Source organism: Salarias fasciatus, chromosome 4 (genome assembly GCF_902148845.1).
Source record: "Salarias fasciatus chromosome 4, fSalaFa1.1, whole genome shotgun sequence".
Classification (NCBI taxonomy): domain Eukaryota; kingdom Metazoa; phylum Chordata; class Actinopteri; order Blenniiformes; family Blenniidae; genus Salarias; species Salarias fasciatus.
Genome location: NC_043748.1, coordinates 23,665,977 through 23,738,065, shown reverse-complemented (window position 1 = coordinate 23,738,065; position 72,089 = coordinate 23,665,977). Strand labels below are relative to the sequence as shown.

Here is a 72,089-nt window from a genome sequence, read left to right as displayed (position 1 = left end):
TTGGCTGCTTTAGGACATGCTAGTTAGCACGGAGGCTTACTAACACAGCTAAGCTAATCTGAAGAGACCGTGAGCTGCCGTTTTCGCCGACTTGGTGGGACCAGGGAGTTTGTGGAGGATCGTTGCCGGCTAGACAACGAGACGGAGGACCGTGAGGACCATTGCCATTGTGACTGCTGTTTCCTGAACCCGGATGTGTCTGACGGAGGACCTGGAGAGTCATCATCATCGTGCTGTGCTGTTTCGTGAGCCTGGATTTGCCCCTTTCTCAGCCTAATCTTTTGGATACGCTTTCACAAGGTACTGTAATTAATTTTGTGTTAGCTCTCTGAGTGAAGCGACCTCTTCGTGGTTTTTGGTCTCAACGCCCACGAGCATCGTCACAGGCCTGCATCGTAGGTTATTTGTGCCGGCTTAGAATTAGTTTATAGGCCAGTATTTGCCCTTGCATTTGAACTGCCTGGAGTGGGGGGGATTCATCTGTTTGGGGAGCTGTTTACTGTGCTTATTGTGAACTAAACTACTAAGTGTTTTATTTATTTTATATTATTTTTCCGAGTTTTCTAATTAAATTTGTTATTCATTGTTCATTTTACCTTGTGTTTGACGTTACTTCTTGCTAATTGATTAGTGGGGTCAATATTAGTAGTTAGTGCCAATTTTAAACCTACAGTTTAGATCCAATTCATTTGAGAGAAAATAAAGCTGAAATATTTGAAAGTACGTGAGTACGCTGAAAACGAACCCAAAGCCCGCTCAATTAATTCTGTGAGTAAACAAGGGCTACATAAAATGGAGGCACTGCTGGGATGAATTGGGTCCACTAGGTGGCGCTATACTAAATCTTAAAGTTGATTTAAAGTAACCAACTTTTCAGTTTTGATCAATTTGACTCCAAAACATGATGGCAGACCGCATCGAGCTTGCTGCAGAGCTGAAGAGGTGGTGTCGGGGCGAAGGCTTGGAGGAAGCTAAAGCTCTTATGGTTCTGGTACCCGAAGATGTGGAAGTAGCAGACATAGAGGAGACATTACAGACAATAAAATGTCTGGGACGAGTTCGTGTCAGAGGTCGCCTGTTTCACACTTCTCTGAGCCGCCTTATGGTGCTTTGTGAATGCAAAGAAGATGTGCCTAAAGACAATGCACCCAAAGAAGTGCTCAATCTGAATAGTGGGGAGAGTTGGCAGATCATCACACTCAGTGAACCTATAACTACTGATGATTTTACTATGAAGTTGAGAACGCTTTTGAATGCTGAGGGCAAAACTTTGGAAGATTTACAAGGCTTGCTTCCCACAACTCGCCCACCTCAGAGTTCTCATCCTCCTGCTAACTCCACTGAGTCTATCTTGCAAGCAGTTGGCGATTTATTGGAGAAAATGCATAAACCACAAACTGAAGGTGGTTATCGGCGTTTGAGACTGTTCTCAGGGAACTGGCCTGTCCCTCCCAATGAAGAAACATTTGAGCACTGGCTTGAACAGGCATGGCTTATGGTAGAGGAAAGTGACTGTTCTGATAAAGAGAAAAGGCGTCGGCTGATGGAAAGTTTGAAGGGGCCCGCCCTGGAGATGGTTAAGTCTGTCCGTGATTCAGATTCTGAGGCCAGTCCCGCTGAGTACTTGGAGGCATTGGAAAGTGCATTTGGCAGTGCTGAATCTGGAGATGATCTTTATTTCGCCTTCCGGCTAATGCAACAACAGCCAAGCGAAAAACTGTCTGATTTTCTAAGGCGACTGGAGAGAGCTCTCACTAAAGTCATTCAGAGAGGAGGTTTTCCAGCTTCGGGGAAGGATAAAGCTCGTCTAGAACAACTCTTGAGAGGGGCTGTCGCTTCTGACCTCATGTTAATCCAGCTGCGCCTGAGAGAGAGAAAATCTTCACCTCCAACATTCCTCCAACTCTTAAGTGAAATCCGCACAGAGGAGGAGTATGAGGCTTCAAGACGAAAACTCAATACGTCAGTCCACCAAGTACAGACAAAACAGTCAGGAGCGGATCAAGCAGAAATACAAAATCTGAAGGCTGAAGTTAAAGAGCTCAAGCTCAAACTAGCATCATGCATGCCTAAGCCCGCTGGTACCAATGAGAAAAGTTTACCGCCAGTGTCCACAATGCAGTCTAGTGAACACAGTGACACACAAGAACTTGCCGCCCTAAAGAAACAAGTAAAGAGGCTTCATCAAAAAGTAGCTCAAAGAGATAATACTGCAGAACATTCCGCAAAACCAGCTACTGTAACAGCAGTGGGGGCCACACCAAAAACAAAGTCTCCCAATCGAGACAGACAGTCAGTGGATGAACAATTCTGTTATCGCTGTGGTGAGAAAGGACATTTTGTGGCAAAGTGTCGCAATCCAGAGAATCAGAGCAAAGTTATTAGAAAGCTCATTCAAACAGTCAAGATAATGAAAGAAAGTCCAAGTACCCCAACAAGCTCCGCCACTGACAACAACTGCAATGTCAAACAAGGTCTTCTGACTTCACCCACCCCAGTTGGAATTCCAGAAGGACTTATAGGGCCACCCAGTATTGTGCCACTAAAAGTGAACGGTCAACCTTGTGATGCCCTATTCGACAGTGGATCACAAGTCACCATAATATTTGAGTCCTGGTACAAAGCCCATCTGCCCTCTGTTCTTGTACATCCAGTCACTGGTCTCGACCTTTGGGGTTTGAGTGAGTCCAATGTCAGTTACCCCTATCGTGGCTATGTTGTGGTCGATGTTGAGTATCCTGCTGAAGTTACTGGTACCTGTCACACTGTACCAGTTCTTGCCCTGATCTGTCCAAGTCCCAAAGAAGAACAGATACCTGTCATTGTCGGGACTAACACAAGCCATGTCCGCAACTTGGTGCAAGAATGTAAAAAGGTGGGGCGGGACATAACCAAAACATTGGGCATCCAAGTTCACAGAGACCAGCAACCTATACTCAAAGACTCAACCACTTGGAGCTCTCAAGATGATGAAGTTGGCTGTGTAATATGGCAAGGTCCAAATCCATTGTCCATACCTCCAGGCAAAGACATGCAAATAACCTGTGAAGTTGATTTCAAACAGACTGTTGGCACAGAGATTTTAATGGTTGATTCTTCTCCAGTTACTCCTCTGCCAGGTGATGTCCTACTGCAGCCCATGGTAGTGCCCGCGAATGCCATACAAGTAAACAGTTTCAGAATTCTGGTACAGAATCAATCCGCCAGAGAGACTGTCATTCCAGTGGGGACGGTCGTTGGTCACATGTATCGCACTGAAAGTGTCATTTCTATGCCACTCCAAAAACCAGCAACCTCAGAGTTTGACAGCCACCAGATTAACTTTGGTGACTCACCTGTGCCCAGAGAATGGAAAGAACGACTCAGGCAAAAACTGGCTAGACGCTCCCATGTCTTCTCAGTCAATGAGTGGGACGTTGGCCTTGCCAAAGATGTTGAACACACTATTCGTCTCCATGACTCAAGACCTTTTCGACAAAGATCGCGTCGTCTGGCACCGGCAGATATCGAAGATGTCAGGAAACATCTGCAGGAGTTGCTCTGTGCCGGCATCATTAAAGAGTCCCGAAGTCCCTATGCCTCACCGATTGTTATAGTTCGAAAGAAAAACGGAACAATACGGATGTGCATAGACTACAGGCTTCTGAACAGCAGAACTGTGCCCGATCAGTACACAACTCCCTGCATTGATGAAGCACTCGATTCTCTGTCTGGAAGCAAATGGTTCACTGTGCTCGACTTGCGTAGTGGATATTATCAGATTCCCATGTCAGAAGAAGACAAAGAGAAGACGGCATTCATCTGCCCGCTCGGCTTCTTCCAATTCGAAAGAATGCCGCAGGGAATAACAGGAGCGCCCGCGACTTTCCAGCGATTAATGGAGAAGACAGTCGGAGATATGAATCTCCTCCAAGTCCTGGTCTACTTGGACGACCTGATTGTCTTCGGAAAGTCGCTGGAGGAGCATGAAGAGAGACTCCTAAAAGTCCTGGATCGTCTTGGAGAAGCAGGACTAAAAATCTCTCTGGACAAATGTCAATTTTGTCAGCCGCAGGTTAAATACCTGGGACATATTGTGTCTGCGCAGGGTGTCTCTCCCGATCCCCAGAAGATTGAGGCAGTTACCACTTGGCCTCAGCCCCATGACCTAAAGTCTCTGAGATCGTTTTTAGGCTTCTGCGGGTACTATCGGAGATTCATTGCCAACTACGCTGCAATCGTGAGACCCCTTACTGAACTAACAAAAGGCTATGCTCCAACACAAAAGAGTCGAAAGAAAAGCGCAGATCCTGACAAGACATATCTGAAAGATTCAGAGCCCTTTGGAGAGAGATGGGATGATGCATGCACTAAAGCCTTCCATCAGATCATCCACTGTTTAACCCATGCACCAGTACTAGCCTTCGCAGATCCTACCAAACCCTACGAACTTCATGTGGACGCTAGTTTTAAAGGGCTTGGGGCAGTTCTCTACCAGTCACATAATGAGGACTTAAAGCCAGTTGCCTTTGCTAGCAGGAAGCTAAGCCCATCTGAGAAAAGGTACCCCATACACCAGCTTGAGTTTCTGTCTTTAAAATGGGCTGTGGTAGATCGCTTCCATGACTATCTGTATGGTGCTCGTTTTACAGTACGTACTGACAACAACCCTTTGACATACGTGCTGTCAACTGCAAAGCTCAACGCAGTGGGGCACAGATGGTTAGCGTCGTTGTCCCTGTATGACTTCGATGTTCATTACAGACCTGGCAAACATAACATTGATGCAGACATCCTCTCCAGAAACTTTGAAGACACTGAATGGGAAACAGTCCCTGAAGTGGCTGTTAAGTCAATCTGCAAAAGAATTCAAGTGTCTGAAACACCAGATTGTCAAATGAGATGTGTTGATCAAACTGGAGCTTCACCGGAATGCATTCCAGACATCTATGCATTTCCACTAACAATGGAGTTACAGTCCTTAGAACATGTCTCAAAAGCTGATCTCGCTCAAGCACAGAGAGAGGACCCTGTCATTGGTCCCGCCATCAAAGCTGTCCAACAGAACCATTGGTCAGATGCAAATCCTGAGCTATCTTTGATAAAAAGAGAGAAAGACAAACTGACCCTGCTGAGAGACAATCTGCTCTATCGCATCACCAAACGTCAATCAGGTGATGAAGTCACTCAGTTAGTCCTGCCAAAGCTATATCATGGTGTTGTGTTACGGTCTGTGCACAACGACTCAGGACACCTCGGCACAGAGAGAACCCTGGATTTACTCCGTAAGAGGTTCTACTGGCCAAAAATGTCACAAGACATTGAGCAGCACATCAAAAGCTGTGGTGAATGCATAACGCGTAAGACTCCTGCCCAACGAGCAGCGCCGCTTCACCAGATCTCCAGCAGTGGTCCCATGGAACTCATTTGCATCGATTTTCTCTCAATGGAGACTGATTCCAGAGGCATGAGCAATGTTTTAGTGGTCACTGATCATTTTACCCGCTATGCTCAAGCGTTTCCCACCAAGAATCAGACATCTCAAACAGTGGCCAAGACACTAGTTGAAAAGTTCTTCGTCCATTACGGTCTTCCTGCTCGTATTCATTCCGACCAGGGACGAGATTTTGAAAGTCGACTGATCAAAGACTTGTTGAAAATAATGGGGATAAGGAAGTCGAGGACTACCCCTTATCATCCGCAAGGAGACCCACAACCAGAGAGATTCAATCGAACATTACTTTCAATGTTGGGTACTCTAAGCACAGAAAAGAAACGTCAGTGGAGTCAGCAAGTCCCATATTTAGTCCATGCTTATAACAGCACGAAATGTGACGCAACTGGTTATTCACCATATTTTCTGATGTTTGGTCGTGAAGCCAGGCTGCCCGTGGACCTATGCTTTGAGACAACACCAGACAAAGCTGTGGGTAGTCACTCCCGCTATGTGTCAAAGCTCAAAGAAGATCTCCACCAAGCATACAAATTGGCATCTGAGACAGCGGACAAAGTTCATCAAAAGAACAAAACTGCCTATGACAAGAGAGTTAGTTTCCAGTCTTTGGAAGTTGGAGACAGAGTCCTACTAAAGAACTGGGGGCTAAAAGGAAAACACAAACTTCAAACAAGATGGAATCCCATACCTTACCAAGTTGTTGGGAAAATGCCAAATCTTCCAGTTTATCAACTGAGGAAAGAGAGTGGAAGTGGTGGTCTCAAAACTATCCACAGGGATCACATTCTCCCTATTGGCCAGCATGTGCAATTGCCTGTCTCTGAAGAAGATAAAGACTGTCCTTTCAAGCAGAAAGTAAAAACTAAGAAACCAAAGCAGTCAACAGTTGTTGCTGAACCCGAACTGTCACAAGATTCTGACTCATCATCTGAGTACGAGTACTATGAGCCCCAAAGACGCTACTCTACTCGTGAAAGAGTGAGAGAGGAGTTAAGTCATGCTCTCAGATCTCAAGAAGCATTACAAGAGAGTGTTGACGATAATCAGGAAAATGACAGTGACAGTGATAATTCAGACAATAACAGTGACAATGAGGAAACACAAATGGAAGATAGAGAATCATCTCAAGAAAGTGAAACTGAGACAAACCCCGTGGTGGTTGCACAAGAAGTGTCAGGTCGTGATCAAGAAGAAAATGAAGATTCTGCCCCAGAACAAGAACCGGATCCGAGAGCTTCACGGTCTGCCACAACCCCAAAACCACGAACACCTCGTAAACCCTTGGCCGAAACTCCTAAGCTGAGATCTAAGAGACAGGTTAAGCCTGTGGTTCGGTTAACTTACGATGAGCCGGGTAAAGCTAAAGATCAGCCTATTACTATCATTCATCGAGGTGTTGTAATTACCATTGGCAAAGACTAAAACTATGTGTTAAGGGTCATACTTCTTCCCAAGTTAATTTAGTTTCTTGGTAGTCTGTTGGGGACACCAGACATTTAGTGGGGGGAGGGTGTAACCCGTATAAATATGTAGTGAAACACTGTAAAGTACAAATTAAATAAAAAGCACAAATTCATTTGTTTCATAAACGTCAAGTTCATGGTAAAGTGTTTAATAAATATATTTGCAAGGTTAAAAAATGTATGTTGTTAAATAATATTTCATTTATATTGTAGTATCTGTGAAATGTGTTTTGTCCGATTTTGAAACGGTCAGTGAAGGCACCACAGGGAAAAACAGGAAGAGTCCCGTTCAGCCTGCACGAGGGACAGCTGCAGTACGGTGGATGTGCTAGCTTACTTTTTGGACAATTGTGGGATGAAGTGGGCTTTTGCTAAGGCTGGACAAGGCCGCTTTTGAGACCGATGGACTAAGGTGGAAGAACCCCGTGTAGTTTCAGCACGAAGCTGCAGGACGGTGTTTGGCTGCTTTAGGACATGCTAGTTAGCACGGAGGCTTACTAACACAGCTAAGCTAATCTGAAGAGACCGTGAGCTGCCGTTTTCGCCGACTTGGTGGGACCAGGGAGTTTGTGGAGGATCGTTGCCGGCTAGACAACGAGACGGAGGACCGTGAGGACCATTGCCATTGTGACTGCTGTTTCCTGAACCCGGATGTGTCTGACGGAGGACCTGGAGAGTCATCATCATCGTGCTGTGCTGTTTCGTGAGCCTGGATTTGCCCCTTTCTCAGCCTAATCTTTTGGATACGCTTTCACAAGGTACTGTAATTAATTTTGTGTTAGCTCTCTGAGTGAAGCGACCTCTTCGTGGTTTTTGGTCTCAACGCCCACGAGCATCGTCACAGGCCTGCATCGTAGGTTATTTGTGCCGGCTTAGAATTAGTTTATAGGCCAGTATTTGCCCTTGCATTTGAACTGCCTGGAGTGGGGGGGATTCATCTGTTTGGGGAGCTGTTTACTGTGCTTATTGTGAACTAAACTACTAAGTGTTTTATTTATTTTATATTATTTTTCCGAGTTTTCTAATTAAATTTGTTATTCATTGTTCATTTTACCTTGTGTTTGACGTTACTTCTTGCTAATTGATTAGTGGGGTCAATATTAGTAGTTAGTGCCAATTTTAAACCTACAGTTTAGATCCAATTCATTTGAGAGAAAATAAAGCTGAAATATTTGAAAGTACGTGAGTACGCTGAAAACGAACCCAAAGCCCGCTCAATTAATTCTGTGAGTAAACAAGGGCTACATAAAGACAATGCAGACAACACCACCAGGGATATTTCAAAGAGGAAAAAAGTTAAAAGGTACAATGAATGTCAAAGTTTGTACAAGTTCACTGACAAAAAAGGGCTCGAGACATGATTCAGGAAGCAAACACATTTATTTAACATTCAGCTTAGAAAATGGAAGCTTACCATCGGAAGAAAAACTTACAGTGACACTGTCAGGATAGACGTATGTAGTACAGTCCAAACTTTGGACAAGACATGCTCGTATTTGCTGATTATACTTTTGTGTTTTGGATTCTTCTGGACTTCAAGTTGTGAGGTGTGGTGTAATTTTATTGAAAGCAGAAGAAATAAAGCAAAAACAAAATCCATAGTTTTTCTATTCATTGATATATTTCAGTGGATAGCTTTTTTTCACCATTTGATTAAACATTTTTTCAAATGACGCAAAGATATAAATTCCAAAACAGAGTTAAGATAGCTTCAGCCTCAAGTCTCACTAACATCCACCTTCATCACAGGCTGAGGGACGTCTGACATCGTCGCCTTAATGGTAACTCGAGAGCCTCTGTAAGTCAAGGCACCGTCACCTGCTTTGCTTCTGAAAAAGTAGTTCCCCGTTCCAGTCTCCATCTCATCAAACAGATCCTCATCACAATTCCTGGACCTCTCAAGGATTCCCACTGCAAACAAGTTTGAGTACAAGTTAAAGTCGTAGGGATTACGGAACATTATAGCAATTTGGTCAATTATTTGGTGGCTGCTGTTGTGCTTGACGTCGTAGACGATGACACCGACGGCTCCACGAGCGGTGTCTGGAGTCTTCTTGAACACAGCAAACCCATTATCATTGGAAGGAATGGTGGGTGGAAAGGGTGTATCGCAAAATCCGCTGTCGGTGTACCACCTGTTTGGTGGAGGAAGAGTTTAAAAATGACAAACTGGTGATGTTGAGAGAAACCGATTCAGTGGAACACCTCTACCTGGGGGTGGAAAGGTAGTATCTCCTGCATCCATTCGTTATGGTGATATTGCACTGCCGATGCGTACTTCCACCAGTTCCCATGACTGGACTCAGGAACGTGACTCTGATGAACTGATAAAAAGTGTCAATTATTGTTGTTGCTGCATGAAAGGTTTCCTGAGTGAAATACCGTACTTAATGCCATATTAATGGTTAAATGCAGTGTTCAGAATATATTTGGGCTAAGATAAGCATCACCAAGGAGATGTTCAACAGTGTAACTATTACAGCACCGTGAAAAGTTATTTAGTGAAACAGTTCTTGACGTTAAATGACTCAGAGAAAATCATGGCTGTTCAGTCTTTGGGGTTCAATTCCAGGATGACCCTAAAATGCACTCTGACCTCTCCAGTTGACCTTCATGTGACCTTCTCTAAGCTTTTGAATGTCCAGCTGTTCAGTGTTTCAGTACTTTGTGTCCAACTTGCTTTTCTCTGACAAGGAGCTCAACAAAAACATTAACAGCAGCTGTTTGATCAATGAATGGATCGATAAATGTCCTGAATCAATCAGAATCGGTATTGAAACATCATGCTGTTCACATTTTGACATCATGACACCAAGACCACACTGAACAACTGATCAACAGGGAGCTGACATTGAAGCAAACAGGAAGTTCTCAGATGAAGAGTCCACTGAGCTCAGAGAGTCACAGAGTGTCAGCAGAAAGGAAAGAAACAGTCACAGGATGAAACGGAGAAAAACAATATCAAATCAGGAATACATGAGAGACATCAGGCAACCTTAAAAAGGTGGTCAGACCAGTTAAAATAAATACTTCTCACACACTCGTGGTATTAAAATATAGATTAAACAGGTTGCCTGTTAATTCTGTTAATCTATGACCCAGAAGTAACAGGGTCCATCCTGTCAGACAGCAGGCGGTTCAAAAGTTCAATTAGAAACAACTTCAGAACATTAGCCTCATATAATCTACATACCAATCAGGCAGTATGTGAATACTCTCCATAAAGGAGAGGGGAGCACAGTGGCGTTACGGTAAATACCAAAACACAAACAGCTGTTTAAAACTGGAGCAGCATGAAGGCATGGCTGTGCATGAAGGAGAAGAATCCATACTCACAGTGTTCTGAGAGTGGCTGGACACAAGGGGGAGAGAGGAGCCACCAAACAGAGCTCTGCACGAGAGAAACATGATTTATGAAATGAAGACAAACATGAAACAAGGAGTACAAACACAAACTGTCATCATACCTGCAGACAAGACAGTGAAGGAAGCAGGGAGCGAGGTGTGTCTCCAGACTGCCAGCAGTGGAGAACTCAGGGGACTGATGGCTGCTTTTATAGAGCGCTCCAGCTGCAGGGATTGGTCAACAGGGCAGGCCAAGTCACACCCAGCATGAAGGAAATCTGCTTCTGCTGCACAGTCATCACAATCATCAGCTGACATTCAGATTTAATCCATTGGGCTTGGAGCAACTTCAGTAAATGTAGTTAATAAAGGTAGTTTCAAACATTTGGAAAGTAGTTAAAATTAGAATCTGTGAGCTGAAATTCCACAACGTCTTCTAGAAAGAAACTGTAAAAACGTGTGTGTGTGTGTGTGTGTGTGTGTGTGTGTGTGTGTGTGTGTGTGTGTACTGATCTTTTGTATTCTTCAGTTTGCAGATCAAAATAAAAGATTTGTGTCTGTGTGGAATACAATGTGTTTCCATGTCAAATAATTCGTACATTGAGGATTACTCTCACAGTTTAAAATGCATCCAGTAAAATCAGGCATGAATTTCAAACATGAAAATGAATGAAGACAGATTTTCAGTTCAGGACCAACATGCTTTGAATGTTGAGTTTTGAATTTGCAGTTTTTTCAGAGTACAGAGCATAAAAGATGGAGCTGACGACTGATGGAGCTGATTCCACAAGCTGCCTCGAAGGTTCCTCTCTGCAGTTTTTGATGGACTCGCTTGAAGGGGACACTAGCCTCAGCATTAAAATCTCCTCTGCTTCAAGACCTGCTGGGACTGAGTGATAAACCCTGCTCCGTTGAGCCCACTGCACGTTGTGTGAGAAGCTCAAGGAGGGGAGCCCACTCGAGTCTCGACCCTTTGTGGTGAGAGTTCACTTCTTCCACATCTGCTCTGACTTTCCAGTGAATGGGCGAAGAATCTTCATCAAACACACCTTTGGTCCTGTCCAGAAGTTAGATTTGGTCTCTTTTACTCAGCAAGATTCAAGGTCACCATCCCAGAGGGGACAGTGCAAAGGTTTGAGGATCCTATTGCAGAGGTGGACTTTGAGAAATGGTACAGTGAGTAGACTTTCCCTTTCGAGGTACGTGTTCATGCTGTTCATGTTTTACTCTTTCAGAATATTGTCAGCCTGTTCATTGCTCAGAGTACATCTTGTTATTAATAGCCTGTAGGTCATATTTAATCTTGGGTCACTGGAGCTTTCATGGGTGCTTTTATAGGACATTTTTGAATTGTGTTTATACTTGAGGTTGTTTGCACACATTGCAGTTGGGGTGATGCTTGTGCCGGGGTGGGAAGGGGTGGGGTTCTCTATTCCTTTTATATTGTTGACTTTTTTTTTTTTCATTTTTGCCATCTCTCTGTTTTTTATTTCCCCTTCATACTTGTTATTGTCGTGGTCACGAGGTCAGTCATGACTTTTCATTTGTGCATCAGATTCATTCTCTGTCAGTGTCACACACTTCCATTTTCTGAACTGATTGTTATTGATTCATTTAAAGCTAAACATTCTGGTGGCGATACATTTAACTTTGTTCACTGGAACTGCAAAAGACTTCCCCCAGAAAGCGCAGCAAGGTTTGACGGCACCTTCAACATTTGGAAGCCCAGGCGATCTGTTTACAAGAAATAGATCTGAAAACATTTGTTCATCCTCGAGTTAAAAGCAACTGGATTTGTCATTCTTATTACTCCTCATTTCGTTATTTAGAATGAGTGTGATTTTCTACATCAATCAATTCCTTTAACTTGTTTGAATATAATCTCTGACCCAATTTGTGACTTACTGGTTATATTAGTTCATGTGCCCTGAAATGGGAGAATCCTTTTTCAGACATCTCCTCTGAAGTCCCAGATTTGTCCTCAAACTGTCTGATTTTTGGAGCTGATTTCAATTGCTGGATTAACCTGGAGCTGGATCGCTCCTCCACAAAGACCACCCTGCCAGGACACTTCAACCTTTCATCAATCAGTTTGCGGTTTCAGATTCAGGGTTCAGATTTCAGAACCCTAACCATAAGCCTTTCTTTAATCCTATTGAAAAAGTGTACTCCTTCTCCTCACATGTACAGTACATTCACCCAACAGACTTCTTCTTAGTACATAAGAGAATCCTTCTGTCTTTAAAGTCATGCTCTTATGGGGCCATCTTTCTTACAATCTGCTTTTCCCAAGTGAACAGTCCATCTGCCACTCGTCCAACTCCAGATATCTAAAACCTACACCTTTTTTCTGCAATCTGGATTCAATGCATGGATTCATACAGACATTGTGAATGTGTGTATGTGTGTGTGTGCTGTTTCTGGAGTTAATTGTGGATGTGGACTGATATTTTGGAGTGAGATCTGTCACTGCATATTTTTGTTTGTATTTCAAAATAATTATGTGTACACACAGATTTTTATCTGTTTGATGACTCCATTCGCAGTGTCTGTCCATGAAGTATCAGTTCCAGCACATGAGAGACATGACAGGGACCCTGGTTCATGTCAAGCCTTCCTCATCCAGGTAGCCTTTGGGCCATTTTACACTGGCTGTGTTTCGGATCCTGAACTAATGCCCAGCGGAAACTTACATCATGCAGCAGGAGCTACAAGCATCGATATACAGCCATAGATATGTACAGTATATGGCTACTAGCACTAGCCCTCATTGTAATGAACGGCTGTATTTCCAATGGATGCATGGTACTTGTGGCTTGACGCACTCTGAAGCTGCAACAGCAGGTCTACTTTCTCTGCATGCGGCAGCCAACATGCGACGGACTGGACGAAAGATGACGGACTGGAAAAGCCACAGACGACCAGATGAAGGTCTTTCTTCTTGTAGATCCTGCTGTGTGACGTAATCCTGTGCATCTGTTCTGGATCCATGATGCAACCAGTGTAAAGTGGTCCTTAGTATCCCACCTCCAGCCATTGTCATCGTCCTCTGATCGGGCCTACATAGCCTACCTTATCCTGACAGGACCAACTCCAGTGTGGGGAAGATTGAGGATCACTCTGACAGTCTAACACGAATTCAGTGAATCAGGAATAAACTTCAAACATAAAAGTTGAAGACTTTAGTTGATGAACTAACATGATTTGAATTTTGATTATTGAATCTGCAGTTTGAAGCTGCAGTTTCTTCCAAGTTGGTGGAGTCAAACGCGTTTATGTAAACTGTACATAGAAAAGGGAAGGAGAAGAAGAGTTTAGGGTTTCACAGAAAACTTATAGGGTGAGCATTTCTTATAAAAGGAAGTGTCTAAGGTATCTTCCTCCTTTAAATTCGCTGAATTGAAATCATTGCTAATTACAAGAAATGAAAAACATGGGATACATTTCCCAACATTAAATCTCAGTGTCATCTCAATAACACCATGTAATGTGGCAGAAAGGCTAATTTCAGTCATTTTAGCCCTTGATTGTGTGGCAAGATGTGGTTCTATTTTATCCCTACTGACCGCCAGAGGCGGTGCTTAAAGCACTGGAATGTTACCTTCGCGCATGCGCAGTTCGAGTATGTATACCAACAAACGTCACTCGTGACTACCCGGGTAACCCCGGAACCGTATAAATACCGGTTCCCTGACCCGGAATCAGCTCCTAGTTTCTTCTCGCGTACAGTTCGTACACATTGTGGATTGCGGGACATGCCTGTGCGGCATCATGACGGACCGTCGCTGGGAGCCTTGTGACTATGTAGGTCGGAGCTGCCGATGCCCTCCAAAGGCTGTGACGTGATGCGGTCCCATTCACCTGCTCTGCAAGGCTGAGGCAGCGTTGCCTGCAGTGAGAGATTCATTCATAACCTCCGGGCAGAAGGTGAGGTTGCTGAATCTACTACTCTTCCTGACTGATGGGGGGTTGCGGGTCGCTCCCCCCGGGTTTGTTTGACGGCCGCGGCCGTTGTAGCGTGGTCGGTGTTGCTGGGGCTCAGGGACGCTACTCGCGTCCTTCGCCCGGCTTCAGGAAGTGTGCGGCGGTCTGGCTGGTGTGATACTGTGCTTCTGACTGTTGTAAAGCCGCATTTGAACTCCCTGCTGTGCGAGGTGCCGCGGCCGCGGCCGCGGTTGGCGAGGAAGCACGGCGGGTGGCGGCGTACGGCTGCTAGTTCGGCTAGGCAGGCGGTGTAAGAGGCCAGCCGTCTCTTGCAACCGGCCGCGAGTGGTAGCATGCGGCCGCTAGTGCGTAGCTCGGCTGAGCAGCCGATCAGTAATGTATGTTGTGGGCAGAAGGCACAGTCTCCTCGTGCACAACCGTACTGTTACCGTTACGTGCGTCTGCTCTATCACGCGCACCCCAGCTCCGTCGGGTAGCTTGGCAGACAGGTGGAGGAGCCACCGCGCTCCTCCTGCCGCTCAGCTTGTTGCAGCCTCTGTGTTTGTGTGCAGGCCAGGTGCATATCACTCTTTGCTGAGGCTGAGGCTGCCCCACCCCGCAGTCGGGATGGGGCCGTGCTGACCCCCCCCACCCTGCTGTTCACCGGGCCCATACAGGATACACACATTCCTGTCTTTGTGTATTGTGGTACCACCACGAAAACACACACACAAACACACACACACACACACACACATCTTTGTGTATTGTGGTGCCGCTGTTCCTGTGGGGACTATGTGCGAGGCGGGGGCGCCATTGTTCTGGGGTGGTGTGTTGCTGCAGGCTTACCTTACGCTGTTAGCGCAGTGCTACGCTGTTAGCGCGGTGCTACGCTGTTGGTGGTGCTACGCTGTTGGTGGTACTTCCGCTGTAGGCGGTACTCCTGCGTACTCTCGCTGTAGCGGTGTGAGCGGTGTCTCCGCTGTAGCAGTCCTGATGCTGGCGCCGCTCCCACAGGAGCAGCGGGTCGATCGTTTCCCCCCCGCACCCACTTGGTTTGCCGTGCAGGTGGCATATGCCCCTTCCCTCGGCTTACCGCATCACCGTCCCGGGCACCTGATACTCCAACTGGCGCCACTGCAGAGCAGTGGGGAGCAGGTGGACCCGGTCGACTGTTTCTTTCATTGTGGTGCTGCCCGGCTGCGAGCTACACTGCGTTTGCCGTGCAGGTGGCGTATGCCCCCTTCCCTCAGCTTACGGCGCTAGCATCTCCTATGCCGGGCACCCGTTCTGCCGACGGGCTCAGCTGCGGTTGCTGTGCAGGCGGCGTTCGCCTCCTTCCCTCGGCTTCTGTGCTGCCATTACTGTGGCCTGGTGGCCGCTCTCTCTGTTGCTCATGGATGGTGTCTGGTTTGGTTGTGCAGGCGGCGTACGCCCCTTCCCTCAACTCAACCTCCGCAGATGGGACGTACTCTCTCGCACTGGCCCAGCTTGTCCTACCGAGCCGTGCTCTTGGTGTCGGCCCAGAGCCTGTAGCTGGTGATGACCCTTCCCCAGGCTTTCTATGGACCTGACTGTGGTGGTCAGCAACCTGTTTGGCCAGCCTGCAGATTGCCTACCTGCAGGGGCCTCGCGGCACTGGCCGGCACCTTCTCTTGTTGGACTCCCCCACCAGGGGTGTGGTGCCTCCACAGGGGAGCTGGGCATTTGCGGTGGCTTACAGAGGTGACCCACTTTCTGCGGTGTGAGCTTGGTTTCCTCTGCTCCACAGGTTGTTCCACAGCGGGCCGTGGCGCTTTCTCAGCGGGAGGGTTCTGCTGTTTCAGCGTGGAGGCTGGTGGGGCATCCCCGCCCTCGCTATCTCTGTCTTGTCCTGGCGTCTGAGGGGCCCGACTCGCTGCTGAGCAGCTGTTCGGAGCCCGTCAGGTGGACCACCTTGAATGCTAGGGCATCATCTGCCAGGCGGCTGTATGTTAGTAGGTGGAGGTTGGTTGCACGGTGGTGCAGCGGCCATGGGGAGGACCCGGTGCTCTGCCTGGTCCCCGTGGTCCTGGACTTCTGCAGTCCTTTTGGACTGAGCCCGGTCCCGGTTCACCCTGAGGGTGTATGTGGCGGTGGTATCTGGCCGCCATACATGGGTTGCGGGCGGCGCGATTTGGGGCCACACTCCGGTGTCGGTTCCCTAAGGGGGGCTTTGAAGCTCGCCCCCTAGAGCCCCACGGGCACCCGCCTGGGATCTGCGTCTGGTGCTGGAGAGCTTGTGTCAGCCTCCCTGTGAGCCCCTGGCAGCGGCGGGGCTGCAGTGGGTGTTGCGCAGGATGACGTTCCTGCTGGCCATTACCACAGCGTAGCGTGTGGGGGAGCAGCACGCTCTGTCTATTCTCCCCGCATGTCTCCGGTGGTGTCCGGCTGGGGCGGGCATCACGCTGGGACTGCCGCTTCCTTCCTAGAGTGCTGTCGGGGCTGCGGACAGCCGACCTATGTGACTCACTGTGTAGCCCCCCGTCGGACGACCTGGGGGGCCGACCGGGGCTCCTGTGCCCGGCTAGAACTCTGGGAGGCTGCATGGCTGCTATGCAGATGCGCCGACATCTGGCCAGCCAGTGGTCTACGGAAGCCCTGGTAAGGGCTTTGTTCTCTCCAGGCAGCGCCTGTTCCACTGGGTTGTGGACACTGTTCGCCATTCCAGGCCACAGGCCGGCCTCTGCCCGAGGGTGTGCGTTGCCGCTCCACCAGGGCGGTGTCCACGTCTTGGGTCGCCCTGAAGGGGGTGCCCCTGGACGAGCTATGTGCTATCGCCATCTGGACGACGCCTGGCACCTTTTCCAGGTTCTCCAGGCTGGCCGTTGTGCCTCCGCATGCACTGCGGGTGGTACTGGGCCCTGCAATGGCTTCTCAGTGAGGTTGGTCTCTGTGATTCCTCGTGACTGAGTTGGCATTCGTCATTCCAGTGCTTTAAGCACCGCCTCTGGCGGTCAGTAGGGATGAAATAGAACGAGAGTTACGAATGTAACTACGGTTCTATGAATCCCGGATGACCGCCAGAGCGCTCTGTCACTCGGAATCCTCATGGTTACATGAGAAGATTCCGTAGGAGCCGATTCCGGGTCAGGGAACCGGTATTTATATGGTTCCGGGGTTACCCGGGTAGTCACGAGTGACGTTTGTTGGTATACATACTCGAACTGCGCATGCGCGAAGGGAACATTCCAGTGCTTTAAGCACCGCCTCTGGCGGTCATCCGGGATTCATACAACCGTAGTTACATTTGTAACACTTGTTTTGCTTCCACCAGCTGCTCTGACAACTGAGTGCCACAGGCTGGAAGCAATCATTCAGCCAGCTGATGGGCTTCACCCTGCTCCTCTGTATAGAGGTCCACTTCTCAATGGAGCTGGTGCAGCAGTGGTGTGGTCTGGCATGGTTTGACACGGACATTTCACTGTTTGCTTCATCTCTCTGAAGTCAAGGACTTTTCTGTGTACCTGTGGGAAATGCCCCTGTGTGTGTGTGTGTGTGTGTGTGTGTGTGTGTGTGTGTGTGTGTGTGTGTGTGTGTGTGTGTGTGTGTGTGTGTGTGTGTTTGCTTTCCCCCATTTGTCAGGGCATGTCATGATGATGATGATGGTAATTGATGATTGATTTTTATTTCGGACACAGCGGCCATCCATAGAAAAGAAATAATAAAATACAGAAGAGAGGAACGCACATACACAACAAGACAGACATTCCAACATCAAGTGTTTACATACAAGCTAAAACGCCAATGCCTCCAGAGCCTTGAAGTGAATCTAACCGTACTCAGAGCAGGATTTACCAGTGCAGAAATAATGCCGTTTGATAATTTAGACATTCTACACATACAGCTGAACATCATGTTCCTGAGTACAGCAGCACATGTAGGAACATCAGCACTCACAAACATTTGGTTTGCACTGCTCCCTCTGGGCACATTGAGCAGCATTCTCAGGCATCATTATATGCCACCTTGAGTCTCTGCATGGAGCTCCTTTTGTAGTGCCACCACAAGTGGGCAGTACACGTTGAGGTACAGAAGGTTTTAAAAAGAGTTATCTTAACAGGCAAGCACATACTAAATTTTCTCTTCAGCATGTTAGCCTGTGCATACATCATATGGCATTGTCTTTGAATGTCCCTATCATCAGACAGGTCGTCACTCAAATAGTGTCCCAGATATTTAACTTCTTCACATGTTTTAAGGACAGTACCAGAAAGGGAGAAGACAGGGAAAGACAATTTACTGTCTTCCTTGCTTCTGACGATCATGATGTTACTCTTTTTTCCATTATATTTAATATCAAAATCAGAGCCATATTGAGAGCATATTCTGAGTAGCTGCTGGAGGCCAGCACTGCATGGACACAGGACAACCAGATCATCTGCGTACATCAGGTGGTTCACAACAGCATCTCCAATCATACAGCCTGTTCTACAACTGTTAAGTTGGTTTGGTAACTCAACAATGTAGATATTAAAGAGAAATGGAGATAAAATACTTTCCTGCCTAACTCCATTGTATCCATTAAAGGGGGCAGATGTAGAATCACCCCATTTCACATACATTGTCTGGTGTGAGTACCAGAAAGTCAGAATTCTTTTAAGTGACATGGGAACCCCTCTATTATGCAATTTATAGAATAATTTTTCATGATTCACACGATCGAAGGCCTTAGAGGCATCAATGAAACACATAAAAATCATGGAATTATGTCTGTTGTACAAATCCAGAATCTCTTTAAGAGCAAAGATACATGCGTCTGTGCCATGTTTAGGTATAAAATCAAACTGGTTATCAGAGGTCAGGATAAACTGTTCCAGCCTATTCAATATAGTCCTCTCCAGGACCTTAGATAGGATACTGGCCAGGGCTATAGGCCGGTAGTTATCTGAACTGTTGATTTTCCCAGTTTTATCTTTAATGATTGGCATTAATAGAACAGATGAAATAGAATCAGGTAAAACACCATTAACTAAGAACCCCGTAAAGCAGATGGCAATTAGCGGACAGAGTTTTCTGCTCGCAAATTTCAAGTACTCTGCATATATCTTGTCCATACCACATGCTTTTGTTTTTGTTTTTTAGCATCATTATTGCATTATGGACCTCTTGTGAGGAGATGGTCACATCTTCATTAGTATCAATGGTGCCCACTGTGAAGATGTTACTCTTATCACAGTTAAAAAGCTCATAGTAATGTTTCCTCCAGAGCTGAGAAATTTCCTCAGAGCCACTGACACCATCGATATTGGTTGGTAAGGAAGTTTTACAGTTATTCATTTTTCCAGAAATCATTGGGATTACTGTTTTGTAGCTTTTTTGCAAGAGAATCAGACCTCATTGTATTTTCATTCCTTTTGATGAGGCGTAGGGCATATTTAAAGGAGCACAGCGCAGTTTGCTCGTTTTATGCGAAACAACGGCCCCTGCAGGCCTTAGGCGTAACTGTAGCTTAGTCAATCAATCAATCAATCAATTTATTTTTGTATAGCCCAGTATCACAACAACAGTTGCCTCAGAGGGCTTCAAGATGTTACATTGGTCGGTAAAAGTAAAAACAGTGAATAAGCATTAGTGAAATTAGTGAAAAGCTCGTGTCTGTGGCTTGTGGCCATGTACGTGCACAGAAGAGGGGAACTCCTTCCTCGCTCTTTTAGCAGCGCTCGAGTAAAATGTAAGTTTCTTTTGCCTGGTGGGGTCTGTGCTGGAGTTGTGGCAGTGCGAGAAGCCGGTCTTTTCTTACTTTCTGGAAGATCCTGCTCAGTACTGCTCAGTTGTTGCTGCTAAGCATCTGGCGGAGTAATGGCAGACAAATCGAAACTTAAGGATTACCAGGCCAGCGGGAGCGCACATTACGTCATGCTCAGAGCGATTCGTACCCGAATCACTCATATTGCTGTGCCTTCAGCGCCCCGTACAGGGAAATAGGAGCGACTGCAATCTTGCAAAAATAGCTTTTGCTGCCCATCAGGCAAAGGTGAAAACGCATGTGGGTGTGAATAATTGATAATTTAATATTTAAAACTGCGCTGTGCCCATTTAAAACTTGCATGTACCTGTTTCTTATACTCAAATAAAGGACCATATTTCGGTCTACCTGACTCAACCCACACCTTAAAAGCCCTTCTGGCCTCAGCATGGAACTCTCCCACATAATCATTCCAGCCTGGCTTAGCTCTGTATAGTTTGGACTTAAGTAGAGGCGTACATGAGACGTGGAGAGATTCCACAATATTATCATACTGGGAACATAGATCAGTGGCATGTACAGTGCTCTTACAATTAATATCACAACATACAATAGCATCCTTTGGTAATTTAATGTTACTCAACAAGGCATCAGACTGTGCATAGTACTTATTAAGATCTTCCTGAGTAAGATTGCACCATCCTATTCTCCCCTCATGAGTGCTGCTATCTACTGATAGAAGAGTAGGTATGTTGCCTATATTTACACAGAGCGAAAGAGGCACATGGTCAGCAATGGCAAATTCATAATGAATCCTCATGGCCTCTAAAGAATCATGAGCATCAGCTGTGCAGATGCAGTGGTCAAGCCATGAGGTCGTGTGCCAAGCCTCACTGATGTAAGCATAGCTATTGTCAGGAAAAAATGCTTTGCTAGAGAGAATCAAACCACTTTCAGAACAAAACTGCATCAGGTACTGGGCAAATAGAGAGCTGCCATCGGAAATATCCGCATTCATATCCCCCACAATATAAAAGCAAGTGGAGGGATGGTCTTGAACGAAGGACATTATACAAGCCAATCTATTAAGATATTCATCCTCATTCTGGGAACACTCATATGGTGTATACATATTCAATATAATTAGGTTTTTATCACCATACTTGAGCTCAATACCTATCGCCCAGTCAATGCCCAGTCTAACCACAGTCAGCAGCTGATCATATTTTTTATGCCACATCACAGCAACACCACCAGGTATTCTGCCATGAACTATCCTGGTGCTCAAATCAGTGGTCGATTCACCCGCCCCATAAAAGTCTTGATGAAGTGAGTTTAGTCTCTCTCGATCCTGTTTAGGTAAGAAGGTCTCTTGGACACACAAAACATCACAAGTCTCTAGAAGTTTATCCACTACACAGTGGCGCGCTTTATCAGCTGCATTGTGCCCGACGCGCAGCCCTCGCACATTATACGACACAATATTGAGCCCATTCATTTATCTGCGATAATCCCAGCATGGCTGCTGCTCCCCTGTGCCCCTGCAGCTGTAAGGGCAGGTACAGAGTGTTGTTGCTGTGCAGCTTCCCTTTGACCACTGTTCTCTCTGGGTTTGCAAACCTCAAAATAGTGGCGCACATAAATCCCCTCTGGCCAAAGTTGTGGATCATACATGTCAGTCACTTCATTACATTCAGCAGTCACCTGAAATGAGCTGAATCTATTGCGGGTCGAGTCAATCTTCCGACATGTCACAGTTTTGTCTAGTTTCTCAGTTAGATAGTCACACAAAGTCTTCGCGTCAAGATCGGGGGAGAAACGAGTGGCAAAGACACTCACCAGCTTGGTTTTAATCACTGAGATGTTTCTTGCTGTGCCGGTGCCGATTATTCCCACATTCCTCTGCTCGTTCTTCCGGGTCCGCGCACCTTCGGATTTTGGCTGTGTAAATACTTTCTGGGGCTTCTGAGGCTTGCGTTTCCCCCTCCTCAGCACGGTACTCCATGCTGGGGAGAGATGTTGGGGGTTTACCGTTACTCCCGGTGCCCATCGGGCAGGCTCCGTCGACCCCAACGCTTCATTCTCCTGCAATCCAGACGCAGCGGCTCCAGCCCCCTGGGTCCGACCGGGCGATCCATGACGATGTCACTTCTCCAGGGCCATCACCTGATGGTCCAGGGCCGCAGTAGCCGCTCCTTGTTCAGCGCTCACGCTTGCCTGATTTTCCCACGCTTCTCTCAGAGTGAAAACATCCTGATTCAATCGCTCCAGCCTACTAAGTAGTGCCGAGGCGTTCATACTGCCAAAGCCAACAGGTGGGAGTTCATCCAAGTAGTATGAAACAAACCTAGGAATGTCCTCACCACGCTCATTTAGCAGTTTCATGCAGTCCTTAATGTTAGCGTCTTTCTGGGCGCTTTTATGCTTAACAAAGCGTAGCGCTGTCAGGCACAGTTCAAACAGCAGTCGCTTAGATTCTTCTATCCAATCAGATGAGAAATTGTTTGCTGCTAACAATATAATGTCATCATGCGGCACAGTTCTCATCTTGACGAAGATGAAGTGTAGAAACTCATCTTCCACGATCACTTTCCCGTCAGTGGTTTTATATACCTCGGGTTTTAGACAAGAGTTAGCAGAGCCAGCAGCTCGACCACGCAGCGACGCCATCTCCTTCCTGTTTGAAAATCTGGTGGTGAAGTTGAGAGTTTGGGACTCGGCAGGAGAATCACATTCTCCTCGCAGAGCGCCGAGAGATGGAGTTGAGATTCGGGCAGCAGATGACAGCTCAAGACCCTCCGGGCAGCGCGCGGTGGCTCCTCTGCCTCCTTTGGTTTGGTTCGGCTCGGCTCGGCTCGTCCCCCCTGTTCGTCCTCCGGCTTGTGGAATCCCTTCAACTGACATGATCAAAAGTTGATTGCTTAATTGGTTTTTGATTTTTTTTCCCCAATATTTTAATTGGATGCGCCACTTCATTAAAAGTTTCAGTCGACAGAATTGCTCCCGAATTTGCCATAGACAAGTAAAGAGTCTTTTGTCAACCTTACCAGCATATATATTATATCTAATGACTGTGCAACATTTGAAAGGAATTCGTTCATCAGCATGCAGGAATCTATCATCCCCAAAATGTGAGGTTGGACAGAGAATGTCTCACTAAATGGGAAATCCAGTCTGGTTTTGTGTGAATTAAATCTTCATATCACTCGAATCACAATTCACATTGCTTTATTAATATGTATTATTGATGTTTGTTTTTTCTTTTAACTTTTCATGTGACTCAATTTTTTTTTAATTAAAAATAACAGTGGATAACATTTTTAATGAACACCTTGACCAGGTGCAAACTGGCAGCTGGGAATTTTCACAGAGGTGGCCTTTGTCTTTCTTTTTCTTTTCCAACCTTCAGGACAGCTACAGTGCCTTGCGAAAGTATTCGGCCCCCTTGAACTTTTCAAAATTTTGCCACATTTCAGGCTTCAAACATAAAGATATAAAATTTAAATTTTTTGTCAAGAATCAACAACAAGTGGGACACAATCGTTGAAGTGGAATGAAATTTATTGGATGTTTTAAACTTTTTAAACAAATAAAAAACTGAAAAGTAGGGCGTGCAATATTATTGGGCCCCCTTGCGTTAATACTTTGTAGCATCACCTTTTGCTGCAGTTACCGCTGCAAGTCGCTTGCTATCAGTTTTGCACATCGAGAGACTGAAATTCTTTCCCATTCTTCCTTGCAAAACAGCTGGAGCTCAGTGAGGTTGGATGGAGAGTGTTTGTGAACAGCAGTCTTCAGCTCTTTCCACAGATTCTTGATTGGATTTAGGTGCACAACTTCCTTTTCTTGAGTGCACTACTGTTTTTAGATTTGAGCATATTTACTACTTCTAAAATTGTTAAAGTACATTATTTTTGGTAAAAACATACATTTCTGTCAAGTGTTTTTTTTTTTTTTTTTCAACATTGATGATCTTCCTGTTCGGCATAAGCTGGGGGTGAAATTCACCCAGCTGTCATAATAGTAAAATCATATGGCCAAAATTCAACCCTTGCTGTCAGGCCAGACCCACATCCTTGATGTTCATAATCACAAAATGTCTCAGAACAATGTCTGTGGTACACATTTGATCACATTTTGATGAATAGATGACAAGACTGCAAAGTTGTCTTTTAAATATTCAAGAAGACTAATGACTAGTCTTCCTCTGTTAGTTTAGGCACCAAAATGCTGTTTAAGAGGTCAGTGAATGGATTTCCAGTTGAATGTTGAAATAGGTTCAATCCAGTTTTCTCATTATGAAACTTGGATACACACTGCTGAAAAAGAGGACATGTTTGACCATCTAGTGTTTTTAAAAACATGTCATCTAAAATATCATCTAAAAATGTCATGACAAGAGGAAGTGATTCCAACCATCAGGCTGTTAACTTTTGACTTCCTCAATCAGATTGTTTACTCAACAGTGTCAATTAAGTGTATTAAGCCAAAACTTGGCGTCTCTTCTTCAACTTTGATTGATTTGATGATATCTTTCAATCACTAAGTTTGAAGATGAGCACAATTTCCTCCTTCACACACTTCTCTAGGTATGAGCATTCCATAGAAGGAGAAGATCATGAAGTCCTGGGGGAACATAACTACCTCCTGCTTGCCAAGGCTAAAGAACAAACTACCAGAAAGATCTCTATTGGATGATGAAAACAAAGCACTGCTAAGTATCCCTTCCCAGAACATCACAGAGATCAACCAGCTGATCTATTGGCATCCGTCATCCTGGAGATGTTTGACTACAAGAGTAGTCATAAATCATTTAAAGCGATACTTCAACATTTTGGCAAATTGGCCCATTTAGCGCAATTCCTTAGTCATTTCGAACAGCATACTTACTTTTTTTGTGAGCGCGAGCTGTTGTTTATTCAGAGGTGAGTCGGGGAAGGTTTTTGGGACGGACACAATGGAAGTGGATGGTATTTTGTTCCCCCTCGTCAAACTCATCAAATACACAATCCAACAACCCCAAAACACTTTGGTGGTCATGTTATAATCTGCACATGGGGAGGTGTCAGGGGTTTTATTTAACCTTGAAAAAATTTCTATTTGGGCTGAAATCATTTGTACAAATTTGACATGTTAAACCGACACTAAGGAACTTTTCAACCGTAATAAAACATTTTAATATCTTTTGTGTTGATACATCGACTTACAACTAGTTGAATGACCCCTCTGTCACGGCCTGAGGGCGTCAGTATTGCTTCACTTGAACTGAGCAGCTGTGAGGAGGGTGGTAGGAACCCTGCACACTAAAAAACTCTAAATGTGCGGACTGCTTTACGGCATGCGTCGCATCATGACATAACATTGTTTAGCCACCATTAGATTCATTACCTCGTTGCTATCCGTCCTTCACACAGCCACTAGAAAAAAATGAAGGCGAGTTCAGTAAGACAGCACGCCACCGGGAGCAGCATTTTACGACGACACGCGCTAGTCCTCATGGGAACTGTAGTATTCGTTCAGGCAAAACACTACCGCTTTTGACCACTGGCGCCGCCAAAATCAACGAAAACTGAAAGTTCCTTAGTGTTTCTTTAAGTAGTCAAGTGTTATTTTGCCACAGCACTCCTAGGTTGTTAAAGTTTCTAAGCCAGATGCTCACACTGACAGGAGAGTGATCAGAAATAATGATGGCCCCATAAAGAGCAGGAGCTTAAAGACAGAAGGATTCTCTTATGTACTAAGAAGAAGTCTGTTGGGTGAATGTACTGTACATGTGAGGAGAAGGAGTACACTTTTTCAATAGGATTAAAGAAAGGCCAGGAATCTGAAACCGCAAACTGATTGATGAAAGGCTGAAGTGTCCTGCAGGGTGGTATTTGTGGAGGAGTGATCCAGCTCCAGGTTAATCCAGCAATTGAAATCAGCTCCTAAAATCAGACAGTTTGAGGACAAATCTGGGACTTCAGAGGAGATGTCTGAAAAAGGATTCTCCCATTTCAGGGCACATGAACTAATATAACCAGTAAGTCACAAATTGGGTCAGAGATTATATTCAAACAAGTTAAAGGAATTGATTGATGTAGAAAAATCACACTCATTCTAAATACCAAAATGCGGAGTAATAAGAATGACAAATCCAGTTGCTTTTAACTCGAGGATGAACAAATGTTTTCAGATCTATTTCTTGTAAACACATCGCCTGGGCTTCCAAATGTTGAAGGTGGCATCAAACCTTGCTGCGCTTTCTGGGGGAATGAAGTTTTTTGCAGTTCCAGTGAACAAAGTTAAATGTATCGCCACCAGAATGTTTAGCTTTAAATGAATCAATAACAATCAGTTCAGAAAATGGAAGTGTGTGACACTGACAGAGAATGAATCTGATGCACAAATGAAAAGTCATGACTGACCTCGTGACCACGACAATAACAAGTATGAAGGGGAAATAAAAACCAGAGAGATGGCAAAAACGAAGAAAAAAGATTCAACAACAAAAAAGGAACAGAGAACCCCACCCCTTCCCACCCCAGCACAAGCATCACCCCAACTGCAATGTGTGCAAACGACCTCTAGTACAAACACAATTCAAAATGTCCTATAAAAGCACCCAAAAGCTGAAGTGAACCAAGATTCAGTATGATTCAGCTATTAATAACAAGATGTACAAGGTGATCATTTTCTAATAGAGTAAAACAAGACTGAAAGAGATGATAAAGTCAAAATAACAGTAACTGAACAGGCTCATACAGAAAAAGCCCATCAATAGTTAGACCAGTCAGTAGCTTTGACCTCGTGGATATTGAGATTATCCATACCCTCCCTGTCGACACGCATTATTTCTCCTGGAGCTGCCCTTCCGATCCTCACACTGATCATCCAGACCGTTCACCTCTGCAGAGAGTGTGCAAGGTAGCCACCAAATCATCTGTGGAGGAGCTGTGATCTGTAGTCACACATTCAAGTTCTCATAATTATAAGCATAAACTGCAAGTGTGTATTCATTCATTTTTATGTTATGAGATGTATGCCTGATTTACTAGATTCATTTTAAATTGTCAGAGTAATCCTGAATCAATAAACACACACACACACACACACACACACACACACATACAGTCTTGTATTTCTATCCTTGTGGGGACTGTCCATTGACTCCCATTCATGTCTAGCCCCTAACCCTGACCCTTACCCTAACCCTAACCCACAACACAACAAAGCCTAACCCTAAAGAAATGTTTTTGCACTTTTACTTTTTTCAGTAACAACAACATGGTCAAGAAAACACTGTTTCTCCTACTTAGGACCGGAAAAAGGTCCCCACAAGGCACGTCGTTCCACGTTTTGCTATCCTTGTGGGGACATTTGGCCCCGACAAGGATAGAAATACAAGAACACACACACACACACACACACACACACACACACACACACACACACACACACACACACACAGTTTTTACAGTTTGTTTCAGGAGGACATTGTGGAATTACACAGAATTATACATCTACTGTCCAAATGTTGGAAACTACTCTTATTCTTAAGTTGGTCCAAGTCCAGCGGATTAAATCTGATTGTCAGCTGATGATTGTGATGACTGTGCAGCAGAAGCAGATTTCCCTCATGCTGGGTGTGACTTGGCCTGCCCTGCTGACCAATCCCTGCAGCTGGAGCGCTCTATAAAAGCAGCCATCAGTCCCCTGAGTTCTCCACTGCTGGCAGTCTGGAGACACACCTCGCTCCCTGCTTCCTTCACTGTCTTGTCTGCAGGTATGATGACAGTTTGTGTTTGTGCTCCTTGTTTCGTGTTTGTCATTTCATAAATCATGTTTCTCTCTTGCAGAGCTCTGTTTGGTGGCTCCTCTCTCCCCCTTGTGTCCAGCCACTCTCAGAACACTGTGAGTATGGATTCTTCTCCTTCATGCACAGCCATGCCTTCATGCTGCTCCAGCAGGAATCAGCTGTTTGTGTTTTGGTATTTACCATAACAGGGACATTGAAGCTCCACTAATGAGTGTTCAGAAACTGTTGTTTTGTCAACACAGTTTGTGTGTACGCAGAGTTTAACTGACTCTGCTTTGCCTTTGTTAATCGTGTTAACTTCTCCATGAGCCCTCTGCTGTCTGCTGTACTGCTGTCTACTCCTTCTCCAGCTGCGAACCGCCTGCTGTCTGACAGGATGGACCCTGTTACTTCTGGGTCGTAGATTAACAGAATTAACAGGCAACCTGTTTAATCTATATTTTAATACCATGAATGTGTGTGAGAAGTATTTATTTTAACTGGTCTGACCACCTTTTTAAGGTTGCCTGATGTCTGTCATGTATTCCTGATTTGATATTGTTTTTCTCCGTTTCATCCTGTGACTGCTTCTTTCCTTTCTCCTGACACTCTGTGACTCTGTGACTCTCTGAGCTCAGTGGACTCTTCATCTGAGAACTTCCTGTTTGCTTCAATGTCAGCTCCCTGTTGATCAGTTGTTCAGTGTGTTCTTGGTGTCATGATGTCAAAATGTGAACAGCATGATGTTTGAATACCAATTCTGATTGATTCAGGACATTTATCGATCCATTCATTGATCAAACAGCTGCTGTTAATGTTTTTGTTGAGCTCCTTGTCAGAGAAAAGCAAGTTGGGCAAAAAGTACTGAAACACTGAACAGCTGGACATTTAAACATTTAGACAAGGTCACATGAAGGTCAACTGGAAACATCAGAGTACAGTTTTGGGTCATCCTGAAATTTCACCCCAAAGACCAAACAACCTCAACTTTTGGCAAGTAGTGCACATAATACCGAAAAAAAAAAAAAAGAATCTATTTTTGTAAATGTCTCTATCGTAAAACTTACACTATTGAACATCTCCGTGGTGATGCTTAATTTCACTTCTTCTCAGCTTAGCCAAAATATTTTCTGAACACTGCAATCAACATTTAATGTGACTGTTAGTATTTTACTCAGGAAACCTTTAATGGAGGAGCAAGAATGACTGACGCTGTTTCTCAATTCATCAGAGTCACGATCATGAGTTCAGATCCAGTGTCCCTCGATCTTCCTGGAGTCAGCAGTGCTGGCACTTCAATCGCTGACGTGCTCCCAGCCGTGCTCCAAGCCATCAGCCAGGTTGCTCCGACGCATCGGCAGTGCCATATCACCATAACGAATGGATGCAGCAGCTTCTACCTGTCCAACCCCAGGTAGAGGTGTTCCACTGAATCAGTGTCTCTCGACATCATCAGATTGTCATTTGTCATCTTTTCCTCCACAAAACAGATGGTACATCGACAGTGGAAGTTGCGCGACACCCTTTCCACCAACCATTCGCTCCAGTGATTCAGGCAGCGCTCTGTTCATCAAGACTCCAGACACCGCTCGTGGAGCTATTGCTGTCATCACCTACGACCTCTTGAACAATGACAGCAACCAAACCATTGAAAAAATTGCTGTAATGTTCTCCAATCCCTACGACTTAAAGGCTCACTCAAACCTGTTTGCAGTGGGAATCCTTGATAATAGCAGGGAATGTGATAAGCTTCTGTATGATGAGATGGAAACTGGAACGGGCAACTTCTTTGTCAGACGTAAGACAGATGGCAATGTCTTGAGTTACAGAGGCAAACGAGTTACCATTCAGGCAACGATGTCGGACAGCCCTCAGCCGGCGATGAAGGTGGAACTGAGGGAGACTCAGTGAAATGAGTGATGAGAGACAGCCTTCACCGTCTGGATGATAGAACATTGTGGAAGACAATAATAAAAAAAAAAAGAATCAATAATATTTCAGAGATCTTTAAAGTGTGGTTCGATGAGGTTGAACCAATCCCCCCAACAGCTACTATACTATAATTCTTTTTCTGTAGCCTGAAACAGTGGTGTCTTCTCGTTTTGCTCCAATGCATATTACTCAGCGATAGTCATATTACCATTCTTTCCACTTTTTCTTTTGTTTTTAACAGTTTTGTAGTAAAACTGAACAGGAAAGATATGTTCCAATCTTCATACCTTTATAATAGCTTTCTATCTGAACTGTATTTGAAATTTATATCTTTGTGTCATTCAAAGTTTTATCAACTGGTGAAAAAAAAAGCTTTCCGTGTAAAAGTATTAATAAATATCTGAAAAACTGTAGAGTTGGTTTTTGTTACATTCATTCTGCTTTAAATAAAATTAAAGGTGCTGTAGGCAGGATTCCGCATCTCCGGCATCTTGCTTAGCGTTACCTAAGCAAGATGGCGATTTGACCCATCTAAGATGGCGATTTGAAACCCAGCACAGCCAATCCTGTCCTGTTTTCTCTGACATCACGCCCTTACGCAAGTTAAGCCTCTCCCACAAGAACGTGTGACGAACGCCCCTCGACCAATCACGGTTAGAGCCTCAGGGGCTCTTCTGATTGGTCAAAGATACCTGGAGCTGTGGAGATTCCTTTTCAGCTCAGAACAGAGACAGATGGAAACGCTGCGCCCTCTTGGTAGTGCAATTATGCTACACTCCTAAAGGATTATCAATGGATACTCTAACATTTAATCCAAAGAAAACAGAAAAATTTGTATTGACTAGCAAAATCCTGCCTACAGCAGCTTTAAATCACATCTCACAACTCTCACCACAGAAGCATCTTCAGTAAATACTAGGGGGTACCAAAAAATTCCCGGAGTTTGATTGCAACTTTTTATTTCTGGCATTTCAAAATAAAACACCACCGTCGCCTTCAAAATAATCTCCATCTGCATTATTGCAGCGCTCCAGCCGTGTCTCCCACTTCACGAATGTGTCGTGAGACCCGTGCGTAAAAGTGTCATTTTGGGCCGGCTGCGTTTTTTCTGTCTCCTCCTCCACATCTGCAAACCGCTGTCCCTTCAGCTCCTTCTTCAACTTGGGGAACAAGAAAAAGTCACTGGAGGCTACATCTGGCGAATAAGGCGGAAGGGAGAGAAAATTCATCTCATTCTTCTCCAGAAACTGCGTGTCGCGCAGCGCCGTGTCCGCTGGCGCTCTGTGGTGGTGGATCAACCGGCTCCACTCCGCCACTACGCTCTGCTTCCTCCTCACATCCTCACGGAGCCGTCTGAGGACTTCCATGTAGTAGTCCTGGTTTACAGTCTGACCTGGAGGGACAGACTCGCTGTGGACGATACCCTGGACAGCCAAGAAGCAGCTCAGCATTGTTTTCACGGCTGAGCGGACCTGGCGCGCCGACATCTGGCCCTTTTTAAACCACCCGAACCACTCATGGACCTGAGTCTTCCCCAGAGCATCATCCTTGTAGGCTTGCTGCAACAAGGTGAGTGTTTCTGCTGCTGTTTTTTCCCAGGAAAAAGCAGAATTTAATGTTTGCGCGCTGCTCTGGCTTTCTGGTTAATGTCGCCATTTTGGAAAAAGCGCAGACCGCCGCTGCACTCTGTTACTATAAATAGCACCTGACAGACGTCAGTGTAACTCTGGGAGCTCAGCTTTTTCACAGATATGCACGAGGCTTACCTGCAGCACATCTGACGGCCAGAAGTCGAAACTCATTATTATTATTATTTTATGGCCAAATTCCGGAAACTTCTGGGCACCCCCTCTTAAAATGTTTAAAGTGTTTTTGCACTGCCAGCACATGATCTGCTCAGAGCTTGTTATCAAATGGAGCTGGAGCACTTTTCTTTTTAGCACTTTTGGCAATTTGTATCATAGTTACTCAGTTGGAATACATTTTACCTCCTGAATGGCTTGTTTGGATACTAAACCAATACAGCTGGAAATTGCACTTGATTTTTTATTTAATACTTTAACCCTTTCTTTTTTACTTAAACTCTGGCACCCAAGGTACAAAGAGATAAAATAAAACTTCAGCACAGTAAAGGCCAACATCTTTACAATCACGATCACATAGAACCACAGTGAGAACATTTTCACTAAAGTAAATGAAGTTTGGATACATAAAAAAAAAAAAAAAAAAAATCCGTGTAAAAGCCACTTCTGATGGTTAAAAAAAAAAAAAAAAAAGAAGTGTGATAAAGCTCAAGACAAAAATCAAGTCTGAGGGGAAAGAAAAGCAGGCTTCTCATGTATAAGAATGGGAATACATTTTTTTGTCTTATTGTACATCCATGTGTTATAGGACCTTGTGCAGTTTTTTTTATTGTATGCACCATACAATATCCATCACCTGGAGCTGTTTGCTAACCTCTGGCACCTACAGCCACACCCTGTTCATAGAGACGGATCACTTTTTTCCATCAACAAGCTCAGGCTGGATTGACACAAGTTTGTCTCACATCTACACAAGACAGAGTTGGATGTATAATACATATATAATAAAATACATATATAATACAATTGTGTAAGTAGAATAATAGTTAACAATCTTAATAACTGGGTAACATAGGTAAAAGCGGCTTAAAACACACAAACACCCTGAAAACATTAAAGTGGATCTATTATGCTATTTTTCAGTCGTGTCATATCGGTCACAGAAGCCCAAAAACATAGTATTTAAGTTTGTTTGCCCCAAATTCATCCTATGTTCGGAGTTTGAGCGGTCTAAAACGTGGCTCTGAGGAGCCCTCCTCCGAACAGACTGATTTTCACAGCCTTCTTTACGGGAGGCACTTGAACGCATCTGGCCACTACCACTCTCTCCCACATGGTGGGGGCACAGTCAGAGGCACGTCTCCTCGACCGTTTCAGCTTAAAGTTAGGGTTGGCGATTTGAATGAGATACATTTTTCTAAATACTGGTTAAAATGATCTTTATGACCCGATGGGAAAATATCCATAGTGTGTTTTTAAAGTAGTTTGGAAAATATCCGCTATCTACAGCAGGAGTAGCACGGGAAAAACAGCAACCAATCGTCTTGACAGGACACCTTTTTTTAAACAAATCAAATCCCTTCACCATTCGACCTGCCCCCTGCGCGTACGTGTACGCGTGCACTGACCCTGGTTCAGTGCGCGCGTAGAAGGACGGAGCGTCGTTGCAGAATAGCGAGACGAATGTTTGGGGGTTTACTTACCGTTGAGTGCGCCATAACTTGGTGTAGTGCAAATAAAGAAAAACGAAGAAACGAAGCGCTGAGGACAGGTTACGCCAGGAACGCGGAAGCGCCGTGCACGCCGCGAACGTCTCCGCTCCCAACTGGAGCTCCTCTAATGGGGTGGAAGCTGGGCGGAGCCAGCTTGGCGGAGCCTTGGGGAGATGCTACGTGCTAACGCTAGCTTTCCAAGATCGCCAACCCTAGCTTTAAGCTTCAGTTTCATTTTCAAAAATGTGGCGTAGCGAGACAAGGAGGAAAAAGACAATTTTCAAATTTGAACGTCTTAATGAGGCTATGGCAACACATACTACTATAACCACCTATCTGGGGGCCCACAAAGGCTGGATCATCTTCCGGGGGGGGGGGGATGGTGTTCCTCTTTCTGATGTCGAGAAGAAGAAGTTTTCAGAATCGCGTATTTGAGTGTATATTTTCTTAAAGCTAGGGTTGGCAATCTTGGAAAACTAGCATGTGGCATGAATGTAGCATCTCCCCAAGGCTCCGCCCAGCTCCGCCCAGCTCCCACCCCATTGGAAGAGCTCCGTTGGGAGCGGAGATGCGGAGACTTTCGTGGCGTGGCGCACCAACGTCCAGTGCGTTCCTGGCGTAACCTGTCCTCAGCGCTTCGTTTCTTCATTTTTCTTTATTTGCACTACACCAAGTTATGGCGCACTCAACGGTAAGTAAACCCCCAAACATTCGTCTCCGCCGTTCTGCAACGACGCTCCGTCCTTCTACGCGCGCACTGAACCAGGGTCAGTGCACGCCACTGACATGTACACGCAGGGGGCAGGTCAAACGGCGAAGGGATTTGATTGGTTTTAAAAAAGGTGTCCCCTCAAGACTGTTGGTTGCTGTTTTTCCCGTTTTACTCCTGCTGTAGATAGCGGATATTTTCCAAACTACTTTAAACACGCGCTATGAATTGCTTCCCATCGGGTCATAAAGATCATTTTAACCAGTATTTAAAAAAATGTATCTCATTCAGATCGCCAACCCGAGCTTTAAAAGTGGAGTGCGCAATTGAGGGAGGTGACTGAATTTTTCACTTCTGGGGGATCATACAGAGGCTCTGGGAGGTATGACTGTAAAGACACCTTTTTAAAGTGAATTTTGCATAATATGACTCCTTTAAATAAATCCAAAGGTTGGTGACTGCTGACTACCAGACTCCATGTATTCTACAAAGTCTTATAATGCTGTATGAACAGGCAGCCTCAGAACAACGCTGGATGTGTTGACTTCTGGATAGCGCCGATGGGCACCATTTTCATGAGGGGCATGCAGAAACTCAATCTGAGGCCTTTTTGGGGGAAGCCCACTGGAGGGATTTGGTCCATTCCAGAGGCAAAAAATTAGAATCTCTTCCAGTGTGACTGTTTGTTAACCATTTGAAGAAATCAATGCAATAATTACTTTTGTCGAAAGTATTAATATTACCAACTAATTTTTAACAAAACTTACCGCCAACATCAATCGGCCAGCCCCTCCAGAATGTGAGGGTCAAATTTTAATTCCGTCTGCCATTGCTGCCAGGTGGGGACAGGACGGTCTCACAAAGAGTGGCCATGTGTACAGCAGTAAGCTGGCTGTGTCCAGAAACAAATGTGGGCCGAAGGACATCTGGATGGGAATTCATTGCCTCTGCTACCTTGAGGTAGTCCAATCCCTCACTTAGTCTGTCAGGGTACAGATACATTTAGTGGTGGGCCGTCAGGGCCTGCAAAGCCTTCTCTGCTGGCCTAAAAAGTATCTGAATTACAGACTGATGTAAATTATATTGTGTCCATAAATAATTAATAAATGATTCCAAACGGTATGTTCCAGTTCCTTTCATAGTTTTCCCGTGGTTGCGCTGCTTCCAGACATGTTTTTTTCATATTAAATCATTTAACCAATCAGATCTCAGGCATCATCTGTTGCTAGGGTCAAAGAAATCTGCCTGAGGCCTTCACTGTCCGTTCCTGATGGCGCAGTAAAGTAAAGTGAAGCGTTCAACCAATCAGATTTCGAGTTGGCGACTCAGCGCCTTCTAGCTAGCTTACACTAACAACAGCATATCCAGACCTTCTGATTTACATTCACCAAGAGATACAGTAGGGGGCGGTCTGCACCTAAGTTGTTGGTCGCCTACCTCAATTATTCCAAAGAAGAAGAAGAAGAAGACCTGAAGAGAAATAAAACTTATGCCAGAAATCCCACAGGGCAGCTGGACTTTCAGCCCTGGCTTTATGGAACTGAAACGCACGGATAATCTATATGACAGAACAACTGAACTCTTTTTGAGGAAGGAAATGAGGATGGATTTTGTTTACAAACAATCGGGATTTTGGTGAGTAAAATGTTCCTCTTTTCCTAAATAATATTGCTGTTTTATTAAGTTGTTGATGCTCATTGTATGTGCGCAGATGTAGTAGGAGAATTATGCACTTCAGCAAAGGCATTTATTCTGGCTGCACAAGTATCTATCTGCTGTGCAACAACTCTTTATATGCATATCTGCACAATAAGAGTTTTTTATAGACATAAAATAGTTATTGAGGGGTGGATTGGTTCAGGCGAATCTGTTCTGAAGGCCTTAGTGTGAAATGCACGGTCCGCCACTGGATACATTACACAATTCAAATTTACAACAGCACATAAAGTACTTACAGTCAAGCTCAAACTTTTTCAAACACCTCACAGATTTGTACTGAAAGTTATATGTATTAAGTGCTAGACATTTTTCCACTCATGTGTCTTGAACATTGTCATACCAGTGAGACACCTGTTTCATTTCCAATTAAGACCTGCTGGTTGAAGTATCTCAAATGTCCCAGGGATGTATGCATGTATACATGTATATCTTATATAGCCACAGTTTGTAACCTATCACACAGTATTGTCACGTATGCCATACATCAATTCATGAAGATACATGTAAAGTAACAGTTCACTAGTTTTGAGAGTGGACCCAACATGATATAATGATATTCAGTACACACTATTTAATGTCACTTACAGGTCCAGTGCAGCTTTAGTGCGCCCCTCAACATGAGCCCCCTTGCTACTTCCTCAATGAGAGCCAGTTCCCAGTTGCCAACCTCCTCAAGCGATGCTGGGCCCGTTTCTTGCCGATATTCAAGGCATACAGCCTTGAAGACGAAAAAAAGAGGGCCATTGTCCTCCTTGGACATGGGCCAGTGACAGCATTTGTCCAATGACTTTATAGTCCCCAAACTCCAGACCTGCAACATACTGAAAAAGTAGCAAACGAGAAGCTCCAGTCATGCAAGCTATGCTGTCAGAAGAAATGAAACATTTGAAAGCGACTTATGTTTGGATTTTTATTCTATGGGCATATGAGTTTTCCCAATGTGTTTGTGTGTGTGTGTGTGTGTGTGTGTGTGTGTGTGTGTGTGTGTGTGTGTGTTTGTGTGTGTGTGTGTGTGTCTTTCACAGTGTACTTGGTTGTTGAATTAATGTGATGCTTCAGCACCATGGACAGCACTATGCTTACTCTTTGTGCATGTCTGTATTTCCACATAAGTGTGTGTGTGTGTGTGTGTGTGTGTGTGTGTGTGTGTGTGTGTACATGCGCATGTGCGTGACAGTGTGTTTGTGTGCGAGCATGTGTGCTTCTGTTCTAAAATGTACTCACTTCCTGGGTTAAGTTGTTACTTCAGCACCATGGACAGCGCTATGTTTATTCTGTGGGCATATGAGTTTTCCCAAAGCGTCTGTGTGTGTGTGTGTGTGTTTCACAGAATATATCTGGTAACGATATTAAGTTCAAAGTTCACGACCAATAACCACTCATTGTTAACTTTCTATGCATATGAGTGTGAGTGTGTGTGTGTGTTGCCAGAGTGTGCTGTTCTGTCATACAGTGTACTTAGTTTCTGGATGAAGTTGTTACTTCAGCACCATAGACAGCACTGTTTGCTCACTGTGCTCGACCGTGTGTGTAAGCATGTTTCAGTGTTTCTATGTGCGCGAGCCTGTGTGTCTCTCACACAAAGTATTCAGGTACTCTATCAAGTGGGTACTTCAGCACCATGGACAGTGCTGTGTTTGACACTGACATTATTTACTACTGTGACAGTATTTACATGGCCACTAAGAGGCGCTTGATGTTTAAACACAACTCTTGCTCATATTTGGGGCATGAATCAACTGTGGTTGTTTTCTAGAGGAGAGCAGTCTCCACAAACAACCAGTCACACTTGCATTCACAGCTAGGGTAATTTAGATTGGAACATGAGCCCGGAACCTTCTTGCATTCAGGTAGGAACTCTGATCACAGCAGCCCCAAAGAGCAGGAACCAAAAGGCTCTTTGGTCTCATTAACCTCCTGAACAATTTATAACATATGACGGGATCCTGAAATTAGGACAGAAGTAAATAGAGATGAAAGATGACCATTGATCAATATCAAAATCAATAAATGACAGATTTAGTGATAATTTCATAGACAATTTATTTAACTCATCAATAAAATTCACAGCAGCACAGAATTTTTCTTCTAACCCCCTGAACAAAGTATAGTGGGATCTTGAAAAATAGAACACAGAGGAACAGAGATGAGATTAACATTAAAATATGTAAATGACAGATTGTGATTGACTGGTATTTCAAGAATATGTACTCACTTCATCAATAAAAAAAAAAAGAAAGAAAGAAAAAAAGAAACTTTGACCTCCATAGCAGCAACAGTGAATATTTCCTCAAACCATTAAGAAGTGAAAGGGGACTGACAGAAAGGTGAGAAAGAATGACACTTGATGGACTGACTCAGATGATCCCGGGTCTGGTATCTTTACTCTAGAAAATAAGTTTAATCATGTATTCTGTACAGTACTGAGAGGAAACCAAGGCTGGCTTCCAAAACTGAGTGACAGAATTCTGTAAGAGACAGGGGCAGCTTGAGGCAGCAGTGTAAAAATGACAACTAGTAATAATTGAATTCATTACATTTGTTTTCAAACGGACTCAGAAATAAAGTTTTTGATTTTCAAGTTAAAAAAAACTTGTCCATCCAGCAATAATTTTTTCTAATTGTTGTTTTTATAATTAAACAGTACAACAAAGATAATCACCATGTGAGGTGATTTTCTTTTGAACGGTTACTCAACTTTTTCAGTTTGAACCCATTGGTTCCCAATTTGAGTTATACCCCCTGGGTTTATGTGTGGGAAACCCCTCAGACTACTGACACCACACAGGCCTTGAGGAATGTTTGCATTCCGGCCATTTTGTGGACAGATGTGCAGGAGCTGCAAGAACTTGGAGGGAAGTGTGTTTTGGGGATTTTCAAGAACCGCCTGACATTTCCAGCCTTCCATGTTTATCTACTAAGGTTTTAGTTCAGAGCGTTCCCTTTCACCACAAACAATGTTTGATACTATTTAATGTAAGTAATGAAATTCAGGCACTCGTCGAGGATACGAGAGGTTCACTTGACATTCTGACGCCTTTCCACTGCCTGAGGATGGGATTCTCTACACCATCTTATGTTTTCTCTGTGAAAGCAGTTTCCGCCAGAGTGACTTGTGAGCTGCCATTTCAGGAGCCCTGTGCTCAGCGTGCAACCTACTGTGGCTGCAGTGACCTTTTAAAAAATATGGCAGTGAACCCACAATTATGTGTTATGGTGTCAGTTAGTATGTTGAACTGTTTGTAAGTTTTTGTCGATGACTGCCTGAGCATTCAAGGTTCACTGTGAAGTATTTTTGGCTGCTGTGTAGCAGGTTGCTAGTTATTTTTGGTTTTTCCCTCACCAGCACACTTTTATGAATTTGCTTTTTAACATACTTTATCCCCCCTATTTCTATCATTCAGTGTCAGATTTCTTGGTTATTCAGTCACACGCTTTGATAGAGTGTAAGTAACGGACTTAGTTTGCTTTTTGTAGGCAGTGGTTACAAAAAATTAGAGCCACTGTTGAAAAAATGCTTTTACGAAAACTGATTGTGTCTTCTGTGTCTCTTGTGCTTCAGGAGTGGATTTTAAGCAGTGCAGACTTCTCGAATTTGCAATCTCCAGTCAATCTATTATGACCACTCCTCTCCAGATCACAATCAAAAGTGAAAATCCACATAACTGCAACATTTCAGTGTGAATTGTATCATTTTAATGAGATTTGCAGAGAAAAACCTTTTGGGACCATCTTAGACATCATTCCAAAATCTAGAAACTGCAGTGTCCTTTTCTGAGGTGCACCTTTAAAACACACCTTTCAGCCGACAGACAACACAAAGCTCACCACCTGGATTAATGCAAACTCAGATCTCAATCTCTGTACAGGATATAATGATATTGATGATTGGTCTGAGTTACAGTTAAGAGAACTGCTGTTTTTTTAAAGTATTGGGAGCTTCAGGGCTCTATGTCACCAGCAAAATAGTGAGCTTTTCCCTAAATAAAGAATAATATGCATTAGAGGAAAACCAGAAGACAGCATTGTTTCAGGCTACAGAGAAAGACTTATAGGATAGTAGCTGTTGGGGGGATTGGTTCCAGCTCATCCCACCACACTTAAAAGATCTCTGATTCAAATATCATTGACAATCTTCTACCATCTAGACAGTGAAATCTGTCTCTCATCACCCATTTCACTTATTCTCACTAAGTTCCACCTTCATCACAGGCTGGTAGGCATCTGACATTGTTGCCTTTATGGTAACTTGAGAGCCTCTGTAACTCAAGACTTTGCCATCTGCTTTACTTCTGATGAAGGAGTCACTCGTCCCCTGATACATCTCATTATAAAGATTCTCGTCACACTCCTTGCTCATGTCAAAGACTCCCACTGCGTACCAGTTTGAGTACAAGTTGAAGTCGTAGGGATTGGAGAACATTAAAGCAATTTTTTCTGTGGTTTGGTTGCTGTCATTGTTCAGGAGGTCGTAGGTGACGACGCCGATGGATCCACAGGCAGTGTTTGGAGTCTTCATGAACAGAGCGCTCTCCACTCCATGGGAGCGAATGGTGGGTGGAAAGGGTGAAGCGCAGCTTCCACTGTGGGTGTACCACCTGTTTGATGGAGGAAAAGGTTAAAAAGGGCAATTTGATGATGTTTAGAGACAATGTTTCACTGGAACACCTCTACCTGGGGCTGGAAAGCGAGAAGCTGCTGCATTCGTTCGTTATCATGATAAAGCACTGGCGATGTGTCGGAGCAACTTGACCCATGGCTTGGCCCATGGCTGTGATCAAGCCAGCTATTGCAACACCAGTATCGACAGCTGCAGGAATATCAATGGGCACTGGCTCACTCATGATCGTGCCTGCGATGAATTGAGAAACAGTGTCAATTATTCTTACTACTCCATGAAAGGTTTTCCTGAGTTAAATACTTACAGTCATATTAAATGTTTATTGCAGTGCTCAGAAAATATTTTGGATAAACCAAGAAGTGAAAATAAGCATCACCACAGAGATATTGAATGGTTTAAGTTTTACAGTACTATGAAGTAGGGCTGCACGATTATGGCCAAAATGATAATCACGATTATTTTTGTCAATATTGTAATCACGATTATTCATCACGATTATTCATTATGTTATGTAAAACATACCTTTTTATTGCACTTTTTTTTTTAAACAAACAAGTGTCAAATTGAAGATGTGCGTCTTCAGCACTTCAGCGAAGTCTGGTGTGCATGCGCACATAATTGAAGATGTTTTAATTAGAATCTAAACAACTATTTAGAACCATGTCAATGTTGTGAACGATCGCTTTCCCTTAGAAACGAACATATAGACGCGCCGACTGTGAGTTTTTACAAACGTTTGACCAGACCTCTGTTCTGAAAAGAGCCGGATTATGACTTTGGAACCTGAACGCCTCACAGCTGAGCGACCGTCACTTGCTGCATTCTAACCCCTGAGAGCAACACGATGATCGCTGAACAACAAGATGAAGATAAAACAACAAGAGAACAGTAAACAGCCATGCTAAACCCAGAAATGAAACCTACCAGAACAATGATTCCCTCTTTCTCTCCAAGCCGCTGCTACGCCGCTCACATCCTGAACTGTCCGTCAATAACAGCTTTTCCCGTTCTGTCCGAGACGCTCAGCGTTTACATCTTCTTTCCACCCGTACAGAAGTTGAGATGCGTTCCATCGACTGATGTTTGAGCATGAAGGAATCGTTCAAAGCCAGCTAGTTCGTCGGTGGCTAACAGCTAAGCTAACAGCTGACTGAGACACCGCAGTGGCGTCCATCAGCAGCTACTTTTACGGAGTGTCCCTGAAGGCAGCAGGAGCGACATGGCTCAGGTTGTTCACTGACGCAGAGGGTTTCAGGTGTTCCACAGGTAATGAAGGCGGGTTAGGAGGAGCTGCATACTGACAGGTGAATGGACGGTGCTACTGCCTCTGTGAAGCAGGTGCCTCAGATTCTCAAAATCATCTGGCGGGCCAGATATTATTGTTCGCGGCCCAAAAGTGGCATCGGGCTGCCAGTTGCCGACCGCTGCAGTAGATGATGCTCCTTTAGGAGGCGCTAGCAGCTCCTCACCTCCAGATGCCTCAGCACTGTCACTGCCTGCTGCTCTCCACATTGTACTGTCTGCGGGGTTCACTCGCTTGCTGTTTAGGCGGCGTAATGATGAGGCCCTAACCTCGGTCGCCCCCTGGTGGTTGGCTGATTGTTGGATTTAAAAAGTGCTTGATTTGACACGCAACAGAGCCCATTTTTTCAATTTAAAAATCGCGACGATCATCTAAATTTAATCGCAGCAGCCAAAATCGTGATCACGATCAAAATTCGATTAATTGTGCAGCCCTACTATGAAGTCATCAACAGAAACAGCTTTTTCTGTTTTTTTTTTTTTTTTTGCATGACGTACCCCTCTCACAAAAAGTTGAGGTTATTTGGTCTGTCGGGTGAAATTGCACGATGACCCTAACATGCACCTTTCCAGATGTCTTTCCAGTAGTTTTTGTCCAACTTGCTTTTCTCTAACAAAGGTCTTAACACAAACATTCACAACAACAGTTTGATCAATGAATGGATCAATAAATGTCCTGGGTCAATTAGAATTGGTATTTACACATCATTCTGTTCTCATTTTGATGTCATGAGACCAAGACCACACTGAACAACTGATCAGCAGGACATCAACAATGGCCACGTTTACATGGGTCAGAAAATCCAATCAGATTGTAAGGTGAAGCGGATTCAAACACTTGTAGTGGATTAGAATTTGGATCCGATTGTGTGAGATAAGACTACCCCAATCAATAATCCGCTTATGCCTCATAAACAGTGTCAGGCAGCAGATTATTCATTCTGCGCATGCGCTCCCTCATAGGTAATGACATGTGCAGAAATAAGGAAGCATTAGGAATTAGGAAAGTCAAGACCCAATAAAGACGAAAAAGTGAACGGTCATTCAGAAAAATGTTTCACTAAAAAGCCTACAGCAATCACTTGCTGGGAGGTGAGCTGGACACAAGTGGCACAGCGGCGAGTTATTCAAACAGCTCCACGACTGGCTACAAGCGGGCTGCCCACAACTTGGTGCGTGGTGTGCTCATGGGTTGCACAGCCAGGAGGAGCCCTGTGTCTACTCTCCTCCTGCGGAGTGTCCGCTGCCGACCGTCGCCCGATGAACCACTCGAGTCCACAGCATCTCACCGAGGTGCATGGACCTCTTTTAACAGAGATCTATCTGCTGGGTACATGGCTAAAGTTGAGAACCTGAAAAGTGGGAGAGAGACCTATTGCACATGTCACAGAAGCTGTATAATCCAGCTCTGCCAGGTTGCAACATGGGTTGAAGATCCTTTAAAACATTTTCAATTGGATTGAAAAAAAGAAACACTCATGTAAACTGGGCCACTGAAACTTCAGAAAGGAAGTTCTCAGATGAAGAGTCCACTGAGCTCAGAGTGTCAGCAGAAAGAAAAGAAACAGTCATGTGATGACATGGAGAAGAAGAATATTAAAACAGGAGTACATGAGATAAAAGAGACCACCTAAAGAGGTGGTCAGACCAAGTTAGCAAAATAACTAGACCTGACACACATTGATGGTATCAAAAAAACCCCAGTCTAAACAGGATACCCTCTGTTCTTCTGTGGCCCAGACGTAACAGGGTCCATCCTGTCACAGACAGCAGGCGGTTAGAATGTTCAATGAGAAATAACTTTATAGCATTAGCACCATATAGTCTACGTACTGATCCGGCAGTCACTAAATACACACCATAAAGGAGAGGGGAGCACAGTGGCATTATGGTAAATAGCAAAACACAAACAGCTGATTCCTGCTGGAGCAGCATGAAGGCATGGCTGTGCACGAAGGAGAAGAATCCATACTCACAGTGTTCTGAGAGTGGCTGGACACAAGGGGGAGAGAGGAGCCACCAAACAGAGCTCTGCAAGAGAGAAACAGGATTTATGAAATGAAGACAAACACAAAACAAGGAGCACAAACACAAACTGTCATCATACCTGCAGACAAGACAGTGAAGGAAGCAGGGAGCGAGGTGTGTCTCCAGACTGCCAGCAGTGGAGAACTCAGGGGACGGATGGCTGCTTTTATAGAGCGCTCCAGCTGCAGGGATTGGTCAACAGGGCAGGTCAAGTCACACCCAGCATGAGGGAAATCTGCTTCTGCTGCACAGTCATCACAATCATCAGCTGACATTCAGATTTAATCCGTTGGACTTGGACCAATTTAAGAATAAGTGTAGTTTCCAACATTTGGACAGTAGATGTATAATTCTGTGTAATTCCACAATGTCCTCCTGAAACAAACTGTAAAAACTGTGTGTGTGTGTGTGTGTGTGTGTGTGTGTGTGTGTGTGTGTGTGTGTGTTTGTGTGTGTGTATTCAACACATATTTGTGCACAAACAATGTGTTTTTGTGTCACATGATTTGTAGATTGAGGATTACTCTGATAGTCTAATAAGAATCCAGTGAATCAAGTAATGAACTTCAAATATAAAAACAAAATGAATACAGATTTTTTGTTATGGACCAACATGATCAGAATTTTGAGTTTTGAATCTTCTGTTTGTTCCATGTTGTTGGAGAACATAACAGAGTAAGATGTGTTTACAGAAACTGTACACAGAAAAAGGAGAAGAAGAGTTTATGCTTTCACGGAAAACTTGTACCCAACATCTCAAACTCCCTGGGTGAGCACTTCTGATAAAAGGAAGTGTTTGAGGCATCTTCCTCTTTTGAGTTCAGTGAATTGAAATGTTTACTGATTACAAGAACTGAAAAACACACGGGACACATTTCCCACCACTACATCTCAGGGTCATCTGAATCAAACCATGTAATGTGGCAGAATGGCTAATTTCAGTCATTTTTAACACTTGACTCTGTGGCAAGATGTGGTTTTGCTTCCAGCGGCTGCTCTGACAGCTGAGTTCTACAGGCTGGAATCAATCATTTCAGCTGATGGGCTTCACCCTGCTCTTCTGTGTAGAGGTCCACTTCTCACTCCTGAGCAATGGAGCTGGTGTGTGCAGCAGTGGTGTGGTCTGGCATGGTTCAAGGCAGACATAAAAGTGATGTTTGGCTCATCTCTTCTCTGAAGTCAAGCGCTGGCCTGACAGAGCTGCTCAGTGATCACAGCTGCTGCGCTGAGCAGCCAGTGCAGTGTGGTACGGTCTGTGTATTATATACAGCGTCTCAAAGGACTGACCTGCCTGCGATTGGTGTGTGGTGCAGCCACTAGTTTTATTATTGTTAAATGTATTATTTTGGGAAGATGTACATCTCTGTCCAGAGTTTTTGAACCTTTGTGACCTTCCTGTTCAATATTTGCTGAGGGTGAAATTCCCCTAGCATTGTGAAAACAGTAAAGTTAAGCAACCAAACTTTAACCCTTGCTGTCAGGCCAGACACACCTCCTTGATGATTATAATCACAAAATTGACAGAACTTACTCAAAGAATAACCTATAAAGAAGTTTGTGGTACACAGTTTGTCACATTTTGGTGATTCAATAATAAGACCATAAAATATTTCAGGAAGATTAATAACTAGTCTTCCACTGTTGGTTTAGAGACTAAGATGCTGTTGAAGAGGTCAGTGAATGGATTTACAGGTGAATGACGAAATAAGTTCAGTCCATTGAAATTCTGCTTTATCTCATAATAAAACTTGGATGCACACTGCTTCAAAACCGGAGGATATTTTGGACCATCTTGTACGTTTAAGGACATGCCATTAAAAATGTCTTGAAAAGGGGAAGTGATTCCAACCATCAGGCTGTTTATTTTTGACTTCCTGATTCAGACTGATTTCTCAACAGTGTTTAATAACTTCATATGTATTGTATTTTTCAAAACAATGGTACCAAATGCTTAATATTCCAATCAAAATGCAGCTGAACTTTCAATTGATTTAAGGATAAGAAAATTGGAACATCTGCTAAGAAAAGTCAGGAGACAAAAATGTGCTGAAGTGGTGATTGAATACACTCAGGCAGGAAGTTCCAGAGCCTGAATAGCAAAGGCTCTGTTGTGTTTTACAACACAATTGGTGCTTTTCCATCAGTCCCCGCTTTGCCCTACTCTGCACGGTTTGGCACCTGTGTATTTCCATTACATTTTAATACCTTATACCAGGCACTCTCATGGTCCCTGCTCAGCCCTGATTCTCCGGGGTTTCAAACAGGCCAAGATAGGCAGAGAATAGTATATCGGCAGATGCTGATTGGTCAGAGTGTGACATCAGTAACACAGCCTTTACAGTGACTGTGGTCAGATCCATGCCCACCATTTATAAAACCCCACAAGAGCAGTCTGGTAATATGCTCAGAAATCAACTGGTCGGAGGAGTGACGAGGTGCCAACATGTGTGGTGGCCGAGGAGAGGGTTCAGCGGGAGCTACATGGAGCACACTGCACCATGACAGTATACCGAGAAGCCACTTTTACTGCTGCAGACAGGTGAGCAATGGGAGAGAGAGTGATATGGACTCGAACCCGGCTATGTTGGGCTGGTAGGGATGAGAATCGAGAACTGATTCTTTTGTAGAACCGGTACCCAGTGTCTCTATTCCAAGGAATTGTTTGTCTGTCTCCTTGATGATTCTGCCTATCGGTTCCGCTGTGTGCCATCCATCCACCCATTTTCTACCGCTTATCCGGGGCCGGGTCGCGGGGACAGCAGTCTCAGCAGAGATGCCCAGACTTCCCTGACCCCAGACACTTCCTCCAGCTCCTCTGGGAGGATCCCAAGGCGTTCCCAGGCCAGCCGAGAGACAAAGGGCAAATCCCAATTCTCTGCTTAATCCTCAATCTTACTCCTCATTCCTCAAAATGCGCGCTCCCGTGAAGTTAAGTGCTGTCCCGTTCCTAAACAAGTTGAGGAAAGGAGCGAGACTAAGGGACGTTATCTCCCTTAATTTTGAGATTCTACAAGACCTACCTTGGAGTTAAGGATAATCCAGAATGCTTGTTAAATAGTTCGTTTTGCTGTTATTTTATTAATAAAAAAAATGTGTATATTAGTTTGGGAGTAATTGTATTAACTTTCTATCACAGATAATATTTACAAAGGCTATTAGAAAGAAATCAAGAAAATTCATTTGAATGCATTTATTAACAAGGTCACACATGCAAAATGTTAAACATTTCTAATGCAGGGCGCATTACTTTCAGTTATAAAGGGCGTTGTTATTGATCATTGACCGAAATTATTACTGCTGCTCTTCCACTTCAGCCCCCCCACCCCCACCCCCACCCCGCAAAAAAAAAAAAAAAAAGCTCTCCACGCGTGTGCGCTCTCTCTCTCCTACGGACGGTCCAAAGAAGCGTCGCGCAAGCCGCTAGCACCTTCCCGACGGTCCAAAAACTCCCCGCCGCGCGTGCTCCCCCCTGGCCAAACTTTTTTCCTGCAGGAAACACTGCACTTCTGGCTTTCTTCTACCCTCTTGTGCAGTGCTGCCCCCTGTGGTCCAAGGACGTAACTGTCTTTAAGGGTTGTCCCATTTCCAAGTGACATTACATTCCTTAACGCTTGTTTTTAGGAGGCACTTAATTTGAGATTGAGGATCAAGGTTGAGGAGCGAGGATTAAGCAGAGAATTGGGATTGGGCCATAGTCTCTCCAGCGTGTCCTGGGTCTTCCCCGGGGTCTCCTCCCAGTGGGACATGCCCGGAACACCTCCCCAGGGAGGCGTCCAGGAGACATCCTAACCAGATGCCCGAGCCTCCTCAGCTGGCCCCTCCGATGTGGAGGAGTAGCGGCTCTACTCCGAGCTCCTCCCTGGTGACTGAGCTCCGCATTTCATTTTAGGAATGAACGATGTTGTACTTAGTCATTGTAGGAAAGTCAAACGACACCAAAATTGCACAAAACATATCTTTATGACTAGAGTGGCTCTGTGTTGCCAGATTGGGTGGGTTTCTGGACAATCAAGTTTTTTTTTTTTTAATCCGTCGGGCGGGTTGATGAAATGATAATGTGCTTGTGATTTTTTCTTTTTTTTTTTTTTTTTTTGCAAATCTGGCTTTTATGGTTTAAACATGCATTTTCAACAGAGATGGAGATATGGGCTGCTTTCAATTGTTGGGCGGTTTTAACATTATGTCTGCGCCGAGAAAGCGACATATCTGGCAACCTCCTCTGGTGGACCGCAGACACACTGGAGACAGTGTGAGTGACGGTGCTGCGGTAATTCCATACCGGAGCCGGACCGAACATGCACCGCATCCAATGTGAACCTGTCGTAATTTGATTTTGAACTTTCCAACCTGGCGTCAAGGAAGAAGCACTCCAGAGTTTAGCTGTATTTCACACCAAAAGATGAAACCGAGGCTACTTGCAACGCTTTCCGTCATCGCATGAATATTTTTTTTCTTCTGTTCAGGATGAGGTATTAAAGAGTTAATGCAAACGCCCATTTGTACTATTTCATTTCTCACTCAGTGAGAATCGATAAGAAAGAATCGTATCGATAAGCAGTATCATTAATGGAATTGGAATCGCTAAATTCTTAACATATCCATCCCTATGGGCTAGTGAGTGTTTGTGACTTAAAATGTTTTTTAATGTTACTGAAGCAAGTGGTTGTAAGTTCACAAAGAGCAAATGAAGCAGATGCAAACCGTGCACAGTAAGGCCAAAAAGGGACTATAGTGGAAAAGCAGAAAATGTGATTTTGGAACAATTAGTAGACTCTTGTCAGAGGATCTCAAGCAGCGGCCTGACTTTTGTGAACTCAACAAATCACAAATGGATCCAGACCATTCAGGGCTTTAAAATCAATTCTAAAACTCACAAGAAAAAGGAATGAAGGATTGAAAGAATAGGTGAGATGTGGTCACTCCTCTTGGCGTGTGTCAGAAACCTGGCAGCAGTATTCTGAAATAGCTGCTGTCTTTGAATGCTAATGCCAGAACAGACAGCACTGCAGTCGTCAAGCCCTGAGGAGATGAAGGCATGCATGACTTTGTCTAAGCCAGTAGGGGAGAGGAATGACCTGTGGTGACCTGTGGGGCCCAGATCCATGGCAGAATATGCAACTGAATTCAGGATTCTGGCTGCTAAAATGGGTAGGGGGAACGTGCTCTGCAGTGGGTGTTTGTACGGGGATTATCCCATTACATTAAGGATGAGCTGGTGGCCAGGGATGAGACCGATAGCTTGTGTCATGGATTTCCTAGCACCTTGGGCCAGGGGTGCCTAATCGAACCGTTGGGAGACTGCATCCGTACGCTCCCTTCCCTGCTTGTTGATGTGCCGTCCATGGCTGTTAGCGACACAGTTTGTGTTAGCTTGGCCACTGCGGTGGAAGCGCCATTCATGCACTCCTTGCTCGGCCTATCGGCACAATCCTGGTTGACAGTAACAGGGCTAGTGTTGGCTTAACCATTGCTTGTAAAGTTGTGTTGTGCTACTTCCCTGGCTTATTGGGCACCGCCGTGGCTGTTGCATACGGTGGGTGTTAGCTTGGCTACTGCCGGTAGAGGTAGAGGCACCATTCATGCGTTTTTCTCCCAGCCTGTTAGTGACTAGCTTGGCTGTTTAGCGACATGGTGAGTGTTGGCTTTAGCCACTGCCAATGGAGGCGCCATTCATGCGCACTTCCCCTGGCTTATTGGTATTGAGCCCAACCGTCGGCACATGGTTTATGTTAGCTTTAGTTGCTATTGAGGACCTGGCTTGCACTCTTCCACCAATGATTGAAGCCAATTACAGCTGTTAGTTACAAGGTTGGAGTTAGCTTTAGCTGTTGTTTATGAAGGCCATATTGACACCCTTTCTTCTAGCTTATTAATGCTGATCCTGTCTGCTGAGTGACTGTCAGTATCAGCATGGGGCCCTGTGACTAGCCTACTGGTGCTAACCACCATTAAGTATACAGTGCTTTTGGTGCATAGCAGAGAGGCTGCATTTGCTGTGTTCAGTACTTGTTATGTACTGAGTTGATAATCATTAGTGGTCCCATTTTATTTGTTTTCAGACCACTTCCACTTCGACATGTACTCAAGTACAATAAATTGTTCATGCAAGACTAAAACATCAAAAAGAACTCTCCTGCCCTTCCTTCGCCAACAGTGTTACGGCCTCAAGCAATTAAATTCACCAAAGTGGGCCACCCAGTGCATCCACTTCAGTAGATATGTGCATGTTACTGGCTAAACATACCATTTCCCTTCATAGGAAAAACATTGATGGACCAAGAATTGGAAGGTGGATTGAAGAGATGGCATCCAATGGGACAATAGAAAAGATCACATGCATTAAACAGAAGTAGTGTGCTTTTGATGACATCTGGAGACCTTTCATGTTTCTGAAGACATGATGTTAGGTAGGAGGAGGCTATGAGAGAGCAGAATGTCTGTGGTGTGACGTGATGTTCTGAGAAACACCCTTGAAATGTGTCTTCATTATTTGTTTGTTCAATTATTGAGTGTATTCATATATGTTTTTCTGTGTCCACATGGGCATGTATGTACTGTATACCACATCCAGGGTACTATTGGTAACATGAACATCATTATCAGTATATTTTTTTATTCTTAAACCAATTAAAATAAAGTGTTTATAAAAGTAAATTGTGAGGGGAATGGGGGAGGGAGGGTGAACAGGGAGGAAAAGCTTGTCCTTTTTTGATGTGTCATTGATATGGAATTCAATTTTCTTGCAGAAATAGTAAAAAAAAAAAAAGTACTGACAATGACTGCAATTCTAACTTAAAGCTACTTTGAGAAAGAGAGCTCATATCCTGGTAAAAATGCCGGTCCATACTTTGAACTCGACATGGTTGTGTTTGTTGATATTTTAGTGTTTTGGACTCTTCTGGACTTTAATTGTCAGACGTGACAAATTTTTCTTTGAAGCAGAAGGAATGAAGCCAACAAAACCAAGTGCACATTTTTTTCAAAAATTTATTTGATTTTTCCAAATGAAAAAAAGATACAAATTCCAAAGGGAGTTCATATAGAGAGCAACTGTATAAGTAGGACTATATCTGTTGAAATTAGCAGCAAAAGTGGATCAAAAGAAAAGGTCGAATGTATGGTAATATCACTATCAGCCTAAAATCTGTTTTAGGTCTACTTGTATCAGATCAGCACTGCAGCAGGAATAGAGACAGTCAGCCACCTGCCAACCAACCTGCTACACAGGATGTGATATTAATGATTGGTCTGAGTTACAGTTGAGAGAACAGCTGTTCTTAAGTATTGGGAGCTTCAGGGCTCTGTCTCTCCATGAAAATACTGACCTTTTGCCAAAATAAAGAATAATATGCATGAGAGAAAAACCAGAAGGCACCACTGTTTCATGCTGCAGAGAAAGACTTGTAGTATAGTAGCTGTTGGGGGAATTGGTTCAACCTCATCCCTCCACACTTTAAAGATCTCTGATTCAATATTATTGATTCTTTATTATTGTCTTCCAGTGGAAGACATAATATTCTAACATCCAGATATTGATATATGTCTCTCATCACTCATTTTAGTTAGTCTCACTAAGTTCCACCTTTATCACAGCCTGATAGGCATCTGACATTGTCGCCTTGATGGTAATACCATTTTTTTTGTAAATCAAGACGTTGCCAACTGGTTTACTTCTGATGAAGGAGTCACTCGTCCCATTCGCCATCTCATTATAAAGATTCTCATCACACTCCCTGCTCACGTCAAAGATTCCCAGTGCGTACAGGTTTGAGTGAACGTTAAAGTCGTAGGGATTCGAGAACATTATTGCAATTTTTTCTGTGGTTTGTTTGCTGTCATTGTTCAGGAGGTCGTAGGTGACGACGCCGACAGCACCACAAGCGGTGTAAGGAGTCTTGATGAACAGAGCGCTCTCCAGCGCATGGGAAGAAATGGTGGGTGGAAAGGGTGCCGCACAGCCTCCACTGTCAGTGTACCACCTGTTTGGTGGAGGAAAACATTAGAAGTTACAATCTGATGGTGTTTAGGGATACTATTTCAGAGGAACACCTCTACCTGGTGTTGGTGAGGGAGTAGCTGCTGCATCCATTCGTTATGGTGATATGGCACTGCCGGTGTGTCGGAGCAACTTGAGCGATGGCCTGGCCAACAGCTGTCACTAAGCCAGCTATGGCAACACCAGTATTGACAGCTTCACTCCCCATGGCTGCTGAGTCTGGACTCAGGGAACCTTTCATGGAGTCACAAGAATGACTGACGCATTTTATCAATTCAGAGTCACATTCCTGAGTGAAACACTGAAAGACATATTCAGTATTTATTGCAATGTTCAAAATATCAAGAACAAAAGCATTTTGGCTAAGCCGAGAAAAGGTGAAAGTCAGCATCACTAAGGATATGTTCAAAAGTATTAATAGAGTAACTATTACGGCACTATGATAACACTGAAACAGCAACTTTTTTTTGGTATGATATACACTTCTCAGAGAACAATGAGGTTATTTGGTCTTTGGGGTGAAAATTCAGGATGAACCTAAAATTCACTCTGACCTTTCCAGTTAACCGTCATGGGAAAGTTCTCTAAATGTTCGAATGTCCAACTGTTCAGTGTTGCAGTACTTTTGTCCAACTGCTTTTCTCAAAGAGCTCGACAGAAATATTCACAACAGCTGTTTGATCAATGAACGGATCAGTAAATATCCTGGATCAAATAGAATTGGTATTTAAACATCATGCTGTTCACATTTTGACATCATGACACCAAGACCACTCTGAACAACGGGATGTCGACACTGAAGTTTCAAACAGGAAGTTCTCAGATGAAGAGGCCACTGAGCTCAGAGTGTCACAGAGTGTCAGCAGAAAGGAAAGAAACAGTCACAGGATGAAACGGAGAAAAACAATATCAAATCAGGAATACATGAGAAAAATCACACCACCTAAAAGGGTTAGGGTTAGGATGCTTGTTAATTCTCTTCATCTGTGGCCCAGAAGTAACAGTAACTCTACATACTGATCAGGCCAGGCAGTATGTGAATACACACCATAAAGGAGAGGGGAGCACAGTGGCATTATGGTAAATACCAAAACACAAAAAGCTGATTCCTGCTGGAGCAGCATGAAGGCATGGCTGTGCCTTATATAAGGAGAAGAATCCATACTCACAGTGTTCTGAGAGTGGCTGGACACCAAACACAGCTCTGCAAGAGAGAAACATGATTTATGTACAGATGACAAACACGAAACAAGGAGCACAAACACAAACTGTCATCATACCTGCAGACAAGACAGTGAAGGAAGCAGGGAGCGAGGTGTGTCTCCAGACTGCCAGCAGTGGAGAACTCAGGGGACTGATGGCTGCTTTTATAGAGCGCTCCAGCTGCAGGGATTGGTCAACAGGGCAGGCCAAGTCACACCCAGCATGAGGGAAATCTGCTTCTGCTGCACAATCATCACAATCATCAGCTGACAATCAGATTTAATCTGTTAGACTTTTTCCAACTCTGTTGGAGCAATTTAACACAATAAAAGTAGTTTCTCACATTTGGATAGCAGATAAAAATAAAATATATGAACTTTAATTCCATAACATCCTTCTACAACGAACTGTAAAAACTGTGTGTGTGTGTGTGTGTGTGTGTGTGTGTGTGTGTGTGTGTGTGTCTGTATTCCACATATGTGTGCCTTTGTGGAATACAATGTGTTTTTATGTCAAATGATTTATAGATTGAGGATTCCTCTGATAGTCTAATAAGAATCCAGTGAATCACGTAATGAACTTCTAACATAAAAAATAATAAAGACAAACTTTTGTTATGGACCAAAATGATTTGAATTTTGAGTTTTGAATCTTCAGTTTGTTCCATGTTGTTGGAGTACACAACAGAGGAAGATGTGTTTACAGAAACTGTACACAGAAAAAGAAAGGAGAAGAAGAGTTTATGCTTTCACAGAAAACTTGTACCCAACATCTCAAACTCCCTGCGTGAGCATTTCTGTTATAAGGAAGTGTTTGAGGCATCTTCCTCCTTTGAGTTCAGTGATTTGAAATGTTTTTTTTTTTGATTGATTGATTGATTGTTTATTTATTTCATTCTTTGAAAAAAAATGAAAAGGAGCAGAAAGAAGTAAAACTTATCGTGTCTGCCCCTACCAACACAAAATAATTGACAAAACAATAGTTTACATCAAGAGTTGATTATAAACATAACCATTTCACAAGAAGATATTTACAAAATCAAAAGATAATAATTTCTTATTATACAGTAGCATCATATCTTTTTAATAATTGTCCTTTTAAACATTTCTTGAAACTATAAATGGACTGAGACATTTTAATTTTACAGTCAAGATTGTTCCATAAACTTACTCCTTGGATTGTGATACATCTTTCTTTAGGTTTGGTTCTTGACTCTGATAATGAAAAGATTTCGGTTCCTCGTAATTCATATTGACTTTCTCTCTTTTTAAATCTGTTTTGCAAGTTATCTGGTAATATTTTTTTGTTGAGCTTTATACATAGTTTTAAGGAGGTTGAGTTCCACCAATTCATTAAGTTTTAAAGATTTCAATTGTTTAAATATTGGATTTGTGTGATCCCTGTATCCACTTCCATTTACCACACGAATGGCTCGTTTCTGTATAACAAAAAGTGGTTCAATAATGTTTACTGATTACAAGAACTGAAAAACACATGGGACACATTTCCCACCACTACATCTCAATGTCATCTGAATAACACCATGTAATGTGGCAGAATGGCTAACTTCAGTCATTTTAACCCTTGACTATGTGGCAAGATGTGGTTTTGCTTCCAGCGGCTGCTCTGACAACTGAGTGCCACAGACTGGAAGCAATCATTCAATCAGCCGACGGGGTTCTCCCTGCTCCTCTGTATAGAGGTCCACTGCTCACTCCTCAGCAATGGAGCTGGTGTCTGCAGCAAGCGTTCCGTATGGTACAGTCTGTAATTTTGCTGGCAGGCCAACAGGCCAAGAATGGACCAGCACATTGAGGAAACTCCCGGATGTCCCTTTGGTTGTGTCATGCCCAGCCCCCTGGCCTCCTCGTAGGGAGGCTGTTGGTTTGATTTTCAGCTGGGCAGTGCTGGAGCGGGTTTTCGGAGGCGTGGTTCCAGCTCATCAGCCAGATGAAGTTCAGCTGCTCTCCCGGTCCCTATTTAAGTGGCGTCCTTGGCTGGAATCGGCGCTGGATCTTAACCTCTGCTACATCTGGGATCCGCTCGGCCTGCCGCTCACCTCGCAGCCTCCTGCTGCTCCTGCCACCCACCTGCTACCCACCTGCTCCAAGTATCTCCGGACTCCGATCCAAAGCTTGGACTGGAACTTTGCCGAGAGCCACCTCGGACCCAGCTTGGTCCGACTCAGCTTCTGGACCCACCCTTAGTTCTCCGAATAAACCAGTTTCTTTTTCACCCGCCATCTGTTCTCCTGTGTCGTCTGCGCCTGAGCCTCTGACCCGACCCGTAACGGTAAGATCCAGCCACAATGAGCTCAGCAGACGGCAACCCCGGGAGAGACCAAGTACCTTCGGCTCCGCAGTCTTGGGCGAAGAAGCTGGCCGAACACGACAGGATACTGGGAACAATGTTTGGCCAGGTCTCCCGTTTGTCCGAGCAGGTTGCAGAGATAGCCGAACACCTGGCTGCCTCATCAGCCGTTTCCACGGTGGCCCCTCCCCCTGCTCCGGACCTGGCTCCGGCTCCGCAGATGATGGCCCCATTCCGGGAGCCGAATGCGCTCACACCGGAGCGGTACGCCGGAGACCTTGGTTCCTGCCAGGCCTTCCTCACGCAGGTTTCTCTGGTGTTTGAACTGCAGCCACTATCTTATCCCTCCGACCGGTCCATCGCCTACCTAATTGGGCTCCTCTCCGGCCCGGCGAGGGCATGGGGAACGGCGTTGTGGGAGAATCATTCGCCGGCTTGTCGGTCTTATCAAGCCTTCACAGAGGAGATGAAGAGGAATTTTGACCACCCGGTGAAGGGCAGAGACGCAGGGGACAGGCTCATGATTATCCGCCAGGGAAGCCACAGTGTGGCCGAGTATGTCATCGAGTTCCTGACTCTAGCCGCGGGGAGTGGATGGAACAGCAGCGCTCTCCAGTGTGCTTTTTTACGGGGTCTGCAGGATGATTTGCAGGACGAACTGGCCACCCGAGAGCGACCTCCCGATTTGGATAGCTTAATTTTTTTTGTGCACCAGCATGGACAACCGCATCAGAGAACGCCGTCGTGTGCGAGCGAGCCGCGTCCCGGCTTCCGTAGTTTCTGCGCCAAATGGATCAGCAGGAGCGGGGTTGTCGTTCTCGGCTCAGGAGCCAGAGCCCATGCAGATCGGCCGGGTCCAGCTTTCCTCGCAGGAGAAGAGGAGGCAGTGCCGGGCCACGAACGCCTGTCTCTACTGCAGCAGCTCTGGACATTATGTCGCTGACTGCCCCAAGCGGTCGCTCAAAGATCAGGCTCCCCTGTAGATGCGGGGCCGCGGGTGAGCCGAACTTCCATCAAGACCCCTCAACGATTTCAGGTAACCGGCACTCTGTTATCTCACCCAGTCTGTTCCTGTCACTGCCCTGGTGGATTCAGGTGCTGAGGAGAGTTTCATGGACATCCAGCTAGCTCGCCAGCTGAACACTTATTGTGTTCCGCTGGTGTCTGAGCTAGTTGTGAGGTCGCTAAATGGACTCCATCTAGCTCAGGTCAGCCACAAGACCTGTCCGGTGGATTTGGTGCTCTCTGGAAATCATGAGACTTTGACCTTCCACCTCATTGACCATTCGCAGCCCCTGCTGGTGCTGGGTTTCCCATGGCAGTGTAAACACAACCCCCACATCGATTGGATTAAGGAGGAGATTAATTCCTGGAGCCCGTTTTGTTTAAGTAACTGTTTACGTTCTGCTCTCACTCTGCATGTCTCTCTGCAGTCCTCCCCGCCAGGACCTGTAGATCTGTCAGCAGTCCCCGAGGCATACCACGACCTGGCCCAGGTTTTCAGTAAGAGCAAGGCCCTCTCCCTGCCGCCACACAGACCATATGACTGTCCCATCGATCTGCTTCCAGGAACCACATTGCCCCGCAGCCGGCTGTACAATCAGACCCGGCCTAAGCGCGCCGCCATGGAGACATACATTCATGAGTCCCTGGCAGCTGGCACCATTCATCCCTCTTCTTCTCCGGTGGCGGCGGGGTTTTTCTTCGTCGACAAGGACGGCTCTCTGAGACCCTGCATTGATTTCAGAGGTCTAAATGACATCACTGTTAAGAACTGTTATCCTCTGCCCCTGCTTAGCTCGGCCTTCCTTCCTCTGCACAGCGCCACGGTGTTCACTAAACTGAATCTCCACAACGCCTATCACCTGGTCCGCATTCGTGAGGGGGATGAATGGAAGACCGCATTCAACACCCCACTGGGCCATTTTGAGTACTTGGTTATGCCATTTGGACTCACTAACGCTCCTGCGGTTTTTCAGAACCTCATGGATGATGTGCTCCGAGACTTCATTAATCGCTTCGTTTTTGTGTACCTTGACGATGTCCTTATCTACTCCCGCAGTACCGAGGAATACATCCAACATGTCCGTCTGGTCCTGGAGAGACTCCTGAAGAACCACCTGTATGTGAAGGCTGAGAAGTGTGAGTTCCATCAGCCCACTGTGTCCTTCTTGGGTTTCATCATCTCACAGGGAGAGACTCGCATGGATCCAGCTAAGCTGGCGGCGGTTCAGGAGTGGCCTCAACCTGAGAATCGGAAGCAGCTTCAACGGTTCCTGGGCTTTGCCAACTTCTACCGCCGGTTCATCAGGGACTACAGTAAGGTAGCCGCGCCCCTCACTGCTCTCATGTCCACTAGAGGTCGACCGATTTATCGGCCGGCCGATATATCAGGCCGATATTTGGACATTTTTCTCCATCGGCCATCGGCCGTATTTTCTTTTAAAAAGCCGATTTTTGATCCGTTGTATAAAATGACGCAATTTTTGATCAGGCACATGTGCGGGCAGCTAAAGCTGCCGCTCAAGAAAGGACCCCTGTGGCACGCTGCTGCATTCAGTTACGTCAGAGCGGAGCATGCCCGGTGGATTCCAAGCTGTGGGAAAAACCTGCATCTGTTGCATCTGCAGTGAAGAATGGATTTGTTGAACATTTCAACGTTTTTGTGGCTCTCTGGCTCTCCAGTCTGCAGCTTATCAGTGTTTACTGCAGAAAAAAAAGTTTGGCCGGGGAGCGCGTCGTGCCGCGGGGCTAACGCTGCTAATGCTGCGTCGAACACGGGTCTGGCTCACCTGATCAGTGACCACGTGGAGTTCGGCTGCATTCTGGAAAAAGAGGTCAGAACACAATTAGTAAATCAAAAGAATTAAAAACAAGAATAGAAACAAAGAATTTGTTTTTGTTCCTCTTTTATACCACTTATTCTGTTCAAGGTTGCACGCTGCTGCAGCCAATATGCGCAAGGCACACAAAACACAGTCCAAACACACATGCACACACACTGTGAGACATTTCAAGCTGATTCAACTTGGAAATGAAAGTTCTATTTCATCCCTACTGACCGCCAGAGGCGGTGCATAAAGCACTGAATGATCATCCTTTCGCATACGCAGGTCGAGAATTAATGACAACAAAGTCACACGTGACCTCCCGGTGGCTGACGTGAGTCTATATAGCCACGTCACACCGGAAGCTCAGTCCCTTTAAACCTTCTCGCGCGCAGGTTGGTTGGGTCTGGTGGTGAGCATTTTGAGCTTAACTCCACTTACGATTGATGTGCTGTTTGTGACTGATAGCCCTGCGACTGGGTAAGTCAGAGCTGCGAGCTTGCTCGCCCTCTAAAGGCCCGTCCATGCTTCACATGTACGCGTTTCCGCGTCCGCTTTGGAAGGTCCGCGCACCACCGATGCGGACGCGCTTTCTCCCATGCTACATTTTGAGCTCAGCTGTGCGCGTCTCGTGCAGGCGCGGTGATCCACACAGCGTCGACAAGCTTTTCCGGCACTACAGACTGTTTATCTGCTCCTTTATTACGGATTATTTAGAGAAAATTAAGCACATACATTGTCAGTACATTATCTTTAAGTATTAAAGTTTATTTAGCCTTTTTTTTTTTCTGTTTCTGAATCGCGGGGCGGCGCCGGAGCGATTAGTTACTTTTTCACTTCTGTCTGCGGACCTTCTCCTCCTCCAGATAGTCTCTCTCTCTTTCCACGAGTTTTTCACTCTTTCCGTGTCTTTAAGTGGAGCCATCAGGCTGGAGCTCCGTCTACTTTCACTTTTACCGTCATGTTTTGTTTTCTATGGCGCTCTGGCGCATGCGTACACTTCCGCGACCTGCGCGCAATGCGCAACGCGGTCTCAAATTCTGGCTGCTGCGCGGACGTCCGCGGACCGGTCCGCGCGGACCCTAGCGGACAGGAATTCATGACGATTTTTACGTCACGCGGACCAACGCGCAACGCGCACCCACGCGGACATGTGAAGCATGGACGGGCCTTAAGGGCTGCACAAGCAGCACTCCATCTCCTCTTTTTCTTCTTTCCCGTAAACCGGGTATCGTTTATCGCCGTGTCTTTTAGACGGTTGTTTTCTGTTGTAACAGCCCACCGTGTGGTGCGCGCTGCTCTGATTTATTGCCTGTGCAGCTTAATTGTTAATTTGTTGATTAGGAGGCGTTACTTCGCCCCGTTGTTATTGAATACGGCTGTCTGTCAGCTCGTGTTTTCTGTCTGAGTGTGATTCATATACTGTCTCTTCAGTTGTTTGAAGGAAGGAAGTTGATAATAATAATTGAATTAAAAACACAAAAAAAAAAAAAAAAAAAAACAAGGAGAAAAACCAACTGCAGGATTGTTTTCCCTCATTGTGAGCCTGTCGCAAATCGCACGTGGCGTTCTCTGCTCGACCCGGTTTGTGACCCCGTGCTCGGACATTCAGGAGTCACTAGTGGCGTTCTCTGCTCGACCTGACTCTGTAGTTGCTTTTCTGAACACTGAGTTTCTTAGTGGGTAGGACAGCTGAAGGTTTTTCTTTTTGACGCCATGTTGGAGCAGCTGTGTTGCAGACTCTGCTTGGCAGCACTCCAACCTGAGGATGGCCATGATTTGTGTCCCCCCTGCCTGGGTGTGGACCACCTATGGGAGGCCCTCCAGGGCACAGACTGCCCGAGTTGCTTCATTATGCCGCATTCCGTGAAGGTTGCGCGGTTGGCTGAGTTTGAGGGTCGCCCGGAGGGGGATCCCACGTCTATGGTGTTGCCTGCTGGACAGTCACGGACGCGGATGCACTCTTCTTCGGAGGCACTAGCGCGTCCGAGGAAGAGGCGCAGGAAGGAGGACCCCGGGGACGGGTTGTCTGGTAGAGTGGAAAACCTGTCATCGGAATTGGCGCAGATGAAGGCGATGCTCCAGGACCTTCAGGCCGACACAGGACGCCATGCGACGGTTCAGCAGGACCATGATTTGGCATCGCACGAGGACGTGATCTCGGTGGCGGCGTCGGACACTCAATTTAGGAGTGATTACGATGAGCTGAGCTCCCGAGTTTCTGAGTCCGGGTCCCACACCTCTGCGGGCTCCCGGGGCACTGGAGATGTGTCTGTGGCCGTGGCTATTCGGACGGCTCTCACCCGCCTGCAGTTGGATGTCCCCACGTCAAACCAAGTCCGCTCCAGCGCGTTCTTCCGACGCCAGACGGCAGCTGAGTCCTTTGCGGTCCCGCCATCAGAGGAATACGTTAAGGAGCTGCATGCGTGTTGGACGGATAACAAGGCATTTTCCAGGCCCACCACGGATGGGCGGGCCTTAGCAGCGATGCAGGATGCCGATAAGTTTGGCCTGGGACGCATGCTGGCTGTGGAATCGGCTATCGCGTCCCTCATTGTGCATCCGGAGGAGACGCTACGAACGAACGCCAGGTGCCCGCGACCGCAGTGTAGGATCACGGACGATCTACTCTGTAAAGCCTATGACACCGGTGCGCGCATGGGCCGCATTGGTAACTCCCTCTCCCACTCCGCTGGGTCTGTCGTCGACATTGGAGGAGGTTTCTGTCGACCCATCTACGCAGGGCCTAATGGACGTGTCCCGACAAGCTTTCGCCCTAATGTCAAGGGAGCTTGGTCGCCTAATGTCTACGCTCGTACAGACTCGACGCCAGGTTTGGTTGGCACAGTCACCACTTTCAGAGTCCAGTAGGGGGACGCTGCGGAGCGTGCCGGTGGTTCCTGGGGAATTATTTGGGTCCGCGGCACTGAAGGCCCTGGAGCGCACCGCGCAGGCAAACCGTACTCGGCAGCAATTGGTGGGTCTCCAGAGACGTCCCCCTCCTCGGGTGGGTCCAGGGTCTGCCTCATCATCTTCACGGAGGTACTCTGCTGGGCCATCGCACCCTCTTCCGGAAACTCGCTGCCAAGATTACAGAACGGTTCCGGACCGGAGGCCACAGCCTGGATCTCTGCCCCCCCGCTCATCACGGATGGGGCAGCCACACCAGCGCCCCCCCAAGCCCTCCAGAGGGCAGGGGGCACGCAGATGAGACTCCACGGCCGGCGGTAGGTTTTTTTTACCCCGGGTCAACTCAGACACTGGGCTACCCACGCTCCAGATGCTTGGGTGCTGGCCACACTGTCCCGGGGTTATCGCATTCAGTTCCGCCGCCGGCCTCCCGTGCATGGCCATAATGACTGTAATCCACGACCGGGCCAGGGCACGAGCACTGTCCGAGGAAATTCACACCTTGCTGGCCAAAGGTGCTGTGGTTCCTGTCGATCCCCTGCGGGATCCGGGGGGATTTTATTCAAGGTATTTCCTCGTACCGAAGAAGACAGGCGACTGGCGCCCCGTTCTGGATCTTCGGGGTCTAAACAACTTTTTAAAAGTTATTCCATTCAAGATGCTGCGCATCCCTCAGGTTCTCCACACAATATCGCCGGGGGACTGGTTCACAGTGATCGATTTGAGGGACGCTTACTTTCATGTCCCTGTTGCGCCGTCACACTGGCGGTTCCTTCGGTTTGCGTTTCAAGGGAGGCACTATCAATTCAGGGTCCTCCCGTTCGGGCTTTCCCTGTCTCCTCGGGTGTTTTCCAGATGTGTGGCTGCAGCTCTGTCCCCCCTGCAGACTCGGGGCTTGACGATCTTGCCCTACCTGGACGATTGGCTGATCTGTGCCCCGTCTCGTGAGGACGCCGTTCGGGACACGCAGGCGGTGCTCGAGCACACTGCCGCTCTCGGCTTGCATGTCAACACGGCCAAGAGCAACCTGGTCCCCACACAGGTGACCACTTTTCTGGGGATGGTCCTGAATTCTCGGACCATGATGGCATGCCCCTCACCTCAGCGGGTTCAGGACATTTTGGACATGCTCCCACACTTCCGGCGCGGCAGAGCCCCGCCGTATGTTCTCTACCTCCACCTTCTCGGCAAGTTGGTGGCGGCGTCTGCAGTGGTTCCCCTGGGTCTTCTATCTCTTCGTCCACTTCAGATGTGGCTGAACAGTCTACACCTGAGCCCTGAGCGACACAGCCACAGGCGCAGGCACCTACGCGTGTCGACGCAGTGCCTGACGTCTCTCTCGCAGTGGCGGGAGAGGCGCTTCATCACACAAGGGGTTCCTATGGGTTCCCTACCGAGCCGTCGGGAGATCGTTCATACGGATGCATCTCTCCGGGGTTGGGGAGCAACATGGCAGGGGCGCATGGTGCAGGGGAAATGGTTGCCATGGCAACAAGGGCAGCACATCAATGTCCTCGATTTGAGGGCTGTGCTTTTGGCGCTGCAGCAGTTTCTCCCGCATCTACGAGGCCGACATGTGCTGGTCAGGACCGACAACACCAGCGTGGTTTTTCACATCAACCACCAGGGGGGCACTCGGTCCATGGCTTTGACAAGGCTGGCCACTCAAATCCTGACTTGGGCGGCTCCACATCTGGCCAGCCTGAGAGCACTGCACATTCCGGGAGTGTTGAACACATCAGCAGCTTTCCTGTCCCGGCAGTCACCGCTACCAGGGGAGTGGCGCCTTCACCCAGAGGTCGTGGACCGGGTCTGGCAGACCTTAGGCAGGGCGGAGGTAGACCTGTTCGCGTCCAGGGAGTCCACCCACTGTCCCCGCTGGTTCAGTATAACGGACGACGCGGGTTCTCTGGGCCTGGATGCGCTGGCACACGACTGGCCCCAAACGCTGCTATACGCCTTTCCACCTTTTCCCCTGATATTTCCTACAATACTCAGGGTCTCTCGAGAGGGGCATCAACTGATCCTGATAGCCCCTTTTTGGCCGGCGAGGACCTGGTTTCCTCTGCTGCGCAGGCTCTGCTGCAGCTCGCCGAGGCGCCTGCCATCCAGGAGGGATCTTCTATCCCAGTTCGGGGGGAGGATCCTGCACCCCAGTCCAGACCGCCTCCAGCTATGGGTGTGGCTGCTGGAGGGCTGGACGTCTCGTTCTCCGAGTTCAGTGGGGACATAGGCCACACCATCGCCAATGCCCGGGCTCCTTCCACACGACAGCTGTACGCCAGCAGGTGGAGGTTCTTCGACAGGTGGTGTCAGGAAAGAGGTCTGACTGCGGTTCAATGCCCGGTGCCATCCATATTGGACTTCTTGCAGGAGCTGTTCAACCTGGGTCGCTCGCCATCTACACTTAAGGTGTATACGGCTGCGATTTCCTGCTGGCACCAGGGTTTTGATGGCCGTTCTGTGGGCAGTGACAGGACGGTCTCATCTTTTTTAAAGGGTGCGCGTCGTCTCCGCCCCCTCAGTCAACAAAGGGTGCCGACGTGGGACCTGTCTTTGGTGCTCGAGTCCCTGCGGGCCCCTCCATTCGAGCCCCTGGATCAGGCAGGGTTGAAATGGCTGTCGCTGAAAACTGCGTTCCTCTTAGCGATGGCCTCGGGTAGACGAGTGGGGGAACTGCAGGCGCTGTCGGTTGGCGACGCGGGCTGCAGGTGGAATGCCGATGGCTCTGGGGTGACACTCTGGCCTGACGCCTCTTTCATCCCCAAAGTGCTTGGTTCTACAACTGTTACGCACCCCCTCCGACTGGCGCGTTTCGGGTCTCCGACTTCAAACGAAACGCTGTGTCCAGTTCGGGCACTTGAAGTGTACATACGGGCTACGACGGGTGTCCGTCAGTCTGAACGCCTGTTTATCTGCCACGCCGGGCCTCGCATGGGCCAGGCCCTGTCAAAACAGCGACTGGCCCACTGGGTGGTGGATACTATCAAACAGGCATATCTCTCCCAGGGTCGTTCACCACCGGACGGGGTGCGGTGCCATTCGACCAGGGGTCTGACCACCTCCTGGGCCGCGATGACCGGCGTTCCTTTGGACGTTATTTGTGAAGCGGCTTCATGGACATCAGCGTCAACGTTCGCATGGTTCTACAGGGTGAATGTGGCAACATCCCACCCCCTTGACGGGATCCTCCGACAGCACTCATCAACGCTGTGAGGTGAGTGGGGTTGGTGGTCATTGTTGTTCGGCGATTCCTCGTGACTTCGCTGGTATATGTCATCCAGTGCTTTATGCACCGCCTCTGGCGGTCAGTAGGGATGAAATAGAACGAAAGTTACGTAGGTAACTACGGTTCTATGAATCCCGGATGACCGCCAGAGCGTTCGGTCCCTCGGAATCTTCTGCTTGCGAGAAGTGGAAGGGACTGAGCTTCCGGTGTGACGTGGCTATATAGACTCACGTCAGCCACCGGGAGGTCACGTGTGACTTTGTTGTCATTAATTCTCGACCTGCGTATGCGAAAGGATGATCATTCAGTGCTTTATGCACCGCCTCTGGCGGTCATCCAGGATTCATAGAACCGTAGTTACTTACGTAACTTTCGTTCCCCTGCTGTCTTGAAAATGCAAGTTAACTCAACCTGAAGAACATCTTTGTTTCAACTCAGGAAATTAAGTTCATCAAGCTGATTTTAATGCAATGCTCTAGTTGTCTTAACATCGGTTATTAAGTTGAGTTGATTTAACTTGTAATCCCTTGTTGTTTCAATATATAATATATGTAATTAATAATAACTCAGAATTTAATTTCACCGTCAAATCATTTTGTGGAGTAATGCTTATAAATTGTTTCTTCTAAAATTATTAAATGCACCAATCAGCAAATTCATTTTTAATTCCTTCACTTTGTTTCACATCCTGTTCAGAGTCATAGAGCCCATCCCAGCTGGGTGAGGGGGGTGTCTGTCTGCCCTGCACCAGTGGAAGACAGGCTCCACCCCAGACAGGTCAATGTGGACAATATGAGGCTTGAGGGACGGACAGGAGCGGATCTGGACCTTCGTGGAGAAATGCGAACTGCTGTGGTTCCACCAGGCCGAGCAGCTTCGGGACTGACGCGGATCGGCAGTCCAGTTCCCTGATGGCAGTCCAGATCACCAGACGGTGGTCCAGATCCCCAAACTCTGACTCCCTGACTCTGACTCTCTGTGATGGCTGATCTCACACACACACAGACACGCACATACACACACACAGAGATTCCTGTCGGCAACAGCTGGCAGGCACAAAGTAAAACTTCCTCCGGGATTTATTAGTTTTATCTTTCATTTTATTAAGCTCAAGTTTATTTTTTTTCCCTCTCTCCCGTAGTGTGTGCTCTCAAGGCCTCCTCTTGCGATTTATTTGTCAGTTTTCATTCTAAAGTTCTTGAAACCCCTGTGTCTGGCCTTCTCCCTCTGGTTTCTTACCCCCTGTTTATTACCCCCCCCCCCCCCCCCCCCCCCCCCCCCCCCCCCCCCCGGTTACCTTCTTTCTTTTTTTCAAAGGGGGGCAGGGGGGCAATTGTGCATCTTACTCTTTCTTGTGTTTCTTACCCCCTGTTTCTGTGACCTTCTTCATTTTTTGAACGGCAGCATGTGGAGCTCCTTTAACTATTTCTTGGTTTTAAATTCCCCCGGTGGAGCTGTCTGTCCGCCCTGCCACGGTGGCTTCAGGTTTTAGGTTGTATTCTCTTCCTCTTCCTAGATTCCTCCTCACTCCTCTTCTTCCTGTCTTCCTCCTCTTTTTTGGCCGCCTCTTTTCTGGCTTTTTTCTCCGCTTTTTTCATGTTGGCCTTCTGTCTGTCCGTCATGGAGGCCAGCCGGTCCAGTTCACTGATCCTCTGGAGAAAATGCTGGATTTCTACAGTGCTGTTGTTTAACGCCTCCATCCATTTCTCCTCCTGAGTGAAGAAGCCCTCTTCTACCTTTCTGCACCGTTTCAGCATTTCCTCTTTGGCCAGAGTCTCATCCCAGAGCACTCTTTCTAGGACGTGACATCTTTCTGTCCACTCAGCCTCCTTTTGGGTCATTTCGGTCCTTAACCTTTCGAGCTTTGCCACAGAGTCAACGTTGTTTTCAGTCAGGGTGGAGATCTTGTCAGTGAGGAGCCTGAACCTGTTCCGGTTCTCCTCGTCCTGACCTCTCATTGCCGCGGCCGCCTGCTCTCTCTCCACCTCCCGCTCCTTGATGGAATTTTCAAGGGCTTGCTGAGATGAGGAGGCTTCCTGTTTCAGGGTGACGACCTCTGAACTGAGCTGGTTGACTCTCTCCTGGTACTCAGACAGCAGGGCAGATATCTCTTCTTCTGCCTCCTGCAGCTTCGAGACCTTCAGACTCTCCAGGTTGTTAATAATGTCTGTAAGCTCGTCCATCCTTTCTTGAGCTTTCACTGTCAGAATTTCTGACACTGTTTTTTCCATTTCTAAGTCAACTCTGAGACGATACACCTCTTCTTCCAGGAAGGAAGTGTTCGTCTCACAGTCGACCAACTCATCCTGGCTCTCCTCTGGCTCACACCTCTGGACTTCCAGCAGCTTCCTCTGCAGCCTCTCCGTTTCATCGGTTTGTGACTTCAGATTTTTTTCCAAGGTTTGAATCTGCTGCTCCTGGTCTTTCAGTTTGACGCCGTTTTCCTTGAGCCGAGAGTTCAACTTTTCTTGTTCATCTTTGCTCATCTCCATCCATTTCTCCTCCTCAGTGAAGAAGCCCTCTTCTAACATTCTGTACTGTTTCAGCAGTTCCTCTTTGGCCAGAGTCTCATCCCAGAGCACTCTTTCTAGGACGTGACATGTTTCTGTCCACTCGGCCTCCTTTTGGGTCATTTCGGTCCTCAACCTTTCGAGCTTTGCCACAGAGTCAACATTGTTTTCAGTCAGGGTGGAGATCTTGTCAGTGAGGAGCCTGAACCTGTTCCGGTTCTCCTCGTCCTGACCTCTCATTGCCGCGGCCGCCTGCTCTCTCTCCACCTCCCGCTCCTTGATGGAATTTTCAAGGGCTTGCTGAGATGAGGAGGCTTCCTGTTTCAGGGTGACGACCTCTGAACTGAGCTGGTTGACTCTCTCCTGGTACTCAGACAGCAGGGCAGATATCTCTTCTTCTGCCTCCTGCAGCTTCGAGACCTTCAGACTCTCCAGGTTGTTAATAATGTCTGTAAGCTCGTCCATCCTTTCTTGAGCTTTCACTGTCAGAATTTCTGAAACGGTCTTTTCCATTTCTAAGTCAACTCTGAGACGATACACCTCTTCTTCCAGGAAGGAAGTGTTCGTCTCACAGTCGACCAACTCATCCTGGCTCTCCTCTGGCTCACACCTCTGGACTTCCAGCAGCTTCCTCTGCAGCCTCTCCGTTTCATCGGTTTGTGACTTCAGATTTTTTTCCAAGGTTTGAATCTGCTGCTCCTGGTCTTTCAGTTTGACGCCGTTTTCCTTGAGCCGAGAGTTCAACTTTTCTTGTTCATCTTTGCTCATCTCCATCCATTTCTCCTCCTCAGTGAAGAAGCCCTCTTCTAACATTCTGTACTGTTTCAGCAGTTCCTCTTTGGCCAGAGCCTCATCCCAGAGCAGTCTTTCTAGGACGTGACATGTTTCTGTCCACTCGGGCTCCTTTTGGGTCATTTCGGTCCTCAACCTTTCGAGCTTTGCCACAGAGTCAACGTTGTTTTCAGTCAGGGTGGAGATCTTGTCAGTGAGGAGCCTGAACCTGTTCCGGTTCTCCTCGTCCTGACCTCTCATTGCCGCGGCCGCCTGCTCTCTCTCCACCTCCCGCTCCTTGATGGAATTTTCAAGGGCTTGCTGAGATGAGGAGGCTTCCTGTTTCAGGGTGACGACCTCTGAACTGAGCTGGTTGACTCTCTCCTGGTACTCAGACAGCAGGGCAGATATCTCTTCTTCTGCCTCCTGCAGCTTTGTGGCCTTCAGACTCTCCAGGTTGTTAATAATGGCTGTAAGCTCGTCCATCCTTTCTTGAACTTGCACTGTCAGAATTTCTGACACTGTCTTTTCCATTTCTAAGTCAACTCTGAGACGATACACCTCTTCTTCCAGGAAGGAAGTGTTCGTCTCACAGTCGACCAACTCATCCTGGCTCTCCTCTGGCTCACACCTCTGGACTTCCAGCAGCTTCCTCTGCAGCCTCTCCGTTTCATTGGTTTGTGACTTCAGATTGTTTTCCAAGGTTTGAATCTGCTGCTCCTGGTCTTTCAGTTTGACGCCATTTTCCTTGAGCTGAGAGTTCAACTTTTCTTGTTCATCTTCCAAAGTTTTGATGCGGCTTTTCATAGGCTCCGTATCTGTCGCGTCGGCTGTGACTCTGTAAGTCTCCTGATTATCCTTTTTCCGATCTTTACCGGGGGACTCCTCCAGGGCACGTATGAGGCTTTCCACTTTCATTTCAACGCTGGCCACTGTTGTGGTACAGAGGGCCAGGTAGTTCTCTGCCTGTTCACATTTCTTCTCTTCTGTTGTACCTTTCTTCTTTTCTTTTCCAATCCTCTCCTCTGCTTTTTTCCTCTTTTCCTCTGCCTTTCTGATCTTTGGGTTCACTTTGCCAACCGCGGACACGATCTTATCCAGTCTTTCAATATTCCTCAGAAGACCCTGAATGCCTGCACACACGTTCTTCCTGTCGTCCATCCATTCGGCCCCATTAGCCGTCAGGGCCTGCTCTGCCTGTTTGAGCCGTTCCTGGACCTTTGTCTTGGCCCTGATTTCGTCCTCCAGCTCCTCGTTCACGTCTTCAAATTTCTTCTTCCAATAGGCTGCTTCTTTGGCCATGTCTCTCTGCTGTTGCGTCATCTCTGCCTCACTGTCAGTGTTTGAACGAATGAATAAATTCAATGAATTCCTCAAGCCGCTCTTTCGCTCTGTAGAACTGAGAATCTCTTGCGTGTCTGAACTGTTCGATTCCACGTCAGGAATGAGTAGACAGTTCATTGATAAGGCCTTCCCCACTGGCTTCAAAGTTGAAAGATGAAAGCCATGTACATTCTCAGCCAGGACTGATGATGTCATGGTATCGGTTACCATGGCTGGTTACCATGGCAACAGCAAGTTTTTACCCATGCAAATGGAAGAGAGCTGATTGAAAAAAAATGAAAAAATGCATCCCCAAACAAGTCCACCATGCCTCGCCATGGTTCCCCGTAGAGATGTCATTAAACTTTTAAAATATTGCCGTATTTGTCCTCTGTTCAGATGTGAAAACCTTATTTCAATATCTTCTACCAAAATTAAACTGCAAGCTTTTAAGTTTGATCAGAATTTTTGCCATTTTTTTGTAGTTTATAATGGGATTAGATGGGAATGTCTGGAGTGGGAAATTGGCAGCTAAGAGCATGAGAGACTTTCCATTTAAACAACAATAAAACAGCATTTTCCTTGTGATTCTCACATTGCTAAATCATCTTTTCTCAATCTCAAACGGGTCTCTATCCAGATGCATTTGTTTGAGAATCGGAACGTCACGGAATGTCAGAATACACCAGGTTCAGAGGAGAACAGCTCAATGTTCTGGGTTTCTGTTGTTTTTTTGTGTTATGTGTGTGTGTGTGTGTGTGTGTGTGATCTCCAGAAGCTATGATAACTAATATATGTCCTCTAATTATGCCATAAATTCCTCGACAATCTCAAAGATCAAACACTTTTTATGTCAATAGAATCTCACAAGTTGCACGAAAACTTGTTATTAATACTGTTGCTTCAATCCAATTCATTGCAAGACAAATAAAATACTGGTCCAAGTGCTTTATGGCAATTTATTGTTACATTTATGTTCACTTTATGTTCAGTGTTTGGTCTTCTTGGTATAATAAATAAAATTCAGTCTTCCACTCGATCTTTCCATGTAACTGTTTATAAGAGGAAAAAACCTGAAAACACAACAAGCTCTGGGCATATAGATTTGAACAGCTTCAACATGTGGGAGGTTTTTACTTCCTGTTGCAGAGCAAAAGACCGTCAGTAACCCACAGCCATGTAGCGTGGCCTCAAACCAAACCAAGTATTTACAGGAGTGTCACTACGTTGGCACATATATGAAGCAAGACCTATTAAAAATAACAATTTCACCATCTTCTGGTAGCTCCACAAGACAGTGACTTGAAATGCATGCTCTCATGCTCTCTGCAAGGCAGAACCAACTGGAGATATTCTCAGCAATGTATCTAAAGTCCACCTTCCCCCAGAGCAGTGTTTGCACACCCACACCGTCTTCAGGAGAGCTCTGGTCTACAGAAAATTTGCTCTTTGAGCACTCATGACATTTATCTTCCACCACACACATCATGCACTGCATGTAGGGCCTCAGGGGTGGCGTTTGGGGGTTGGGGGTGGGGGGGTGGATTTTTCTACTTGGGGCCCAAACTACCAGCAGCTTCCTGTGTTTCAGTGCGAATGAAACCACAGGAAAGTCTCCACACATTTAATATTTCCAGTTTTAGTTGAATAAAGATAAAAATGCAAATACTACTGTGGATAAAATAACAAAAAATAAGAAATAATATTTTAAATAGTGTCTATAGTACGTTCATGACAACATTCATCAATTTATGTGACCAAAATTGTCTTCAGTGGGCTGTTGACAGTCATTTTCTCTCCATGAGGACAAATTTTACAAAGGGTCTGAAAAATGCTTGTAAGAAAGGTCAAAGATTCTCTTAATAACAGTGACTTGTTTCTGTTATAACGAAAGATAAAGATAAAGAGAAAGATGAATCACATTCCAGGGAGTCAACTTGTGGAACAACCCAAAAGTTCTATTTATAGTTTCAAGAAAAGTGTATAAGCTTCATTACTGCTAAAATATGACACTGCTGTGGAACAGAAAACATTGTAAAATATTTAGTAAATTGTCTTGTGCTTTGACATGAACTGCGTAACTAGACCGAAAATGTTATTGATTGATTTGTTTTGATGAGGGGTGGACATCATATGTTTCTTTTTACTTCTTTCTGCCCCCTTTCATTGAAATATCTTTTTAATAATTGCATGATACATTTAAGTTATTTTTTTTTCTTCATAAAGAATGAAATACAGAATGATGACACTGTATTTTTATTCACAATTCTGAAACTGATTTCAGTAGTGACCAGTAAATAAGCTTATTTTACGATTTATCCAGGAAATAACACCGGAACACTACAGAATGTTTTTTGGGTTTACAATAGTTATTAGCTTTTTCTTATTCTTGGTGTAATTAATATGAGTTCATGGGACTTGTTAGTCTTCTCAGAGCCAGAACAACAGCAACAGTGACGTTAAATAATCAAACTGACACCGGGTTCCTGCTTGGTCCCACAAAGTAGTCATACTTAGGACCCCTAAATGAGTTGCAGCAGCCCTGTTCATCTTTATCAGTCAGTTTCTAATCTGCGGTAGAAAGAAAGTCAGAAAGACCTGATATCAGCTTCACATTTTTCATAAAGGGAAGCGGCTTTTTGACATGTAGAGTTCTAACATCCTGCTGATGTTATCAATGATAAGAAAAACGTCATCTGTCATGACAGAGTGACCAATCAGATGGCTCCTTTCAGTGATATAAATACCTTCATAAAGTTCAGTCGTGTCAGATGAGTGACCATATACGTATGGCCACATTTGAATTTCTCATATTTAAACTACAGAAGTTCATATCAGCTACAGGTAACATCCATTTACAAAAAGTAGCATATTCTGAATTGAAAATATGTGATTTTTAGAAAATAAAAATGAATCTAATTCAACATTACTCATGTGTGATCTCTGTGTCTTAATCTGCTTTCTTTAACACGTCATCAAGGATGCAACATAAGAAGCAGCCATGGAGATTTTCTGAAGAGTTTGAATCTGAATTCACAGCATGTGGACTAAATGTTCTTGGAAGCATGTATTAGCCACCCGCAAATTCCTCCACATAATGCATGACCGGAGTTATGTTTTTATTTGTATGTATGGCTTTTTTTTTTACAGCCTTGTTTCTGACTGCTTTTGTTCAAATTACATTAAAGTTTAAATTTCTTTTTTGACACTTTAAGAAGAGTGTGAATTTTTAGTACTGCTTGTTACATTGTGTGTTTACTCAGACAACATATTTCATTGTTTTGAAAGCTGTTCAGAGGACTGGACACGACTTGTTGTAATAGATTTCTTTTAGTTGCCCAGAAATTGCTGCATTTCACAAAAATGTGATAAATATATATATTTTTATTAAAAAAATCAGCCTAAATATCAAATTGGAAAAATCGGCTATGCATATCGGCATCGGCTGCCCAAATTTGGAAAACATCGGCATCGGTATCGGCCCCCAAAAAACCCATATCGGTCGACCTCTAATGTCCACCACTCGTTCATTTGTTTGGTCTCCGGAGGCCGCGAAGGCCTTCCAAGAACTCAAGGTTCGACTCACTACGGCTCCCATAGTAATTCAGCCTGATCCCAGTCTCCAGTGTTTGGTGGAGGTAGATGCCTCGGAAACCGGAGTGGGAGCCATTCTGTCTCAACGCCCAACCTCAGACAACAAGCTTCACCCCTGTGCCTTTTTTTCTCGCCGCCTCTCACCAGCAGAACGCAATT

At 45.7% G+C, this 72,089-nt stretch overlaps 3 long non-coding RNA genes across 3 annotated transcripts; all 3 read right to left on the bottom strand.

The window, feature by feature from the left end:
* Nucleotides 1-8,264: 8,264 nt before the first annotated feature.
* Nucleotides 8,265-10,413, bottom strand: LOC115387648 (uncharacterized). The gene is made up of 4 exons (XR_003931403.1): nucleotides 10,365-10,413; nucleotides 10,234-10,288; nucleotides 9,109-9,221; nucleotides 8,265-9,032 (listed from the first exon to the last, which is right to left on the bottom strand). It is a non-coding gene; the product is annotated as an uncharacterized LOC115387648 (long non-coding RNA).
* A 26,959-nt stretch (nucleotides 10,414-37,372) lies between these two features.
* Nucleotides 37,373-43,406, bottom strand: LOC115387498 (uncharacterized). Its single transcript, XR_003931380.1, has 4 exons — nucleotides 43,336-43,406; nucleotides 43,205-43,259; nucleotides 39,980-40,157; nucleotides 37,373-39,903 (listed from the first exon to the last, which is right to left on the bottom strand). It is a non-coding gene; the product is annotated as an uncharacterized LOC115387498 (long non-coding RNA).
* Nucleotides 43,407-50,235: 6,829 nt separating this feature from the next.
* Nucleotides 50,236-52,583, bottom strand: LOC115387497 (uncharacterized). Its single transcript, XR_003931379.1, has 4 exons — nucleotides 52,533-52,583; nucleotides 52,422-52,456; nucleotides 51,312-51,486; nucleotides 50,236-51,235 (listed from the first exon to the last, which is right to left on the bottom strand). It is a non-coding gene; the product is annotated as an uncharacterized LOC115387497 (long non-coding RNA).
* Between the last annotated feature and the right edge of the window lie 19,506 nt (nucleotides 52,584-72,089).